The sequence below is a fragment of the Humulus lupulus genome, chromosome 1 (genome assembly GCF_963169125.1).
Source record: "Humulus lupulus chromosome 1, drHumLupu1.1, whole genome shotgun sequence".
In the NCBI taxonomy this organism is placed as follows: domain Eukaryota; kingdom Viridiplantae; phylum Streptophyta; class Magnoliopsida; order Rosales; family Cannabaceae; genus Humulus; species Humulus lupulus.
In genome coordinates this window covers 142,150,031-142,222,119 of record NC_084793.1, presented here as the reverse complement: position 1 = coordinate 142,222,119, position 72,089 = coordinate 142,150,031, and the positions used below count along the sequence as shown (strand labels likewise).

Genomic DNA, 72,089 nt, shown 5'->3' with positions numbered 1-72,089 from the left:
TTGGAGTGTGGTTTGTGTTTGAGTTCAAGTTGTTATTAATTTTCTGGTTTGAGTTGTTAAGTGTGAAATTCAAGAGTGAATTTTAGGATTGAAGGTGTGAGTGAGCTTGGGCATGATGTTTTTGGGTTGTTGTGAGGTTTATTAAGGGTATGAAGTTGGTGTTGGGACTTAGGATAGAGTTTGGGGTGATTTGGAGAGGTTGGAGCTCGGGAAAATGCGAAGGAAAAACCCAGAATTCTGGGCTGCGAAGGCGTGCCGCGGCACGGGTTTTGTGTGCCGTGGCTTGGAGTCTCTGACTGATGGGTGCCGCGGCACAAGGAAGTGGTGCTGCGGCACAAGGCTAATTTCAGAGTGTCACTTTTGGCAATTTTTGGCCTTTGCTCCGGGGGTTCGGGGGGATGTCTCCGGGGTGTTGTTCTAAGGTTTTGGGGGTTCCGAGAGTGTGGGTTAGGTTCCGGGAAGGTAGTCTTGGATTGGTTAATGACAAAGAATATTATATTTGTGTTGTGATTAGGACTTTGGAGAGGCTCGGAGTAGAGGACCGTGCTTGTGGCTACGTGGCATCGGAAACCAGTGAATTGAAAGGTAAGAAACTGCACCCGAATGTATGGTTGTGAATGGGACTAAGTGCTCCCGAGAGTTGTATTGTGTCATCGTTGGTATTATGCCAAGGGACACGTATAAACGGTCTAAGAGTACCGTTCATGATTTTAGCGCACGGGGCGCGAATTGGCCATTGGAAACCAGAAACAATAGGTTAACAGAGGGAGCAGCCTGTGAGCGCTAGCCCTGGTTAACATCTGTGTTTTATGTATTTTGAGCTGAGATGCTTAGTATGTGGTATACTTGAATAATGATATACTTGAATTTATGAGATGCTATATGAGTAATTGACTTGATTGCTAGTTGTTCATGCTCTGTTATTGCTGTGTTTTCTTGCTGGGCCTTGGCTCACGGGTGCTTCGTGGTGCAGGTAAGGGCAAAAGCAAGCTGGACCAGGCCTGAGGTGGAGAGCTCCGAGGTGAAATGTACATAGCCAGCTGTTCGATCACCGCGGTCGAGGAGTGTGTCAGGACAAAGATTACCTAACAGCTCGTTTTTGCCTTAGTATGGCCAGTCAATGTATTTAAACTTTGTAACTTTTGTAAATGGCTTTTAAATTGTCATTGTTGGGATCCCATGTACATAAACAATATTTAGAAATGAAAATGTAACTTTTGAGACCAAAACTCTTTTAACCCTAGTACCTCTACTATTCCAGTAACACGCTTTTACTTTAATGACTTGATTAGCAAGTCTGGCACTTTATAAACACACAGTGTAACGGTCTTGGCTATCCAGGGCATTACAAGTTCACTTTTCTCACTGCCTTTAGAGCCCTATTTATAGATTCTTTTTCGTGCTCACAAAGGCAGAGAAAGAATTCTTCTAATAAAGCAAGAATCATAGTAGATATTCTTGATTGATGAAGAGTTGCCTTTTTTAGAAAATGTTGATCCGACAGATGCGATATCGGTGGGGACAGCTCAGACCTGTGTCGGATAAAAAACAAGCTCAAAAAGGAAACAATAATTAATTACATTAAGAACCAGTTTCCTGATTGCAATCCTTGAGCTGCACGAAAATATATCAGCAAATAATCCAAAAATAACTTTGGGTAAGTACCGAATATTTGCAATATACTTTTTCCCTTTAAAAGCAAAATGAGACAATAAGGAAACCAAAATTCACAAAAAAGGAAACCAAATATTTCTGAAAATTATAATAAGGGAAACCAAACATTTTCGAAAAAGTATAATAAAGGGAAACAAACATTTCCAAATATTATAATAAAGGGAAACAACTAAATCCACCAATTTATCTTTTAAGAAAAAGATATTTCTATAAAAATGCCAATTATAGGATTTACAGCTATCAACTTAAAGATGAGAGATTAAAGAAAGGAATAAATAAGAACAAAATGATTTTACATGGTTTAGACTATAAAAGAGCCCTAGTCCACGAATATTTAGTATGAAGGAGACTGGAAGCTTATTAGGGCAAGCTCCAATAGATTTTTCTCAGGCAGCGTTTATATTGCTCGAAATACAAGGTCTCTCTCTCTCAAAAACTGAACCTTTTACAATGAGACTCCTGGCCCTATTTATAGAGGCGGGGATCATTAATGCTAATTATTTGTAATTAATACACATTTTCCCTGCTATTGGGGTATTAGTACCACTTTAATGCATTGGGCTGCATTACCTAGAGACCACGGCCCAAGCGAGATACGCAGGGCCCCCTCCATAAAGTTACCTACTTTATGGGGAACATCCCCTGGAACTGTCAGGGCATGCGCACATATCATGTCAAACGACGTAGTGGGAGTGCAAATTTTTGAGTCGTATAATTGACAACACTGTGGATGGATCACCAAAAAGGTTGTCAGATGATCCTCTGACGCTGAAAACATGCACTAGCTGACACCTAGCAAGCCTTCTAGGTCCCAAGGACAAGGTCCTTGACCTGGAAGACAACTGCATGTAAAGAATTCAAGGACTACTAACTAGTCCTCGGGGCATGGCCTCAGAAAGAGACATATGTACTCTACCTTTATCCGAGGGACGTGGCCTGTATTCGAGATATCCACCCTCCGAGGACTGACCCTTGGGGCGTGGCCTCACTTGAAGAGACACGCATCTTCGTTGCGTGCCCTACCCACACCGATTTCTGATTGCCACGTGTCCTTTGGTGAAAATACGAACAACATTTTCCCCCTAAGTCTCTATTCGTCCTCTGACAGTGGAGGGGATAAATTGAATACTCCTCGGATGGAAACGTTTGAACTTCTTCTGACGTCACTACGAGATTTCCTACCACGTGTTGAACCCCTATTGTTGGGCCCATCAAATCCGTGCAATTAATGATCCACGACCCAAAATGTCTTTTCCGTACCCTAGGTGTCCTTTCAGCCTGTACTTGAGGTTTTCCTTTTCCAATGCTAATGATCAAGATCCACACCTTTTGGATCCTGACCCTTGGATCGCTCTTGAGTACTTATATCCTAGGTAATCCGTCGGTCGGGGTGAACTTACTTTGCCCCCAAGCGTTGGGCATAAAAAGGTCGAGCACCAACTTTCCAACATTACTTTTGCTCATTTCAAATTTCTTGCATTTTCTACTCTCCAACCTCTCGCGGCTCCCCAAACCATTCTCCTTCCCAGCATTGAATTCCCTGGCTCTGCATCCTCTTTTATTTCTCTATCACTCTAGACAATTGGCGTGAATCTTCTTATTTTTGGGTAAACGGCAAGCAATTCTTCAGAGTTCACACTCAATTTAGCACCATCCAACGCTTCATCTCGAGTAAGTGCCTCTGAACTATGACTTTCTGTTTTTGTGTATGTTTGAGGATTTAGGATGCATGCTTAGGAGTTATTTTTCAAGCTTTTTAGAGGTTGTTTTGACCTAATTTGTCGTCAAAAATGGTATAAATGGCCTATTTAGACGTTCTCAGGTGTCTTGAGGCATTTTTCGTTATTCTGGACCTTCGACCGGAATCTAGAAAATTTCCAGATTCCAGCGATGTTCATCATCTCCAATGGTGTTCATCTTTCTAGTGGTGTCTCCAACGCCAGGTGTCTGGCTCCAAGGACACTCCAATGTCATCAGTTTTTCTTTCCTTCCCTTTTCCCCGAGCAGTAGTCTTAGGGGTTCTCGTTTTGGCCTAGCTTTCTTTGGGTCAAGGCGCTAACTGCTTGGTGTTTGTTTCAGATGTCCGAGGAGCTTTATCAGCTCCATCAACAAGATTTCTACACATTTGACACCGAGATCCTCCAGATGGCCTGAGAAGCGGGCCGGCGCCCCAAGAAGGGGAAACAAGTGGTCGGTAGCAGCCAAGCTCTTGCAATACGGGAGAGCTCGGAACTGGTGGTGATGAGACCTCTCAGAGCTAGCCTCTCGGAGGAAGGGGCCAATGCGGGCCCAACGTCGTCGGACACCCCCTACCCTGCCATAGGGTTCAAGGCAGAAGACATCCCAAGCAAGCTACGACACCAAGGCGCTTTGTAGAAGATCCTCGAAAACTACGTGGTAGATGATCGTGATATATTAGTGTGCCTATCCCGGGAGGACGAGAGGGTGCACTAGAGCGTTCACAAGCTTGGGTCCTAGAGCATCTCCCATCTCCAAGCAAGTGCAGCCCTGCCACTGCACCAATACTATGTTGACTTCCTTAAATCCGTCGGCATAGCTCCCTTCCAGTTGTCTCTGAATGGATATTGGGTACTAGCAGGGCTCTACATTTTGTACAAAAGGAAAAACTGGCCCACCCCGTCCCCCGCCGAAATATTGTACGTCTACAGTTTTCGACAATGCTCAAGGAAAGGGAAAAAAGGGGAATATTATACCCTGATGAAGCACATAATTCCAGGGAGAGGCTACAAAGCCCCAAGCGGCAACGAGAATCACGCTTGGGCCTACAAGGACCAATTCTTTTAGGCGAATGGGTTCCCAACAAGGACCAATCCTACCCTACTCCTGGCCTTCGCTACAGTTGGTAAGTACTTTTTTCCTTGTTTAAGTTAGTATGATAATATTTAGCTCGCAACTTATCCCTGTCTCTGTCATCTTAATCAGGCCTGTATGGCCGCACTCCTTTCATTGACTCCTTTGACGAAAGGCTTCGAGCGATGGACTCCATTCGCAATGAGGAGCTAGAACTCCCCTTCCTAGTCATCGATGCCCATCTCCGACAATATGGGTTGCTGGAGGCGGGACAAAGCGTAAATCTGGTGGTCCTAACCGAATTCCGGGATTCGAAGCAATCTTAGAATGCGGCGAGGCTCCACACGGAGTATACGGCGACCAAGGTGTTGTATCAATACACACATCGCCTTTGTGAGGAGCACGCTGAGAGCGTCCTCGCCATCAAGGCAGTCGCAGAGGCGAAGGAAGATGAAGATCTCGAAGCGGAGCTCGAGGCGGGGATTGTGTCATCTTCCATGCCTCAAGGTAAATCTCCAATCATTCTTCATTATGCTAGGCGTGTAGGGGAGGGAACTAGTCCTGACCATTCATCATTTTCTCCCTTCCTTCTTGAATGTGGCCAAGTCTCGGGGCATCGTTGGTCCGAGGAGGAGTATCAAGACTACCAGGACCTCATCGACGTGTTTCTCTGAAATCCGAGGAGGAAGAGGCACCCTCAAGGCTTCGTTCCTCTTGGCGAGACAACGACCATGCACACCTCTTGGTTTTGTCAATACGAGATCAATCTAACGCAAGAGATGGGTCTACTCATACACGATTTCCCTCATTCAATCTTCCACTCTGAGGAGCCTAATCGCGGTGGGGCTCCTGAGAAGTTTTACACTTGGTCTCACATTTTTATCTGTTTTGGTTTCTCTTTCTTTTCTGGAGACTAACCAGTTTGTTTCCTTTGTGCAGAAACCATGGGCCTCTCTGATCTAGTTCGGTCAAGGCGTCAAAGGGTCTCAGGGCCTTCTGAGAGAAATGCCTCAATAGCTCCAACCGCAGTGCCCACATCCACACCTGCGGTGACATCTAACCCAGTTACGCAAGCATCCTTTGCGATTGCTTCATCGGTCCCTGCCCTGAGCACAACGGCTGTCGGTGAGGCCATTGACCTCGAGGCCTCCTCCCCCCAAGATGAGGGATTCTCCGAGAAGGGTAAGGAAATGTAACAACCTGAATTTACTGTTAAGGCTAAGTGCCTGGAAAGCATAATGGGATATATATATATATGTTGAATCAATTGATTAAATGTGTGACTATGTGGCATACATGATTATATGATGATATGGATTTAAATGCATGTGTTATGTGTATTAAATGTGTATGTGGGCCCATTCTTGATAGTAAGGGCATATTTGTAATATTGGTCCGTTGCAGACATAAATGTGATTATATGTGTGTAAATGATTGAGACCACATTATTATGTGGATATATTTGCAGTATACGACTTGAGGCGATCCTAATGAGCGGATTACCGAAAAAGTCACAACAGGGTTTAATACCCAGCTCGGGGTGAGCCTAGGGGTATTTTGGGAAGTTTAACATATACTTGGGACTTAATGAGTAATGTATAAATTATTGGGTGATTAAATGGGCATGTCGGGATTAATTGGGAATTGGTAGGATGACTCAAGGAATTAGCGGGAATCGGGATTAATGACTATTTTTCCCTTAAAGGGAAACTAGGAGACTGGATTAAGATAAGGGGCAATTTGGTCCTTTTTAATTAAGAGATATACTCAACTGATCCTAGGAAGTAACCATAGTTACCAGAAATTTCTCAAACTTCTAGCGCTCTCTCTCTCTCCCTCTCACTCACGTATTCTCCCTCCCTCTCTTGTGTTTTGAAACTAAGGGGAAAAGCTTGGTTTAAGATGGGAAAAAGGTCTGGGAATTGAAGCTTAGGGGTTGAAGAATCAAGCTAGGGCAACCAAGTAATTGCTAAGGATTAAAGCTTTAAACTGAGGTAAGGATTATGTCTAGTTTCTTTTGGGAATTCAGGATTATGAGGATGGGTTTGACTAGGTTTTTGAGTGATGGTTGATTGTTGATTTGGGGTGGTAATTTCAGTAGGATTTTGAGTGTTTTTATGCCTATGCTATGTGGTTAAGAGTCCTAGACTCGATTATGGATTTTGGTTGAAAGTCTCAAGGGTTATTTGTTGATTTGAGCTGGGAAAATGTTGGATAAACCCAGGAATTTCTGGGTTCACGGGGGCGCATCGCGACCCAGTTCATAGGCGTCGTGGCTCGCGTGACCCAAAAGGTCGTGGGGGCTTGCTGACTTGAGGATGCACCACGACCCTAGGGGGCAAGTCGCAGCCCGCCTCCCCCCTGGAGCATGAGGCAGGCGCCTCTGACTTAAGGTGTGCCACGACCCTCAAGGCCAGGTCATGGCCCGCCTAGGCAGCCATGGCCTAAGTTGGTTTTTAGGCTCGAGGATTTAAACCTAAGCGCTAAAGACAAATTCTACTACCTAGTTTTGTAGAATTCATGGTCCTGAAGGATAGTATATGTTTCCAAAGCTTTTTAATTGGTTTAGTATTTTATTGGCTATCCACTATCGCATTGTGACTAGGTTATATCGCAAGGGCTCAAGATTAGGGATCGTGCTCGAGGCTGTCATATGCTAGCTGCTCGGGACTTGAGGTAAGAAAACTGCACCCGAGTTGTGATTGGGGCTTAAATCCCTCACATGAATATATTATGAATATGAGCATATTTGTAACTGAGAATGTCTGGATAGGTATGCCTATATACGCTGCCATTGATTACTTGGTATGTATTTTTTATTTTATGAATATATATATGTTTGCAGGCCGACCTAAGGGTACCAGGGGCCGATAGTAAGCATACGGAATGCAGCCCGACCTAAGGGTGTCGGGGTCGGCTAAGAGGCCAGGGAACTCGGCCTAAGGGCACTGGCCTGGATATTTTACCATAAACAAAATTGTGGTTCACACTTAATCATTATTATTGATTGATGAGTTTGGTTTACATATTTGACTAAGTTGAATAATATTGTTGGTTGGTTATTTATATCCTATTGTTAATTGAGTTTGATGATTTATATTTACTACTTTTATACTGTTGCCTTGTTGTGCATGCTGGTTTACGTTTTCTTGCTGAGCCTTAGCTCACGGGTGCTACGTGGTGCAGGTAAGGAAAGGGATAGTTGGACCAGCCATGGGTTGGAGAGCTTCAAGGGCGGTGTGTACATATGTGGCCTGCTCGCTCGCCACGGTCAGGATAGCTTGGGAGGAACTAGGGTCAAACCTTGATTTGCCGCTTAGGTCGGCTAAATTATATTCTATTTGTCTTTTACAAGTCTGTAAACTGATTTTGGGGATCCCGTGTATAAAGTTAATATTTTAATGAGAAATAATCATTTTGTTGACCAAATATTTTAATACTTGACCTTGACTTAGTCTTCAATAACACGTTTATGTTAAAAAGACTTGCTTCGCAAGTTAAGCACTATTTTAAACACACAGTGTAACGGTCTTGGTTATCCAGGGCATTATAGGAAATCTCTTCCAACTCACCCCAAGTCATGGTACCTCAGTTGGTTATCTTCCCAGAACACTATGAAGGGGATGACTCAGAGTTGCACAGGGAGGTCGTCGAGCACTACAATGCCTGCATCGAGGAGGGAAATGAGGACTTCCGACTCCTAGCAGAATATCTGAGCGAGGACTGGCCAAAGGACCCCGTCGTCCCTCCTCACCACGAAGAGCTGGAACCTTTCCTCATGAGGAGAATAGGAAGTGGGGCCATACCGCTCGGCGTGAATCTCATGCAAGGACTAGCGGCGTCCCTATGCGAGATGTCTGCCAGCAGCTTCACCCGCTATGGCAGCGACAAGGAAGTTGCACTAGTGGCTACCAGCTGTCACTCTTCCTTGAGGGTAAGTGTCCTAATTTTGCATAAGTTTAGTGTGCATTTCTGTCTTTCCAGCTAATTTGATATTCTAACTTTACAAACTGTGGCCCTCAATCAATGGCTCGGGGACCTTGTGCTGACGCGGTCCCTTGAGCTGAAGAGGACTCGAGAGGGGTTGGCTCAGGCCCAGGTAGAACTAGCTCAGCTCCAGGAGACTGCAGTCCCCCTGGTGGAACATTCGCGGCTCCAGAAAGAAGTGAAAGACACGAGGGCCCGTGTCCTCGAGGTGGAGAAGTTGTCTGCTCTGGAGGAAACATCTCTAAGTTACTTGAAGATGCTGTAGGCCGCACTCGGACTGTGGAGGAAGAGCTGGCCAAAGTCCGTAAAGAGCTCTGGTTGAGCCAGGCGGAGTCCCTAGCCCGTGCCGATGAGCTGGAGAAAACCAGGAGAACTACCGAAGAACTAGCAAAAGACCTCAATGTGATGGCCGAGGATATGCTCTTTGTTGCATGGTAGAGCAATAGAGACAAGGATCACTCATTCACAGAGGATCCTGACATGAAGACAAAGCTCGAGGCACGTATCAAGGTGAAAACTATCTGTGTAGCTCAGGAGAAAGAGACCTCGGCGGCGGGTCGTGTCCCCGAAGTTAACCCGGTGATCGAGCTAGTGGCAGAGGTGCCCCCAGGTGAAACGCCCCAGTAATTTTCTCATGTTTAATTTTTTTTTTCTTTTTAAACTAAGTAGGCCTACGTGCCATAATTTATTGGGGTATAGACAAACAACGCTCGAGACCCCAAGCACAGTTGTAACTATTTTTCGTTTAAAACTATGCAGCTTGCACTACTTGCCATGATTACATCATATTGCCAAATTCACTTTTTATCAACTTATTTGAGTACTTAGGAAATTTCCATGCGTTTAGTGTTGCTCTGTAGGATAATGACGAGGCATGCCTATCAGTGTTCGGACATGCGCATCTAGTGTTGCCTTCCAGACATAATGTCCTTGAAAGAAACTTTAATGTTGTCGAGGGGTCACTCGACGCGGCCCTATGTCCCCGAGTTCCAATGACTTAGGACAAGGCCTACTTGTCAGTGTTCGGATGTGTGCATCTAGTGTTTCATATTAGGCTCGAGGTCGTAAGAGTAACTTTGACACGGTGTCAAGTGAGGGCACTCGACTATCCTACACCTTTGAGTTCCAACGACTCGGGCTTTAGGAAGTCTAGTATTATAGGGTTCTGCGTTAGTGCTTGACGCTTAAGACATTTAGTGTTTCCTTCTAGGCTCAATGTCCTTGAAAGTAACTGTAATGTCATCCTGTGTCCCCGAGTCTTGATGACTCGAGGATTTAGGGGGGTCATCCACACCAAGCTTTCTGCCCCCGGGAACGTAGTCTCCGGTTTATCAGCTTGGGACCTAATCATGTGGGGATCGTGAGCTCAACATCCCAAGCCTAGGGGGTTGAATTCACATCCATGAACTAGGTATATCGCGACACCTCGAGTTTGAACGCTTAAGGTCTGGCTCTGGGTTCCAACGACTCGGGCTTCCGTTCGCGTCTCGAGATCATAGGACTTGAGTCCACACTCCTCGGGCACAGTGTCCTCGGGTGGTAACTTCAGTCCATACTCACACTACTTGGGCTCTATCTTGCTCTTAGGGTCAAGGCGACTTAATGCTAGTGTCTGAGTACTGGCAACTCGGAATTCCGTTCACATCTCGAGGACTGGAATTTGTTCACTGCCCCCCAGGCGCGTGCTGTCCTTGGGAGAGTATTAAATCCAATCTCGTGTTACTTGGATCTTTTTGGCACTATGTTTCTATCAGGCCTTTTAGCTATGGGATCCCGCGACACTATGGGTTCTTCACTCGTCGACTAGCCAAGCTCCCCATGTCATGGATTTCTTGACACTATAATATTCGAGGCATTCAAAGTACTTGGGCATAACTCCTCGGGCGCACTATCCACGGGAGGTGTCCCAAGTCTTCCATGGGACCAAGTACGGAGTACTCGATCTTCTATTTGCATCTCTAGATCAAAGACTTAATCAAAGCTCCTCGGGCGCAATGTCAATGGGAGGTGATGTAGGTTCGTTCTCGTGCTACTAAGATTATGTCTAGTTTCTAGGTGCTAAGCCCTAGGCCAGACTCAACTAGTTTCCTAGGTTTTTCTCTTCTCGGGGTGGTGACACTAGGCTTACTCCGCTTGACAAGCTTAGTTTCCTAGGTCGTTCCTTGCAAGGCGTGACGATACCCTAACTCCATGCCCCCCAAGTGATCGGAGACTGGTCTGCGTTTACTTGTTCAGGCCAGCAAGTTGGTGCTTTTAAACATAGCATTAATATAATAAAGGAAACCAAAAAATATAAGCAGACAATAAATTTCTTTCTTACCGTGTTTTATATACACGGTTTCCATTAAATGTGTCCAAACGCTACAAGGGATACTACATAAATTAACAAGGTTCACTACTGATACTATTGGTAATACCGGCGAAGATGCTCAGCATTCCAGGAGTGGGGAATCAATTCCCCACTTAGTCGAGCCAATTTGTATGTCCCCAGACATACAATGCTCTCGACTTGGTATGGGCCTTCCTAGTTAGGTATCAGCACTCCTGCACCGGGGTCTCGGGTGGTTAAGAACACTCTTCGCAACACCAGATCTCCGACCCCAAACTTTCTATCCTTCACTTTAGAGTTGAAGTACCTGGCTACCTTCTACTGGTAGGACCCTACTCGAAGCTCAGAAGCTTCATGGAGCTCCTCCACGAGGTCCAGGGTTTCTTGCAGTAAAGCATGGTTCGTGGTCGGGTCATACGTATCCCTTCGGTGCTTGGAGATTGTTGCCTCAACTAGGAGCATAGCTTCATATCCATAGGCCATGGAGAACGGCGAGTGGCCAGTGGACGTCCTAGCAGTGGTGCGATAGCTCCACAATGCCCTAGGCAACTCCTCAGGCCAAGCTCATTTTTCATGTTCCAGTCTTTCTTCAAAGTGGACTTGAGTGTCTTGTTAACTGCTTCCACTTGGTCATTGGCCTGCGGATGGGCCACAGAGGAGAAACTTTTGATAACTCCATGCCATTGATAGAAGTCTGTGAATACTTCACTATCAAATTGCAACCCATTGTCGGAGACTATCTTCATCGAGAGCCCGTATCTGCAAACGATGTTTTTAATGACGAAGTCCAAGGCCTTTTTAGAGGTGATCGTTGCGAGTGTCTCGGCCTCGACCCACTTCGTGAAGTAGTCAACGATGACTGTGGCATATTTAACCCTCTCTTTCTTGTAGGCAGGGAGCCGATAAGGTCGATACCCCAGACAACGAAAGGCCATGGACTGGTCATCTGTGTAAGCTCATTTGGAGGTGCTCGGGGGATGTTAGCGAAGCGTTGGCACTTGTCGCATTTCTTGACATAATCTATCGCATCTCCATTCATGGTGGGCCAAAAGTACCCTTGCCTCAAGAACTTTTTGGAAAGACTTTTCCCCCAGCATGGTCCCCGCAAAAGCCCTCGTGTACCTCTCGAAGTATCAGACTGGCTTCTTGCTGGGACACATCAGAGCAAAGGCATAGAATAACCTCGTCAATATAGCTTAATGTCCATGATTACATACCGAGGTGCTTGATAGAGTAGCTTCCGAGCTACCTTCTTATCTGGGGGCAGCTCCCCGGAGATGAGGTATTTTACTATTGGCTCCATCCACCCATCTTGGGGTTGTATAGCTTCCACCTTGTCAAGAGCTGAGATGCTCGGAGCATCCAAGTAGTCAATGGGGACCACATTGATCAACTCAGCATCTTTGGTGGTGGCCAACTTAGCCAGGGCATCAACATTGGAATTATGCTCTCGCAGCACCTGTTGAATAGTGAATCTTCTGAAGTTATGCAACATTTCTTGAGCCTTTGCCAAATACGCTGCCATTTTTGTTCCTCGGGCCTGGTACTCTACGAGTACTTGGTTTACCACGAGTTAAGAATCGCTAAAAATCTCGAGGCCCTCGGCCTTTAGCTCAAGTTCCACTCAGAGCCCAGCGATTAAGGCTTTGTATTCTGCTTCATTGTTAAAGGCGTTAAAACCAAAACGAAGTGCACTGTGCACCCTGTGCCCCTCGGGGGAAACCAAAATGAGTCTAGCTCCAACACCATTCTCATTTGAAGACCCATCTACATACAACTTCCAGGCTGGTCCGACCACTGGGACACTTTCAGGCTTCTCATGATTCCCCGTGCACTCGGCGATGAAATCGGTCAGTGCCTGACCTTTTATAGCAGTCCTTGGATGGTAAGTGATGTCGAAGTGACTTAACTCCACCGACCATTTCAAGAGTCTTCCTGATGACTATGGCTTTTGAAGGACTTGCTTGAGGGGATAGTTTGTGAGGACCTTAATTGATTGCGCCTGGAAGTAGGGTCTTAGTCTTCGAGAAGCCACCATTAGACAAAAAGTTTACTTCTCCATTAGTGGGTACCTATACTCTGCTTCGAGGAGTCTTTTGCTAACGTAATAGACAGGGTGCTGAACACTGCCTTCCTCCCGTACTAAGTCAACACTAATAGCATTCTCTGAGACAACCATATAGAGCAGGAGGGGTTCTCCGTCTACGGACTTGGACAGAATCGGAGGATTTTCCATGTACGCCTTGAGATGTTGGAAGGTTTGTTCGCACTTTTCCGACCATTCGAATCTCTGACTTCCTCGGAGCAAATTAAAGAAAGGGATGCACGTGTCTGTTGCCTTGGAGACAAAACAACTCAAAGCTGCAATCCTTCCTGTCAGGCTCTGAACGTCTTTATTCTTCCGAGGAGACGACATTTCGATTAGGGTCTTGATCTTCTCGAGGTTTGCCTCAATTCCTCGAGCACTGACGATGAAACCTAAGAACTTTCCGGAGGCAACCCCAAATCTACACTTTTGGGGATTTAGTTTCATTTTGAACCAGCGGAGCACCGAGAAAACCTCTGCCAAGTCGTCCACATGGTCGGGAGCTTTCCTAGATATGACCAGCATGTCATCCATGTAAACTTCCATGTTTTGCCTCAGCTGGTTCTTGAACATCCAGTTTACCAGTCTCTAGTAGGTGGCACCATCATTCTTCAGTCTGAAATGCATCACGATGTAACAGTAGACACTCTTATTGGTTCGAAAACTAGAATGCTCCTGGTCCGTGACATGCATGGATATCTGGTTATAGCCCTAGTATGCATCCATGAACGACAACAAATCGTAGCCAGAGGTGGCATCGACCATCTGATCTATCTTGGGGAGCGGGAAGCAGTCTTTCGGACAAGCCTTGTTAAGGTCCGAGAAATTGATGCATGTCCTCCAAGTGTCATTGGGCTTCTCGGACAAATCCATTGGTGAGGAGCTTGTCTACCTCAACCTTGAAAGCCTCTTTCCAAGTTTGATCAAACGTCCTTTGCTTTTGCTAGACAGGAGCAACAACGCCGCCGCTCATCAAGCATGATAACAAAATCCAAAACCACCTCCAAATTCACATCAGCCAACAATAACAACAATCCACATAATACACAGATATCATATAACACTCAACGGGCCATGCCCTGGCATCATGCATATGTCAACTCATTCATCATGCTCTATGTGAAATAAGTAAGCAAACGGGCATATAAACACATATTCAAGATTATAAATCAATTATTACCAACCAACCCTGAGTCGAGCTTGTCACTGACAGCGAGCGTACATGTTCGGTCAATCTCCAGGAACCATAAACCTTGGCTCGCGCTGATACCAAGTTGTAACACCCTACTACCTTAGAGTCGTTGCTAAGTGAGTTTAAAATGTACATTTAACTTGCTAACCAAGCATTTAGCTCAAAAGTGTAACTAAACTGTACTAAAATCACATAATTTGAAAATGTAATCATTCATTGAAAATTATAAGTGTTTTACATTAGGGATCCCAAAAAAATACTGTTTATAAATATTTACAACTCAAAATTTGTTTAAAGTCGACTAAACGACAAAATAAGATTCAGTACAAAGCAGCTCCCGAAAATACCCCTGGCTATGGCGGCCAGGCAGACCAGACATGTACGCGTCGCCTCACGCTCTTCGTACTCATGGTTGGCCAATCTTCCCTTTGCCCTTACCTGCACCACAGAGCACCCGTGAGCCGAAGCCCAACAAGAAAACTCCACGCAAATAGATAACATACGCATATCAATCACACAGCGTAAAGCAAATCTGCCAACAGGCTAAACACACATAAGGATGCGCCATCCCAGGCGCTTTACCAGGCCCTGGGTTCGCGGTCCACACCGTAAGGATATCCCAGGTATCTTTTAGGGTCTTACCCTGGCAACTCGCACTCCGCGTGCTAAACGCTGCTCTCGGCCCCCTTGCCGTTCTCGGCCCCCTTGCCGTTCTCGGCCTTCGCCGTTCCGAGCCCTTGCCATTCTCGGCCTTCACTGTTCCCGGCTCTCGCCAATCATTCACATAATTACATACATAGCATAATAAATCAAACACTTAAACATGTATTAACATAATCAATGGGCTATGCTCTGCATATAATCATATAGGACCATACCCTGCAACACAACTATGGGGCCTCGCCCTGCTCTATGGGTACAGCGGTTTTCTTACCTGTGTCCCGAGCTTCTTGAGCACTGAAATCTTGAGCACGGTCCTCTAACCCGAGCCTCGCTAAAAACCTAGTCACAATACATACATAGAACTCTCATTGCTAACCAATTTATAATCATCTCCCGGAACCAATCCCGAGCTCTTGGGACCTCCCGTTTCCCCCCACAAGGTAGCGGAAGCATCCCCCGAGCCCCCTGAGCCAAAACCCCAAAAACATATTTTTGCCCTGCCCAGAAATTGGCCTAGCGCTGCGGCACCACCCTATAGGGGCCGCAGCGTCCAGAATGGTGCCCTTCCCCTGATGTATCCTAGCACCGCGGCACGGAAGAACAGGGTCACGGCGCCCATACACAAACCCAAAAAACTGGGTTTTTTCCCCAACATTTTTCAGAGCGAAAACTCTTCCAAATCAACCCCAAGGTACTCCCAAGTCAAAAATCAATCTAAAACCCCAAATAAACATCATGGCTACTCAGATTCAACAACAACAAGAAACTCAAATACCCTATCAAACCCATAATTCAACTTGTGGTTTAAAACTTTATAAAACTCAAACCACAAACCAGAAACCTAAAACACAGTAGCGCATACACACCAGAGATGCATGAAACCCTTACCTCAAGTAGAAATTCATCCCTGACCTTCCTCCAAATCCAACTCCAAGCTAATCCCCTTTGGTTCCCAAACTGAATCTAGCCAAGCTTCATCCCAAGAATCCACCAAGCAAAAACACATATCAGCTCTTAACCTTAACATTTCTCAGCAGAATTCAATCAAGAAACTGATTAAAACTTACCTTTGAGCCTAGGTCAATCTCCCAATTCCTAGCCTTGAATCCCTTGAACTCTGGCCTAAAATCCTTCAAAATCAGTCACCTTAGAGAGGGAGAGGGAGAGCATCGAATGGAAGAGAAAGAGAAAATTGGTTTCTTTTTTCCTCTTCTATTTTTCTTTGGTTAAGTGTTTCTAGAGTCCCCGCCCCCAAGTTGAGCATATCCATTTGCCTAAAATGACCTAATTACCCCTTAAGTTAGCCTAAGTCCTCATATCTCTCCAAGGGCGATTTAGTCTTTTATCACATTCCGCTAAGTCCTCGAGTATGCCTAAAAATCCCCATTAAATCCTGACGTGTCTAAACCATTACTAAATTACTAACCGCCACTCAATAATTCCCAAAACACTTTATAATATACCCAAAATACCCCTAAGCTCCTCCCGAGCCGAGTATTTGACCCCGTTGTGACTTTCTAGCTAAACAGCTCTCAAGGATCGTCTCGGATCGTGCACCGCGATTATATCACCACCCACACGTGGTATCAATCACAATACACATAAATATAACATTTATGCCCCCAATGGGCTAAAATTACAAATATGTCCCTAACAGCCAAATGGGGCCCACATGCATATTTAATCACCTAAACATGCACTTCTAATCACATATTCATTAAATTCACATATTAATACAATATAACAATTATTGCCCTCCAGGCACGCTAATCAAGGCCCCAAGCCTTATTAGCAAATTTTGGTCGCTACATTGAGGGTCTCGAAAGGCCCTTGTTTTATGTTGGCCAAAGCATTGGCCTCGAAGCTCACCTTCCGAGCACATTTGAATTATCTTCGGAAGGCAGACGATAGTTGATGCCATGATTGAATGGATCCTAGCTGGTTCTTCTTGAACCACTCATCTGTCAGTCTCATTAAAGTGATCGTGAACACATGACATTTAGCGTCATAGGAGACGCGGTGGACTGACATCAATCTGTTGAACTTAGAAAGGTGGTCGGTGGGGTCCCAGTCGCCATCATAGGGCGGAATGGTCGGCATCTTGAATCCCTACGACAGAGGAGCCTCCACAATGTGAGGAGCGCAAGGCTCCCCTTTTTCGTTCTCCAAGTCTGAGTCATGGCCTCGCCATCTGGGCATTCTTAGCATGATCCTCTTCAAACTTTCTAACTCCGGGTGGAGGGGGTCACGGTCTCAGTTGACGCTCTGCGTCGGGTTCTCTTCTTCGAGCATTGAGATTGTCCCGTAGGTCTAACAGACCTTTCTTGGCGGGCTCGCGCCCATTAGTCTTATTACACCTACAAGCGTTAAGGTTGTCCCGTAGGTCAGCTTGACCTCGGAACGCGCTGTTGCCCTAGGGATGAGCAAGCTCGATTTCGCCATCGGACTCAACATTCTCATTATTTACCGAGTTACTAATGCCACGTTCTCGGTTAATATAGACGTTTCTCGGGTGGACCCCTGGACCGTTGTTCCTACGGGGTTGGTGGAGTGCCGAGGGGACACCACGTCCAGGCCTTGCGCGGTCTGTATTGGCGCGTCGAGGCAGAACGCCCCGACCTCCACGGGCGCTGACAGCCTAGCGTTGTCCTGGGACTCCTGGGTCATTACCCTTTCTAGCTTGCTTGGGAATCTGGTTGTCCTTGGGTTCCCGATGAGCCTTTTTCTGCTTTGGAGCAAGATTATCGTCAACTTTTCCTTCGCCGCGATCCTATGGCGGCATTGGGGTTCCGACTCCAGCTGGATGCTTAGTGAGCACTCCAACTGGCAGATCTCACACCTCTTCAGTCGGGTGCTCCGGGAGCACTCCGACTGCATTGATAGGTGGCACTCCAACAGGGTGCGCAGGTGGCACTCCAACAGGGTGCGCAGGTGGCACTCCAACAGGGTGCACAGGTGGCACGCTAGTTGGGTGCCTAGCTAGTACATTACCATTGGGTTCCACTCACCCTTTTGAGCATCAATCTTTTACTGCTAGGTGGCCACCTGTTCACAGAGCACCACCACTTCTGGTGTCTCCTCCACATCCATGGGCTGAGTATACTCTTCCTCATAATACTCCTACTCGCCACTGTTATCTTCGCCGTCGTATTCAGCATTTTCGTCATAATCCTCCACCATCCCAGGCAGGACCTGGGGTGGTTGTCGACGTAGGAGGGACTATGCCGTTTGTGACATTTCTCCGAGTGGTTACCATGGCTGTAAATGTTCTGAATGCTTTCTTCAAGCTCTCAATGAAAGCACCAAAATGTTGACTGTCTTTTTCGCTATCAACTTAAAGATGAGAGATTAAATAAATGAATAAATAAGAACACAACGGTTTTACGTGGTTCATGCTGGTTCAGGCTATAAAAGAGTCATAGTCCACGAGTCTCTGGTATGAAGGAGATTGGAAGCTTGTTAAGGCAAGCTCCAATGGAGTTTTCTCAGGCAGCATTTATATTGCTCTAAATACAAGGTTTCTCTCTCAAAAACGAAACCCTTTACAATGAGACTCTCAGCCCTATTTATAGAGGTTGGGATCATTAATGCTAATTATTTGTAATTAATACACATTCTCTCCGTTATTGGGGTATTAATACCACTTTAATGCATTGGGCTGCATTAACTAGAGACCACGACCCAGGCGAGACACGCGGGGCCCAATTCATAAAGTTACCTACTTTATGGGGAACATCCCCCTGGCACTGTCAGGGCGTGCGCACATATCTCCATGTCAGACGATGTAGTGGGAGTGCGAATTTTCGAGTCGTATAATTGACAACACTGTGAATGGATCACCAAAAATGTTGTCAGATGATCCTCTAACGCTGAAAACATGCACTAGCTGACACCTAGCAAGCCTTCTAGGTCCCAAGGACAAGGTCCTTGACCTGGAAGACAACTGCTTGTAAAGAATTCGAGGACTACTAACTAGTCCTCGGGGCATGGCCTCAGAAAGAGACGTATGTACCCTACCTTCATCCGAGGGACGTGGCCTTTATTCGAGATATCCACCCTCCGAGGACTGACCCTTGGGGCGTGGCCTCACTTGAAGAGACACGCGTCTTCGCTGCGTGCCCTACCCGCACTGGTTTCTGATTGCCACGTGTCCTTTGGTGAAAACACGAACAACGGTAATCAAATATAAATTTTTAATGTCATGTTTGACAAGACAGTTTGTAATTATATATTATGTAATAATTATTATTTAAAACTAATAGTATTTAGTAACTACAATAAGAGAGTGTAAATGAGACACTTCAATTCCCTCAAATTACATAATTACTGTGTAATTACCAAATTAAACAAACATTACAATCAATTCCAATTACAAGATGACTTTCCAAATGTAGCTTAGATTTTACATGTTTATTGTAATTGCACAGTTTTCATGTAATTAGAAGTAATAAAGTGCTCTAATTACACTCTTCCCTATGAGAATTAGGTATAATTACCACGTGTAATTATTAAATACTATAAGTTTTAAATAATAATTGTGACAATATTATATTTACTGTGTAATTACTATCTTGCCAAACATAACATTGAGAATTCACATGTAATTAACACTTAATATTCAAATACACTTTGTATTTTAAAATAGAGTGTAATTACTAGGTTTTGTAATTACTTTGTGTAATTACTATCCTACTATTTAAACGGTCTTGTAAATACACAGTAACTTCCAAACACACCCCAAGTTCACATTATTTTTTTTTTTCTAAATCTCACAAATGGTTGTGTTCATAGTTATTTGCTCTCTTTTTTTCCCAGAGAATAAAAAAACAAAATTAAGCAAAAATCAACAACCAAATCAAGCAGACGAACAATAAGCGTTGTCTAAATTTAGCAGTAGCTCAATCATTATCTCGTCTATAGCCTTAAACAACTTATAACAAGACTAAAAACAAAGTAATGAAAAAAAAATAAGAAAAGTTAAATAACAAAACAAATTCTTGTGATAAGTTCAATTCAAAGTAAGGAAACAAATGAAAATATATAAGTACTAGATAAAATACATAATTTAAATCTACCTAAATATTGTTCATAATTTAATAATTTCCTCTAAGCCACAATTACAAGAATTATAAACTTCGACAAAACCTCAACTTTTAATCAAGTTTAAATAAAACTCTTATTATTTAGTATTTACTGTCTTTTTCCCAAAAAAAACAAAACAAAAAAAATCAATATTATATGAACGTACTTAAAATAATTGGCATCAAATTGAAATTCAAATTATTAAACTCAAAACATGCGATATCTTAGCCAAGATGATGTAATTATCAAGGAAGAAAATAAGTAAAAGGTATTGAGACCTAATATTTAAAGGGAAATTTGACTTTTAATGCATTAAGTGATACTGTATAATAAAATTATACTAACAAAAAAAAACCTCACATTTTTATTTTAGTATTCTTTGGATTCCCAAAAATGTCCCTATCATAAATTTCTCTCTCATTTTCTCCCATTGTCCTCTCCCTCTCTATCTCTCACGTTTTCCCTCTCTATCTCTCAAGCTCTTGTACACAAAAAAAATAAGGCAGCTTAATTTATACAAATTTTCGAGCTTATTTCAGGGCAAGTTGTGAATCCTTTCAAGGCAAGGACTTCGTTTTGGATTTCATATCAAAAATCGTATGGGTAAGTATATATTTGTTATATGTAATGAGGAAACTTGTTTATCAACATTGCTTTTGCTATTTTGAACAGATCTATGTATGTCTTCATGTTTTATTGTAATTTTCCACTGTCGAAATGAATTTTCGTTCCTTTCTTGGTTTTTTTCTGGGATTTTTGTCTGCCTCGATAGGACTCGATGGTCCTCGATGGACCTCGATAAACCTTCATATATCTACCTCGGTATGCCTCGATGGACCTCGATAAACCCTCATATATCTATATTATGTGTCTACCTCGGTATGCCTCGATGGACCTCGATAAACCCTCATATATCTATATTATTTGTCTACCTCGATATGCCTCGATGAGCCTCAATGGACATCGATAAAACCCTCACATAAGGGGGGAAATGGCTACCTCGATGAGACTCGATGGTCCTTGATGGACCTCGATAAAAATCTCAGACTTTAGGAACAATGAGTACCTCGATGAGACTCGATGGACCTCGATAGAGGCATAAAACTTAATTTATGTAGTGTGTGCCTCAATGAGACTCGATTGGACTCGATGGACCTCGATGGGTTGACCTCGATCGTTTGATAGTTTGACCTCGATTTGAATCGATTTTATGCTGATTGATGTTATAGTTTTAATTTTTGACCTATTTTTTTGTTTTTTTGATACAAATTCGTCTGTTTCCATATTTGTTGCATTCAATGGTGTTTGAGAATTGGAAAATAAGGATTGGATTTTCAGGGATGCTGAAAATCAAGTTCTTCCCGTGGAGAAGGGTGTGACATATGAGCAACTACTTGACATTCTGTATGATGAGCTTGAAGTGGATAAGTGTGCGCATGACTTGAAAATTGAGGTCCCGTACACATGCCTATCACAATCCGTCAAACCTACCGTTATAAAAAATAATAGGCATATGCGTGCATTCATTGGGTTAGCATCGAAATCTGTAGAGAAGTTGACTCCTTTATGTGTGACATTGATTAAGAATGGAGGTATAAGAACTGCATCGGCTTCTGCCAGCGTTAATAAAGAAGTTCGATTTGAAGAGAATATTTCTCCTTCATGCCATGGTTTCAAAGGAACTCAAGGCGAGGTTGGAACATTTGTTCCCAAGACAAATCCAGACGTCATAGTCCATGATGATATCCCGGTTAGAGATCCGCCATATTTGCATGACACGGTGGAGTACGATCCCTATGGCTACGATCCTTATGTCAACGACAATCCTGTTGCTGATGCAACAGATCTTGGTGGGCCAGATATTAGGGCAGATTTTCCAACACAGAGTTCAGATGTTATGGTAGCTGAGGAGTGCAGAATAGAAGATCAGCAAACACTTGGGACCAGCAGTAGTCGTCCAGGTCCAAGTAGAACCGATGATAGTTTTAGATGGAGTTCTCCATTGGAGTTAGGTGAAGATCGTAGAACATGGAGTGCTCCCATGTTCACCAAAGAGGATATAGAGGTCTCACATCAACATCAATCCTCAACCAGCAAAGCTTCAGGAGAATTGCACATTGGCAAGTTCTTTCATAACAAGCTTGAATTGAAAACCAAAACATCTATATTTGCAATGAAGAATAATTTTGAGTTTATGGTGAAGAAATCTAGGACTGATGTGTGGTACATTACCTGCAAGGATCTTGATTGTGGTTGGAGATTGAGGGGTAAGAAAAAAATGCGTTCTGAAATGTTCGAGATTACTGTATACAACGAAGTACACACTTGCTCACAAGAAATTCGAGATAAGGACCACCATCAAGCATCAACGTGGGTTGTTGGGCACCTAATCAAGAGGAAATTTGCTACCGATGGTACTCGGTATATGGCAAACAACATAAGGGAGGACATGAAGCACCATTTTGGGGTCGAAATGAGCTATGAGAAGGCGTGGAGATGCAGAGAAAAGACTCTTATGTATGTCAGAGGGACACCTGAGGAATCGTACTCCAAGTTACCTGAATACCTGTGTCAGTTGGAGCATAAGAACCCAGGTACAATTACTGATTTTGTAGCAGAAGATGGTCATTTCTTGTATTGCTTCTTTTCCCTCGGTGTTTCTAGGTGTGGTTTCTAGTACTGTCGTCCTGTAATTTGTGTGGATGGCACATTCTTGAAGAATAAGTATGGTGGCCACATGCTCTGTGCTGTTGCGTTGGATGCAAACAACCAGTTGTTTCCAATTGCGTTTGCATTGGTGGACAGTGAGAATCATAACTCTTGGACTTATTTCATGAGAAAATTGAAGGAAGCCATAGGGGACGTTGAGAACCTTGCTTTTGTATCGGGCAGGCATAAAAGCATTAATCATGCTTTGGAGCTTGTGTTCCCAGATGCCTATCACGGTGCATGTTACCATCACATTTGTATGAATGTGGTTTGGCAAAATTCAAAACTGACCACGTGCGAGACATCATGGAGTGTGTAGCGTACGCATTTCGAATAACGGAATTTTACAAGTTCTTTGACAAGATGAAGGTAATTGATCCGCCCATTGCTCAATATCTAGAGGGAATTGGCTTTGAAAGGTGGAGTAGCGCTTATTTTCCTGGTAACCGATACAATATCATGACGAGTAACTACGCAGAAAGCTTTAACAATAAAACCATGGAGGCAAGGAGCTTTCCAGTCGTCACTTTTCTTGAATTCATAAGATTCACTCTTCAGTCTTGGTTTGCAAATAAACGTGAAAGAGCTGCAAAAGCAACAACTGTGTTATCATCTGAGATGGAAAAGGGTTTGAAGCAAATAGGTGATAAAGCAATTTTCCTGGATATCCAAGTCCTTAGTCATCACGAATTTCTTGTGGTCGATGGTAATGGTGATGGTGACGTGAACTTGGCCACAAAATCATGCTCTTGTTGCATGTTCCAAACCATTGGGATACCTTGTGTACATGCTTTTGTTGCAGCCAAAAAAAGAAGCATAAACATTTACCCATTGTGTTCCCCTTACTATAGAATCGAGGCATTAATGGACACTTATAAAGATACTATTTACCATGTTGGGAACGAGGATGAATGGGTAATCCCTGATCACATCAGAGATATGGTTGTCAGTGTCCCCGTTGAGAAAACCCCTGTAGGAAGGCCCAGGAAGCAGAAAGTGGGTAGGCGAAAGACAAACCGTTATGCTTCACGCGGGGAAAAGATCATCAAGCCACGTAAGTGTAACAGATGTGGTGGTAATGGGCACAATAGGATGTCATGTAAGGCTAGGATTTAAAAATTTGTGTAATTTAATTATTCAATTGATTTTGCTGCATTTATTATACGGAGTACTTCTTCTAATACTTTGTTGGGCAACTTGACTAGACGAAGGTGCACAGGTCTGTGAAGTGCCATCCTCAACCCTCGGGACATCCTCGTAAAAAATGGAGGCTTCCTTTGCAACTTTTGTCAGCTTTTCTGCCTCCTTCTCAGGTACTACTACTTCCTCCGTTGCAGTCCCAGCCTCCCCCACAGTTGAATCCAACTCAGGGAATAACTTGGAATCAACTTCTGGGAGGCTATTGTAGTAGACTACCTCACCGGGACGTGGCTTCAGCATGGAAAATACCACTAACTGCATGGTTGAATAACATTGTCAGAAAAACTTTAATAAAATAAATCATTAATCAATTAATTTGTGACATTTAACAAGATAAAATGGAACTTACTCGACTGTTGGCGAATATAGGAACCAGCTGAGCTGTCGAAATAGTGATATCAGTCTTCGTAGACCAGCTAAGCATCCTCGGAATCGGGTTCCCACTGTTCTCACCGAACTTACTCCCGAGAGCTGGCATGGCCTCAAAAGCCCAGTAAAGAAGTGCGGGTGCATAGCCATAGAAACTATACTTCGCCTCCTTCTGTTTTTTGCTTGAACCCTCTTTCTTCTTCTCCTCGTAGTGTTTCAATTGCTTCTTCATGTCCTTCTAAACTCCTCTAATAACCTTCTTAAATGAAAACTTCCCCCATGGATACTTGAAAAAGTAATCATGATCCTCGACCATCCTCAAGGAATCACCCCCATATTGTCATTGTCTTCTCTGAGGCATTCAGTACCCCCTCTATCAAATAGCACAAATCCAGCTTAAATGCATCTTCTGGGTTTGTCGAGGCCTTCAAAGCATCTTCCAATTGGCCGAAACTAACCTTCAAATCACCATTAAAGTATTCATCGATGATTCGATCACTTAAAAGATGCTCTCTCAACTCGTCTGGGGACGGGGTATTCCCAAAATTCAGCCCGGTGACTAGGGCAAACTCTGCAATCCCAAATTTGCAAAGAATGTTGCCTAACTAGAAATGGCCCTCTTCAGCCTTCTTGCTTTCCACCTTCCGCAACATAAGTTGATGCAGCAGAACCCCAAAAAAATTAAAAGACTTGGCCTTGAAGAATTGTCCCAACGAACATGCTTGTGCCCATTCAATTAGCTCATGCCTCTTAAATTGCTCTATAAGGGTTTCCAAGTAAGCACTACCCCTATAAGTGACACGACCAGGAAAGTGCTTCTCCAATGACACAATCAATTCAGACATCGGAAAAAAAAAAACAAAAAACAAAATGTTAAAAATGTAAAACAATCTGGTAACTATCGAGTCCTATCGAGGCAGTTACTATCGAGTCCTATCGAGGTAGGTACTAAAAATCCCAAAGCATGATATCACCTGGTTATCATCGAGTCCTATCGAGACCTATCGAGGCAGGTGCTAAATCAGTCATGTACCCCATATCATCGAGTCCTATCGATTCCTATCGAGGCAAAGGCTACATCAGCCATATGGCCAATAGCATCGAGTCCTATCAAGGTAGGTGCTAAAATCAACCATGTATCCATATCATCAAGTCCTATCGAGGCCTATCGATTCCTATCGAGGCCTATCGATTCCTATCGAGGCAAATGTTAAATTAGCCGCATGGCCAATAGCATCGAGTCCTATCGAGGTATATGGTAAAAATTCTCTATATGCCTAAAATATCATCGAGTCTTATCGAGTCCCATCGAGGCCTATTGAGGCACAGTCAAATCCAAACCCTAACATACACTATCGAGTCTTATCAATTTCTATCGAGGTGCATAAAAAATCTCCAAAAAAAACTCAATATTTTTCATTCCCCAACCCCAATCTATCCTATAAACAAAAATCAACAAAAAAACCAGGCACAATACACATATTGCAGATTAAAAAAGAAATCCCTCACCTTCTCTTTCTTTGGGGTTGTTTCCTCAAAGTTTGGTCTGTTTGCTCGACGTTTTCTCCTTCGCCTTCTCCGATCGTCAACTCCGACAATATCCGAGCCCTTGTTCGTGGTCGTGGAAGACAATACTTCTTCAATTTTCTTGGGTTCTGACGGATTCAATTGGGTTTGAGTGTTTTTTTCCTTCGGGACTAAGGTATTTTGGGAGAGATCGAAAAAATACGAAGAGTCTGTGGGAAACAAATGCCAGGGGTATTTTGGGTAGTAAGAATATTAGTAGGACCAAAAAGAGTCAAACAGTGATATGGTATTTTTTAAATACAATATCACTTAATGCAATAAAAATCAAATTTCCCTATTTAAATCAAACATATTTTCTCAATCAAATATTAATAGTAACCAATTCATATTTAAAATACTTGTAATCACTTTTTCTTTTTGCTAAAGGATAAATCTTTCATTGGTGAAAGAAGCAAAGCATACAAATAACAAAGAACGAATATACTCCTACCTCATATAACAAGCTAGAAAACGAAGCAAAGGACCATTATTAACACACATCACTTGAAATTGATATGCTTGCCAAACATATGTTCAAAATGCAGATGAATAGTTAACAGGCTGACTTGAATCGATTAGCTCAGGAAGAGAACTCGTTGACTATGGAATCTTCATTAGCTATTGCCTTTTGGCTATTCAGTGAGGTGAATCAGCTTTCAGCTCAGTTCTGAACGCTAACCTGCCATTATAAACTCATGTGTAGAACTCGAAAAACTAAGAGACACCCTACCTGTGAAGTGGGAACCAACTAGAAAAGACAGACTAGCAATTCAAACAGGCATCTAGTTGATTGGAAAACAAAGCCAACTTGAATAAGTTTTATAACTCTGAATTTCAGGCGCACTTTAAAGATCAAATATACAACCAAATGACATACATTATGCAAACGTTATGATATGTATATCTAACAGGTGTCTATTGTTTACTGAAGAACGTATGATCCAATAATTCTTACTCGTTGACTCAAGTCAATAATGCAATTTGCAGAGATATGCTACTGGAAATTCAATATGGTCATGCAGGGTACATTCATTGACAACTGCATTGTTCTTTACTTCCATGGGCGTCGCATATCATTGATTAAAAGAAAAGGGATTATCATGGCAAAATTTTATGTACACATAACATGTTAGCTTAGAGATCACATTCATATGACTTTGTTGATATGTCCCAGTGAAGGGACAGGAATGGATTAGACTTTCCCTCCATACTGAAAATTGAGTTTGTAATCATGCTGTAGAGTTGCCAATGTGTTTCTACAGGGACCCTCTACAAAAACACAAAGAAAGTGTAAGACAGCTGAAATTTCTCATCAAAGTCTAACGTTAGGTTTAACCGCATCATGATTGCTTACCTCCAAATACAGTATGAAGATGTTGAAGATCCTCAGCCGAGCAAGCATCTATCAAAGCATACACACCCGGCCTTAGAGCTTCATCTATTTCCCTGCATATTAATTAGCTGGTAGTTTAGTCTCTTGTTGGGACCAAAAATTACTCTTATCCCCTATAATTATAGACTGAAAATATATTTGAGGAATGTAATCGCTTGTCTTCAACATAATTAACTCACCTCATCTTGATATCTCATTGCTTAATTATGACATAAGTTAGCTAAATATGGATACAATACTAAAAACTCAAGAGAAAAAAGGGTTAAAAAAACTACTGTACTCCCCCCACACACAAAAAAAAACCATAAAAAAGAGAGGCAACTTTCAAGTGTTGAGAAGGACGAGCATTTTTTTGGACTAGATCAATAAATATATGTATTTAAATTATCAATATGAATAAATATAATTGGAATCGTAAGGTTATTGGAAAAGAAATCATGAGACACTTCTAGAATAGAAAGCTTTTACACTATATGAACTGAAATATGTATTATATATAATTGCTAGATAAGGTGAAAGAGTACCTCTTGATGCCAGTTTTAAGGGGGCCGTAGCCTGAATAAACCCATATATAAGTAGACAAAAACTGAGAACAATGCTGTCCCAAGATATCTTTCTGATGTCGTATCTGCAAAGTGAAAAGGAGAAGAAGTATATAAGCAAAAAAGAAAAAAAGCTCTCCAAATACCTACACCTCTTACAATAATCTAAAACTGAAGTGCCTATATAAAACAATACTGCCTTCATAAAATCTAAGTGAAAGTTCTCGATGAATTCCTCTCCATGAACTTTAAATTTAAGTTGGAACCAAGAGTTCACCAATGAAACAAGTAGCATGCTTCAGTTAACAACCACAAAACAACTCCTTTCATTATGCATACTTCAGAAAGTTCATTTGTCTTAGTCTTAGAGGCAGTCACTTGGATGATCCAGTATTATCACTGGATATCTCTAAGTAAAGATTAACAAATAGCTTAGTAACGCATGAACAAGTGAGGACTGTTGTAAGCAAATATCAGGTTGAAAACTTGAATTTTTAGGGTGATACTTATATTTAAAAAACCTATGGTCCTCTTTGCCATCTCAAAATACGTAGATTAAATGACCAAAACCAACTGAGAACACTAAAAGTGGGCATACTGACCATTATGAGAAAGAACCAAAGCATAGATCTATATCACAGAGCATTATGTGAAGAAATAATAACAAAGATGCTTCACAAAATTAAGCATTCTTGACAATAGTGACAACACCCACCTCTTCATAAATCCTTCGCAGACAGTATGCACATTTTACTCCCTCTTCCACTTCCCATGAGAAATAACCATTTCTGATCAACGACTTAGAATCCACCGTCTCCAAACACTCAATAAGAACACAAATAGAAGCTTCCAAAACAGCAATGGATCGCTTGCATTCACTGAAATTTAACAACCATTCACATGTAATTATACAGCGGCCATTTTGTTGGGAATTGAAAACCCACAGAACATAATGTAACCAGAAATTAAAACCATATGCAAATTAATAAACCCAATATCAATAGTGGTATTTGGAGGACTATCTCAACAATAAGTTAATTAACCTACTAGAAGAACTTTAGGACATAAACTATTTGCTTAGGAATATAATAAAATAACATAAATTAAAAAAAAAAAAAAAACAGAAAATACCTTTTGTGATGCTTTAGGACATTATATAGTAACCGGCAACATGCAGCAAATAGGTCAATTGAAAATCGCCTATCTACACTGCAAAGTTGCATACTCCCTACTGGATCAGAGATATGGCTATCTGAAATATTGGAAAATTTATTCCGAACAGAAGACTTAGAAAGTTTAAGCTGATGAAATTCCTGAAAAAGTGCCCCAGGTATCCGCAAAGATTGTGCTAAATGCCAAGCCTCCATTTGAAACAGAGCATGTTTGCCTGAAATTCTTATCAGTACCTCAACACACATAAGAATAACTGCTCCTGGATCTGGATCAGTATAACCTGTCAATCTCTCAGAGAACATTAAAGGACTCTGCAAATGTAGAATTATGTTGAACACACTAGCAAGTAAGCTCTGAATATGTCTTTTAACAACATTTAGACGCTTGCGTCCTGAACAGAAAAACTATTTGTCAGAAAGAAAAAAACCATCAAACTACAATAATTTACAGATAAATCCAAAATTCATGTATAAAAACTGAAAATGATGTTGCAATAACATGTTAGACTGCAGGTACAGCCCTTCTTTTTCACATCCTCCCTGACTAATAGTCTCTATTTCTTTCAGTTATTTTTATTTTATTTTTAACTTTTCAATGGTAGTATCGGGGAAGGGACATTAGAGTTGTCTAGCTACTATGGGAGTAAGGAAAGAATACATCTAGTATAAGATAATATGAAAGTGATGCTGAATAAATAGATACTGGGGGAAATTAGACATAACCATCAATTGTTATGTTTTTCTCTTATTTTGAATTATTTTTCTTAAACTCCTAGAACTAGTTACCTCGAAATATGCACTGTTATATTCATAATAGTCAAAATGTTTCAAAAATTGTAAATTATTCAAATCGCCTCTCTCTAAACTTATTTTGTTTCTCAATCTCGTTATTCACCTTCTATGTCTGTTATTTTATTTCTCTCTAAATTCCTCTCCTTTTATATGTTCTTCTATATCTTCCTACTATCTTATCTTTTCTCCCTTGATTCTACTTCAGAAAGAACTTAGTGAGAAGGCTCCTAACAGCAAACAGTTCTGATGGAAGCATTTCTAAACCCTGGAGAATGACAGGAAAGTTGAAACAAATAGTACTGATGGCAATGACAAACATAAATGGTTTTAGACAACCCAGTCCTAAATCCTGGAGAATGACAGAAAAATTGAAACAAATAGCTACTATCCAATTTCACCATTAATATGTTAAAATGTTGGTACCTGAAACAAATTCAAGAACTAAATCCAAGCAATCAATACCAGCAGCAACAATTGAGGAAACTTTTCCCCCATTTGCACTTCCAGTCTGTATGTCATAAATCATTGTGGATCTTTCCTGCACACCAACTAAGGCTCTCTCAATAGCTTGTATTGCAGATAGCAGATGCAACTCTGATGGTTTCTGTATGAACACTGTGAATGACAATCGCAACCTAGATTTAAATTCATCGAAACCACATGGCTTGCCAGGAAGAGATGTTTCGGAAAGTCTTGAATAATCATAAAGCAATTTGGTGCTCGACTCTGTTTCATGAGACGCAAGGGTAGCTCTTTTTCCTTGGTAAGTTATGCATTTTCCTATAGCCCTTAACTGCAGCTCTACCATCTTGACATAAAGACTTCTGGACAAGGTGGGATCAGTCATAGGAAAATGATTTCCTATTTCCTCTAGATACTTCACAGTACCATCTAACCAAACAAAAGATAAGGGTCGTTGCACATGAATTGTGTCTGCTAATTCTGATAGCAAGAACTGTGAAATTCCAGTAAGAATTTGCATCAAGGTTGCAGACAAGGGAGCACAATCGATGTGCAAATTGAGCCTCAAAATAGCTGAAGAGGCAATCAACAACTGCCTGAGTAGATATGCTGCTTCAGTAGAATCACCTGTTAGCAAGCTCCTCAGAAAATACTTGTTTAGAGGTAGATGATCAAGTGAATCAACCTCAGTCAGGAAACTGGCAGTAAAGTTTAAAGCTTTCAACCGCAATTTATTCTTGCGTACACTGCCAGTTCCCGAATTAGCATCGATGTTTGATGATGCCAAGCAGGTCATTACATCACCGGAACTGTTGCATTGCTTACCACAAGAAATATCAGCCTTCCCAACATTAGTTTTAGCTAAAAGCTCCTTTGCACCCAATAGATTGAAATTGTTGCTTGCTTTTTCAAAATATTGAGCATCATTTAAAACCAACATGCCTACCAGTAGACTAGAAAATTCTACAAAAACAGCTATACAAAGGTTAATTTCAGATTCACGATTGTCTCTCCCTGATAATATCTCTTTAAGATAGGCACTTCTCACGTCAGTTTGATTCATAACAGATGCTAAGCCCCATAAAAACCCACTAAAACAAGTCATGATCGTAGAGTACCCACCAAGATCCATAACATTGGCATTAAAACCCACCTTTTCATCAGAAATGGCAGACTTCAAGAAGGTAAGTAAATCCTGCATCTGCTCCCTGAAGCTTTTAGCGACACAGAACACACTTTTCCAGGCTTGAGTATAATAAGAAGTTAAGTGTTGATCAGGTTCTAGATCACTCTGCTCACTGTCAACTCCAGCATTTTGTTGCTCTTCACAAGACTTCTGAACATTTTTAATTGCTTGGTTGAAATGATATTTGTTCAATGTCAAAAATACATATAATGTGTGATCCAATAACGAAAAGATCATATCATCAACTTGAAGAGAATCACTCTCTTTGGAAAGTAACTCTTGAATACCAACAACCACATACAATGACTTGAACAGCCATAAAACAGGAAGTGATTTCCCAGAGTACATGAGACAAAGTGAGGTTTGGTTAGATTCTGTCCTCCCCTCACAAGAAGCCATAACAATACCTTTCAACACCTTCCGGCAACACAAGAACAATCGGAAAAGCTCGTAACCATTATGTGAGTTTGAAGAATCCTCACAATCTAATAAGATGCCAATAATAAGCCTGGAACATGCAGTACAGATCAAAATGGTAAAAAATAGAGATTACTCTACCAAATTATGCTCCAGAAAAATAAATAAAAGAAAAAAAAAACATGTTGATTGAAAACTTCCAAAATAAACAACTACGATCATTTTTTACCAAATAAATATATAAAACTTGCTTTGTAAGATTAATTTTTTTAAAACAGAGTACACTTGTGTGCAGAAAAACCTCTTTGAACAGGAAGCCATCTAAATTGAAGGATGATGGCAACATATCATATCATACCAATGAAATCATCTAGATAGGAAGGGAGAATACCTTTCAAGATTGAGAATAGATGTCATCAAAATTGAAAATGATTTTGAATTGAAGTATTCTTTTGGAATCCAGCCTATGAGATTGAGCAAACTCTGAGAAATTGCAAGTTCCGTACTGATCAATGGAAAGGTATTCAGGCCATTGCTATTTCCTGAGCAAAGCTTGGCAGAAGAACAAGCAACCGGTTTTTTTGCTGAAAGCTGATGGTATACAGCATGCTTGTTTCCCAAAACATTCATTGATGACTTCTCTAGGTCACTTAAAACATCAGACCAATTAGGTGATGACATAAAATCAACATTCCCGGATGAAATATTATTAGATGGCAATGCAAATCTCTCCAATGCACGGCAAAACCTTGATGCCAAATGTCTGCGGACAAACTAATACAAGACAGAATGAACATTCAGGAACTGGGATGAAATGAAAATATTTTCAAGTATGTGTTCTGAACAAACTTTGATAAAAAAGGACTCAAGCAATATAGAACAGAATACAATGACCATATAAGCAATAAAAACAAACATGCAAACACAGGGAAATGTGGAGAGTGCAAATATGTGTTGTGTGCATTTAAGAAAAGATGATAGGGAACTAACTCTTTGTTCATATAGAATGGAGTTATTGAAGAGTTCTAGTGAGATTTGCCACATGGTCACCCTATTCGGTTGGTTGCTTTTATTGCTGTGGTGCTCTCTGACCTGCCCAAAGCTGCTTCTCCCACAGGAAATAGAAGTTTGAATCAAAAGATTAAGGTACATCTTCAATTTCTTTTTAGTAGCATAAGTACACCAAATATCAATATTTTGGCAAAGAATCCACCAAACTGCAGTAGGCAATGAATTCTTGTTCACAGAAGAAACACTAAAATCCCATTCACCAATTTCATGGGCAGATTTTTCCTTACAAGTTGTATCATTTGTAGCAAAAATTGGTTGTTGAGAATTAGACACTAACGATAGATGCTCCATCATGAAACCAGTAAGGCCTTCTGCCTCTTGCCTCAGAATAGAGATGCACCTTTCCAGCTTTTTGTTTCTTTTTTTATAACGTGACAAGTCACCTTCATCAAGCAACCCAATCTGAACCAAACTATTATTATTTTGCAACAAATACTCAAAAGCTTTTATCTGCCTGTTCAAATCAACAAGCCTCTGAAGAGCCATAGCATGCATTACATAAATCAGAGGACAATAATCTTCAACACCAGGCACAAAGATGTTTGAAATAGATTGAATGACAGAAAGAAGAGGAGCCGAAGGTTGTCGAAAGCAAGAAAAATACACATCAGTCATCCAGTCAGTCCTATTCATCCAATCTCCACCAGAGAGTGCCATAAGTGAATCCCCCATTGCTGCTGACATCTTTCTTGATGAATCTGGAGGCACAAGGCTAGCAGCTTGCCTATATAATATTCTACAGGACATGAACAACTGGAAGAAGACTACAAAGATCCAGTGAGTTGAAAATTTAATTCGCTGCAAATCAGTGTTGTTTCCAGCCAGGTCAATATCAACAGATATTCCCGTAACAGAAAAGAGAAACTTGTTGGCAGCATCTGGCTGTAGTCCAACTAGAGTACTCATGTAAGGACACAATACAGTTATCAAGTCCTTTACAGACACTCCGACTAGTTTACTATTACCCATTGTGATAGGCAGTGAGTTCAACACTAACGCATACACTTCAGACAATCCTCTACCCAAAAGTTCAGCTTGCAAATCTAAGCTACTTCCAGAATCTGGTTTGACAAATTTCTTTTCACAAACAACAAAATCATGAGTCTTCATCCATTTCAGAGATTCTGATATATCTATAATCAAATGCTGAAGACACGCACTGGCCTGTCCTTCTGGCATGGTTTTAAGAGCTCTATGAATGGCATGTTTAAACTCACGTGAGCATAATAACATCCCAACTGACTTTGCATGAACTTCATTATGTAGAGGGATCAAGAATCTAGTATAATTCACCTTGTTGTCGCCATCATGTAAAGCTAAAAGCCTTAATGCTTTAGACATTGTGAAAATAGCATTATTCACCTGCAATAATTTTATTATGTCAGACCTAGGATTCCAGTCTAATGAAAAATAAATTATAAAGAATCAGCTGGCAGGAAAAATTAACAAGGTTTCTAACAATTCCTAATGCACAAAAGAGACTAAATACTCTTATTTTGATGAGTAATGCAAGGGATGCACACATGTTGCCAATTCCTTCTTCCTAGCCATAATCTCTTTATGGTGAGTATTTGGGGATGGTTCACTTTAAAGTGGGGCGTGGAGATTTGGTGAGGTTTTGGGAGGATGTTTGGATTGAAGGGCAAGCATTGAAGGACAGGTTTCCGGATTTGGCCATCATTTCTCAAGCTAGGAACACTCCAATTATTGAGATGGGTGTTTCAAGGGATGGGGAAGAAGGGGTGGATTGGGACTTTCGTTTCAGAAGGCCTCTTTTCGATAGGGAAGTTCCATCTTTGATTGAGCTATTAACGGTTTTGGAGTTTGTTAATTTACCATCAATTTTGGACGATAGGAGGGTATGGGAGCCCGATCCCAACGAGTTGTTTTCTTGCAAGTCTGCTTTTCAGAAGCTCAATTTTAATTATGGTCGGTTTGATGTGTTGTGGGCAAGGATCTTATGGAAAAGTCAAGTTCCTTCTAAAGTAAAGGTGTTTAGCTGGTTATTGTGCATGGAGAAACTTAGTGTTAATGATGTTCTTCAGCGTCGTCGTCCGTATCTGTGCCTTTCTCCTAGTTGGTGTATTTGTTGTAAAAAGGCGGCTGAATCTGTATCTCATCTATTTTTGTTTTGTGAGTTGGTCCAGTCAATATGATCAAAGGTGTCGGGTGAGTTTGGGGTGAGCTGGTGCCATCCTTCTTCTTGCTCTCAGTTGTCATGTTGTGGCTTAATGGGGGATAAACGTTTGAATAAGTTGTGGAGGGCTACAATATTGGCTTCTTTTTGGGCAATTTGGTTAGAACGGAATAGCAGAATCTTTGATGAAAAGACTAGTCTTTGTGTATTCATTTGGGAGAGAATTAAGTTTTGGGTTGCCACTTGGGTGTATCGCACAAAGGGTTTTTTTGAGGGCTTATCCTTTTTGGATCTCTCTAGAGAGTGGAAGAGTTTTTTGGTAGTGTAGTCTGGTTTGTACGGGGTGTCCCTTTGTCCTTGAATTAGATTTTTTATTGTACCAAGGCTTTCCTCCGCCATAAGCGAGGGTTATTTATTTATTTGAGTGGGGGCCTGACCTAGTGTTTGGTCTCTATCTCCTTTTTCAAAAAAAAAAAATGATGCAAGTAATTTTAAGGGTAAATACTCATTTGGTACCCAGTGTTTTATCAAAATAGAGACTTACCTTTAATTTGAAATCGTGTATATTTGGTACCTGAACTCAAATTTGATCAATAAAATTTTATTAATATCACCAAAATGTCATCAATTATATGAGTTTTAAATGCAAATTTAATTACTTAATTACAAATAACTGAAGACAATTTGGTCATATTGATCAAATTTGGGTCCAGGATACCAAATATGTACAATTTTAAATTACAGGGTACCAGGTGAGCATTATTGAAAACATAGGATATCAAGTCTGTATTTCGATAAAACACAAGATACCAAATGGTAAATTACCCTAATTTTAACCACAAATTTTAAATTGATGTGGTCTCACTTGAAAATAGTAATGCCTGAAATTAATTAAACATCAATATATGCAACTTTTGTGTGTGCCTAGCATTACTTTATTTTGATATAAGTTGTAAGAGTTAGTTTTGATAACATAACAAAAGCCAAAATTCCATATACGTAAGTAGATAAATATGCTTGCGTATGTGTAATGTGTATGTTTGTGTCATGCATCTATACTTTAATAGAAGCTTATAAGCATCCAAGGGGAAAAAAAATATCAAGGATCTTTTACCAACCTGACGAAGTTGACTATAGAGATTAAACAATTGACACCCAAGGTGTGATGTCTTATAAAATAATGGAAACTGATCTGCCACATTGGTCAAAGAAAACCCAAGTACCAAGTACGAAAACATCATAAGCCATAAGTCTACCAGGCCTTCCCCCATAACATTATATTCAACTTCCAGAAGATAACCAACAGCAACAAGTACCTCCTCGGCTAATAAGGCCAGCATCTCCCCCTCCTTTTTGTTATTAACATCAAAGTTATAAAACTTCATTAAATTAGAGGTCAGTAATGTTACCGTATCATAAACATTCTTCAAGAAACTAAGGCAAGCTCCCTCTGAAGTGTCCTCTGTTCTCAAGTACACCTTTTCGTGCATAAAGCTAGCAAGTAAACTATTTATAGATTTCAGTGTGCAAAGGGCATCCGACAACACAAATTCCACTCCATGTTTTGATTGATAGTAGCGATTAATCTCAAGCAAAAGAGGCTCCATAATGCATACAAAAAAATTAAAAAGGGACTTCCGTTTTTCTGCAGTTAAATAAGTTGAGCAGTAACTCTGTTCTAACACTGTGCTACTTTCAGAAAATGTTGTAGACATATCACCCAACAGATTACCTTCTAGTTGTGTTGAACGCTCAGTTTTCTCTGTCATCTTGGTATTTTCAGACATCACTAAAGCTCCTTTAGGATTTTTAACTCGATCAACAAGCAAGCAAAAGAACCTTCCTATGCTACTTGTTGCCAATTCCTTCTTCATAGCCATAATCTCTTCCAGTTTGGTAAACATGTGTCTATGGTAACTCTTAATGACTGTTTTGGTGTCTCTTTTAGTCTCATTATGGTCAGCAATATACTTTTCTGAACCACGTAAGCTCAAAAACCCATCAATATGCACAGGATGAAACAATCCATGAGACAAAATGTCTTCAACTAGCTTCAACAAATTTCTTTTCCAATCAAGAAAACATCCCTCCATTTGATTATGCAAGATTCCTAGAAGATGCAACAGAGGTTCAAGAAGTTTATCAATAAAATCATTAAAGGAATTTTTCTTAGTAGGGTGTGCCCTCAAAAACTTGGCAAACGGCTCAAATATCAAGCATGAGAGCTGCAATACATAAACTCCTGCATCTCCACTAGCCAGATCCTCAGCAAAAATCTTGTGAACAAGCTCAAGCACTGAAACAACCGCTGAAAGCCACAAGTCTAAATTTTCATTCGACAAACCTCCATGGCTTGAGAACAATAACAAGACACAATCAAGCACAGTTCCATGCAACTCAAACCGTTCACCAATAAAATATGATTCTATCAAAGATGAAGAGACATTGTTCATTAGGGACAATGTATCATTTGCAAAGAAAGAAATTGACCGCAAAAGGTTTCTTGAAAAATTTAAAGGAATATGCAATTTGGAAGATTGCTCCAAGCAGAATTTAAAAATTTTCCAGCATCTGAAGTCTAAACATGTCTCAACAACAACCTGGGCATCAGGTTTCTCTCCATCATTCTTAACTCTCTTCCCTGAAGGAATCAACAAAGACTGGACCCAATCATTAAGAAAAATTACAACACGTGAAATGTTCACCGTCTCACAATCCTGACCAGCATCATTGCCTTCTTTCACTTTCGACACCACAAAATCAAAAGCAAGTTCCACCTTCCTACATTAAAAGTGCCTCAACTGTCAGACAAAATACAAAATTGAATGGCACTTTGACAGCTTATCTAGTAAGTTTTCTCATAATTTATTGCTTACAAATGATCAAATTCATTCAATTATTTTCTTCTCCTATATTTTTTAATCCAGCCACCAGAGGAGGCCAATATGTATAGTCAGTCCCCTACCCAAAATACAAAAAACAAACATACAACAAAAATGAGTCTAATACAACAGTTTTTCTCCTTCCACAGAGCATTGCTTCTCACTGGTAAAACTTAATTGGGTTAAATTGAATCAGCTCCTAAACTAATAAGACATTGTTTGCTGAGAATTTGTAATAAAATACAGTGAACTGAATTCATCTTTAAACATTAAAAATAAAATTTTTTAAAAATGAAGGCTAACTTTTGAAGGTCGAGAGATTTGTTCTGGATTGATAGAATCAACTGCAGATTATTCCATGGATTCACCGGCTCTATTGATTCCATTTTTTCGGCTTCTTCCTCTTCATCTTCAACTTCAAGTACTTCTGCTTCTAAGAAGTTAATTTGATGCTTTTTGAGATATTGGTTATCTTTATCTTTGCCGATGACAGCCTTTCTCTTTCTGCTCGAAGCTTGTGAATCGACCATGGTTACTTTGGTAGCTTGTTCAGGTCAGGGCCAGGGGTTTTGCCTTTGTCTAAATAGGGTTTAAGCCTCTAGTCTAAAGAAAAGAGGTAATTCTTTCTCGCGGTGTGATGCTAATCAAACAATAATGCTGGTAAGGTGCACTTTTATTACCGAAGCCCTTCACACATTAACAAATTCAACCCGAAATAATAATAAGGGGCTTTTTGGTACGACAAGTTCGTGCTTTTATATTGCTCTGAGTTGAAGAGGTAATATGATATTCTTAAATTTATAAAGTGTAATTTGATAGACCGTAAACTTATACTGTTGTGTTGTGCATAGTCAAATTATGGTATTTTTATAAAATTAATATAATAATATATTTTATTAAAATAATAAATTATATAATCTTAAATAAGAAATGACATTTTAAAAAATTACTAAATTTTTTCATAAATTATAATTTATAAACAATTTTATTTATCAAATATTTTTAACTAAAATAATGATATAAAGGCTTACATATCAATTTCTTTAAATAAATGGTTTATACATTTTTGGATCTTGTGTTTTGTCCAATTACTTGTTTGGACTATGTGTTTTGACAAATGAATTTTTAGACATTGTGTTTTATAAAATAGTTCAAATAGAACTCTAAACTTGATTTTGGTCAAAGTTTTATGAGCTAAAATTACAAATAATTCATTAAACTAACAATTTAAAACAAAAATAAAATAATTTTGTCTAACAATTGTGTTGTTATATTCAATTTTTTCTTCATCAAAATTGGGTTTAGGGATCTATTTGAACCATTTTACAAACACACAGAGTCCAAAAAGGAATTTGTCAAAACATAATGTCCAACAGGTAATAAGACAAAATACAGGGTCCAAAAAAGTATAAAACCTTAAATAAACAAACATTATTCATCATTTTATAGATTGATATATGTATATTTGTTTTTATATTATAAGCTTCAAAAATAAATAAGTTATTAACAAATTATTGATTTAAGATTTTTTTTTAAATAATAATAATTTTGAAGTGTTTCACATTCCTGGGTATCTGAAAACCATCTGTCAGGTGAGTTTCGCTTAAACCCAAAATCAGGAAAGGTTAAAACTCTTAGAGTATTGTTTCCTAGGTTAGAGAAATTCAAACTCAGTACCAAACATGAGAAAGTGTTCAGTTTTTCATTCATGTCTCAAGATTCCTGCATACCAAACGACCCCTAAGGGTTTATGCATTTTTTACCATGAGTTTTGTCTCATTAACTTTTTGGACTCTTTGGTTTGAAAAATTACTTTTTGAACCTTATATTTTGCCTTTAAACCTAATTTTGATCAAGAAAAAATTGAATATGACAACACCATTATTAGGTAAAATGATTGTGCTTTTGATCTGAATTATTAGCTTGGTGAATTATTTGTGATTTTAGTTCAAAAAACATTGACCAAAATCGGGTTTAGGGGTCTATTTGAACCATTTTGCAAAACTCAAGTAGGGATGGAAAATGGGCGAGTAATTGGCGAGGGGTGCTCCCCCTGCCCCCATCCCCATTAATCATTTTAATCCCCATCCCCGCCGCCATTCCCGAATATTCCCCTTCGGGGGTGGGTGGGGAATGTCTGCGAGTACCCATTTATTTAAAAATAAAATAAACAGAAATAAATTACCTAAAATAATATATATTGCACTATGTTAATCACTCAAAGTATTAAATATGTACAAAATAAAATTAAAAATCTTTAAAAAGTTACTAATATTCTACAAAATCACATAAAGAAATATGTAAAATAAATTAAAAAAATATTGTAAAATTATTAAAAAATAAAATGGGGCCTCGTTGAGGCAAGGATTGCTATCCTCGTCCCTATCCCCGCCCCGTTCCCCGTTAGGCGAGGAATCCCCACCCCTCAGGGTCCAAAAAGTAATTTGTCAAAATATAGAGTCAAAAAAATTAAATAATAAAGGTTATTTGTGGTATAAATAACAAAAATTTTGAGTTTATATACTTATATACAAAAAAAATGACGATAAAACCACCCAACATTACATTTTCCTTGCACTCATCGCCACTAGCTCCGTTAAGTGGTAAAAAAAGACACGTGTAAGGGCAAGATTCAATTGCTCATTTTTATGTTTTATTTACTTTGTAAAACAAATAATTATTTTTAAAACCCTTTTTAGTTAAAAACCCCTTTTATTTTATTAAAACCAAATACACGATTAACCCATTTAAATTTAATACACAGTAAACCCTAAATTTCAAAGAATCAAACAACCCTATAATACCCAGACATTATTCAAACTAGGACCTTGAACGAATCTTGAAGGGAGACAATGGAAGATCAATATTCGCAATTATCTCACATAAACCATTTTAGCAATTCGCACAACTATAGTTATGGAAATTCTCGCAGTAAGTCAGTGACGAAGAGGAGATTTGCGACATCCAATGCTCAATCTATCAGTAGTTGCTTTTGTGGGTTATTGTGGGTTGAGAGGAGTTTTTGGACCAATGATAATCGGGGCAAAAGGTTCATTGCTTGCTACAAGATGAGAATAAGATCATAAGTGATATGATTATTGGATATGTGATTTTAACTCCCACAATGTGTATGGAAGTTACAAAATCAAGTGGGAATGAGTTTGGAACGTTTTGGAAAAGTTTGGAATAAATGGGTGGCTGAAATGCTCAGTGGGCACGGCTAGTGATTGTCCCAGGCCGCGGCCTAGGGAACAGAAGCCAGCAGCCAAGCATATCCCAGGCCGCGGCCAGAGAGGCTGACAACCTTTTTTCCAACTTCGGTTTTATCCAATTTTGAACGTTTCAAATAATCAAGTAGCTCCCAAATCTCTATTTTAATTTCATAAAACATCCAATTAAACATTGGTAATAGCCATGGGGTTGGTGGAATTTGAAATTCAAAGGGTGTCTCAAAACTCTATAAATGCGAGCCTATTTCTCACTTGTTTGACACACTATTTTTCTATCCACTAGAACACTTGGCTAGAAAATCACCTAGAGACTTATTTATTCGAGAGAGTCCCTTAGTGCTTGAGATAGGGGAAATAAGTTTTTGGACAAAGGTTGTAAACATTGTTCAAGTTGGTGATCCTCAATGCTCTCTACTTTGGTTGTATGAGTGAGAGTGTTTGTTTTTGTTTTTGTTTTTGTTCTTCTTTTCTTCTATTGCTTTTTATTTTCATATCCTTATTTGTCTATTTACATATTTAGTTGTATCTTTATGCTATAGAGTTGTACTTCCCTCTATATCTCTTGTTCTTTATCTTTTAGTTTTTTTGTATCATTTTGTTATAGACTTGAATTTTTTATTACTCTCTTCTTATGCATCTTTCTATATTTACATGTATTTTATGCAATAGAGTTGTAACTTATTTAATCGATCACTTTGTCTTTTGTATTCATTTGCTTAGAGTTGTAATAGTTCTTATTTTCCATTGAGGCAATATATATATATATATATCTAACAACCCTCGAATTAAACTCTGCCAATCATGGACCAAACAAAAATATGGTTATCCCAAATGGCAAAAGAGGCCTTCCTAACACACTCAAAAGGTTCATCCCATGTAGTGATGCACACGGGAAGGGGAATTGGCGGGGAGTGCTCCTCCCGTCCCCGTCCCCATTTATAATTTTAATCCCCGTCCTCGCTCCATCCCCGTCGAGGACGAGGTGGAGAATCCCTTATTGGGGCGGGGAATCCCTACGGGGAACTCATTTATTTAAAAAAATCAATTTTAGATTAAAATTTTAAAATAAAAATAGTAAATTATATGTAAATTAAAATATTACAAAATATTTATCATTTAAAATACTAAACATGATCCCAAAATTAAAATTAAAATATTAAAAAAGTTACTAATATACTACAATAACACATAAAGAAATATATATAATACATATAAAATATTACAAAAATATATAATAATTTAATCGGGGCAGGGAGTGTTATCCCCGCCTCCGCCCCATTTAACATTCGGGAATTGAAAATTATTCTCGTCCCCGCCTCGTTCCCCATTTAGACGGGGATTCCCCGCCCCATTGGGGCGAGTCCCTGCAAGGCCCCATCCCCATGGGAAAAATGTGCATTCCTAATCCCATGCCTTCTCCCAAAAAGACAAAAATATTGGATATCTAGGTAATGGTTTTCAAATCAAATGATATTGTTCAACAATATATATGTAAAATTAGTATTTCATTTTGGAGATAACAAAACCTTCCTTCGTAACTAATTACACTTTTTTCTTTGTGAATTCGATCAAGAAGTAGCATCCACTTATAGTCAGAAAGATAAGGATAATCTTTTGATAAGTCCGATGGATAATATGCATAAGGAAGTATATCAGGGATCTCATAAGGATACTATAATTCAATATAATAACCCCCACAAAGGATTCCATGTGTTAATTTTCTTAGCAAAGACAACAAATTTAGGCAAGATGATTCCTCACCCATAAATGAAAAGCTTGTTCATCCTAAACCATGAAGAAAGAATCTAGGAACGGAAAATAACTAGTGTCCTAAGTAATAAAGTTAGTCGAGATGTTTTTTTTAAAGTGTGGTTGTTGTGTGTTTTAATTCAAAGTGTCATTGTTGTGTGTTTTCAGAAGGTTTTTAATATGTGGTTTGTCTTAAAAATAAGGTGGATGATAAATTTAGTAAACTTTTAAAATAGTTTTGGTGTTTGTAATATCCTTAATTTTATGGTGTGATTTTATAAAGTTGTATTTCAATCCTATTTTTTATTATCAATTGTTTCACTCTTTTGAATAATTTTTATAATTAGGAAATCATCATCTTTGTGATATGACCTTACAAAAACATTTATTAAGAGTTTATTTTAAAATATGTCAAATAAATTAAATATATATATACAAAAGACCCACTTATATACATATATAGGGATGGTTTAAACACTTCCAATAGAGAGCTTTTGCAATATTAAAATAGAAAAATAATGTATTACAAAAAAAGACTAAGATTATGGTCCAACTAGTTGAGCTAATTTGGCTCTGATTATTGTCTCAATTTCACAAAAAATATCAAACTAAACTATTGTGCCAACGCTAAATTTATTTGTGTAAAATCCATATTTGGCAATTTAAGACTTGACAAGTATTTTTGATTTGGTGTGTTTATTTTCAGTTTTATAAAAAAATATCATTGATTTTATTGCTTTTAATTTATGATATTTCTTATTTATTAGGTTTGTATTTTTGGTAAAAATAAAGTCTCTTTATTCTCAATATCATTTAAAACTTTATTTTCTTTCCAAATTTAACTAATTTATTCTCTGTTTATAGCTAACCGAATAAATCTCTAGACAGCTCTCAATCAGCCAAGAATGGGTAACTACTCAAAGTTAGTCAAAGGATGAACTTGACCATGAACAAGTCCAGATTCGTACAGTTTTGCAACTACAAAATCTCTGTCTGTTCCTATGATTTCGGCTGCATTGATTGTGATTGAGAGTTTATTTTGGAAACTTTCCTATTGTGTGTTGTAGGTCTAGAATTGTGCAAAGCTGACTTTGGGTAAGTATTTTGTGTATAAATACGAATCAAAGCATCAGCCCTAAGCATCTCTTTCCACTCCTTAATTTCTTATACTTTTGGAAGAGTGTGTTTCTTTTGTAAAGGATAGTTGTTATGTTATTCCTTGGTTATTCTGTGTCTTTGTAATTGCTTATGTGTTAAGCAAAATCTCAAAGAGAAGAGAAGAACATGAAGAACAACCTTCGGAAGAAGGTTCATCAAGTCTTGCATCGGGAGGAAGCAAGCATTCATCAAATAATTTGAAGGGAGTTCAAACCTTGGTGTCTTAAGTAGATTCATTCAGCAAAGAGAGAGTACATCAAGCTTGTGTCAAAACCATTAGAGGGAGTCTAAGTTTTGTTTAAGTCAATTATTTTGTACTTGTAAAATTTGACTAATAAATCTTATCTCTGGGCGTGGCCCCGTGGACTAGTAATATCTGAAAGGATATTGACACCACGTAAAAAACTCTGTGTGTCATTTCATTATTCGGTCATTTCTATTTTATCACACTGGATTGATATTCTATAGTGACAGGAACTTGATTTGTAGCTATAAAATACCAGTTTGTTGTACCAACTTGTTTTAGGGCTGTACAAAAAATTTTACAACCCGCCCAACTCGAATAATCCGCCCAAACCAACCCGAAAAAATTGCCAAAAAATGCAACCCTAATAAACCGACAAAAATTTAAACCGCCCAATTGTTACATTGGGCGGGTTGAAAATAATTATCAACCCATCCAATTAAGAGTTCACTATTTTTTTAATACATTTAAATATATTAATATATTATCTACATAATTAAATTAATTAAGTTTTGTTTTATTTTTTTTGCTATAAATTCAAAATATTGTTTTAAGCTTAAAAAGATAAACTTCACACTGTTAGTACTAGTATTTAAAGGAAAAAAACTACAAAAATGTAATTTGGAAAAAAAAAAATCTTCTCACTTCGGTTTGGGTGGGTTGACCTGACCAACCGGCCCAAACTATTGGACAGGTTAAAATAATTTTTTTCTTATTTGGGCAAGTTATGAGTTCACTTTTCCTAACCCGATTATGATATTGGACGGGTAAAAATGCCATGTAACCTGACCAGCCCACCCAATGATCAGCCCTAACTTGTTTGTTCTGCTTTTAATTAATTTGGTTAATTAAATAAAAAGTTGGTAATCATAACTTACGAAATTTCAATTGGTATCAGAGCGGGTCACTAAACTCTTAGTGAGATCTTGTGATTATTTTTCTATTTAATTTGTTTTGTGTGATATGTCATTTTTCGCAGAAGAAAGCTCCATAACCCGACCATCCCTACTCAATGACTCTAACTATCCTTATTGGAAAGTGAGGATGAGGGCCTTCATCAAGTCTCAAGATGAAGGGGCATGGAGATCTATTTTATCTAGTTGGTCTCCACCGGTTGAAAAAGATAAGGAAGGTAATACCAAGGTAAAATCTGAAAATGGTCCACTGAGGACGAGAAGTTGTCTGGATATAATAATAAGGCCTTACATGCTATTTTTAATGGTGTTGGTGAAGGTTTTATCAAACTAATTTCTTCATGCGATTCAGCAAAAGAAGCTTGGCTGATTCTTCAAACTCAGTTTGAAGGAACTGTTGATGTCAAGTGAACTCAGTTTACAATGCTTCAAACTAAATTTGATGAACTTAGGATGTTAGAATCAGAAACTCTCTCTGAATTTTATGAAAAATGGTTATTTGCGGCAATAATGCCTATGTAGTTAAGTTTGTTGCACTTAAATGCTTATGTAAAAAATTTGGCGGCAATAATGCCTACCGTTACGAATTTGGTGCAGTCGTTGGTCCTTGAGCCGTTAAATGTATAAAGGGGTATACGTGGCAGTACCTGATTCGGTCAAATTAATTTTAATTTATTAAATATTTTTAAAATCCTTAAAAATTATTTTTTTTAAAAATCTAATTTAAACATTTTTTTATTTTCTTTTTCTCCCCTTCTTCCTCTAATCCTAATCCTCATTTTCTTTTTCTTCTTTTCATTCTCTTCTCCCAATTGTCCCACACAAACCAGAAGCTTGAACCCGAAAACTCAAGATCTTTTTCTTCTTCATGCTTGTTGTTTGGGTTCATTTTTCTTTGTCTAGATCTGAAGGTCTTATGCTTGGGTGAGCAGGGCTACAAGGGAAGGGACCGGAGAAGAAGGCCTGGGCGAGATCTTCAAAGCTTTGAACTCATTTTCCGCCGGTCTTCAAAGCTTCGCCCAGGTAGTCGAAGTTACAGTCGTCATCAAGATCTGCCCAAAGCTTCGAACTTGTCTGTCGCTGGCCATCAAAGTTCTGCCTAGATAGTCAAGGTTGCAGTCGAGATCTACTGCTGGAAAAGATGAAGAAGAAGACGGAAAGAATAAGAAGAAGAAGAAGGGCGGGAGGAAGAGAAAATTGACCATCACACCACGAACCAAACCAGTTGACCATCGCAAGGCAGGGGTCGGGGGGAGTTGAAATTTCTTCTCTCTGCCAACCACGATCTCATCTTCAGATTTAGCCCAACCTCATTGTGTATGAACTGACTGGGAAAAAAAACAAGAAGAATATATATGAACCTCACCGTTTATGAACCTCCTGCTCGCCCAAGCTTGAAAGAACTCAATTCAACCCAGAAAAATAAAAATAGAAGGAAAGCTACAGAGATTTTAGATAGTATTACATATGGAATATATATGAAGAAGACCCATGGGGTCGGGGGACCGGAGCTTGTCGAGGGGATCGAGGAGGGTGGAGCCCATGGGGTCAAGGGGAGAAGAGGTTGAAGAAAACCCATGGGGTCGGGGGAGGTGAGGTTAAAGAAAACCCATGGGGTCAGGGGGAGAAGAGGTTGAAGATGGGGTCGGGGGGAGATGAGGTTGAAGAAGACATTATTTTTTAATAATCAGTTTATAAATTAAAATTTTAATTAACTAAATTTAATATATATATATTTATAATATTTTATTAAAATAAAAATGATTGGGCCAATCAGGTGCCGCCACATGGCTACACGTTGGTCCTTAATGAGAGTTAACGGTCAGGGACCAACGACTGCACCAAATTCGTAACGGTAGGCATTATTGCCGCCAAAATTTTTACATAAGCATTTAAGTGCAACAAACTTAACTACATAGGCATTATTGCCGCAAATAACCCTATGAAAAATTATCTGACATTGCTAATTATTTTTTTTGCATTGGGAGAGAAACTTGATGAATCTGTGTTGGTTAGAAAAATTGTGCGTGTTCTTCCTGATAGGTTTGATACAAAGCTTTTGGCAAAGGAAGAAGCAAAAGACTTTGGTAAGATGAAGGTTGAAGAATTGATGGGTTCTTTGAGAACATTTGAATTAAATCAACAAATCAAATAAAAGGACAAGCCAAAACCAGCAACTGATAAAAATAAAGGTATTGCTTTCAAGATTTATGAAAAAGAATGTTACGATAGTGAAGAATAAGATGAAATGGCTTTGTTAACTAGAAATTTTCAAAAAATCATGAAAAAAGTGAGCAATAAAAATAAAAAGAATTTTTCAAAATTTCCTAGAGGTAATGCTTCTTCAAAACCATTTGTTTCTAACAATAAAAAGGGTATTCAATATAGGGAATGTGAGGGTTTTGGACATATCCAATCTGAATGTGCTAATACTCTTAAAAAGAATAAAAAGGGTTTAAATGTGACTTGGAGTGATGATGATTTAGATAGTAGTGATAATGAATTGTCAAATGTTGCTTTAACTTCTATTGTTTCTAGTATGCCAATCTTTTTGCAGGGAAGCAAGGAAGTAAGCAATAGTGATCTGAAAAAGGAGCCTTCTGTTGAAGCAGAGTCTGTTTCTGATGAATCAGAATTTGATAAAGATTCCTTGGCTGAAACATACAAGGAAATGTATGGTAAGTGGTTGGATGTATGTTCTGAAAATTGATCAATGACCAAGACTATCAAAAATTTAACTGAAAAAATAATGAGCTGGAAATTAGTAACAAAAATTTTGAGTCTAGTCTTGTGATCGAAAAAAAGGAAAATAACAAATTGAAAAAGGAACTTGAAAGCATAAAAGAGAATGTGAAAATGCTAAATCTAGGCTCTTCAGTTTTTGAGGATATGCAGAACATTGGTCAGAGGAGTCATGCTGGTTTGGGATACACTGGATCTCAAACGAATGAAAAAACTCAGTTTGTTAAAGCTGAAAAATTGTCTACTGGTTGTTCTGATGGTGTTTTGCAGGTGTCTGCTGCTACAAAAAGGTCTCTTGGACAAACAGAATTGAGACCTTCAGGTAAAAATTTCCAAGCCCATGAAAGGTAAAAAAATTCATACCTATCTGTCATTTTTATGGTATTAAAGGTCATATACGTCCCAAATGCTTTACCTTGCAAAACATGTTTAATTTCAAATAGTTTGAGAAATTTAAAAGACCTGAAAATAGATAATCTATTATTAAACAAGTTTGGGTAAAAAAGAATGTGTGCTTTGCTGGTTTTGAAGAAAGATCTATTGTGTCTAATCTGTGGTACTTTGATAGTGGTTGTTCTAGGCACATGGCAGGTGATAAAACAATACTCACAAACATCAGATCGATGTAATGTGGGTCTCTGACATTTGGAAATGGTGTGTCTGGTAATATGATTGGTATGGGAACCTTTAATTATCCAGGGTTACCACACCTTAAGAGCATTATGCTTGTAGAAGGACTTAAAGCAAACTTGCTTAGCATAAGTCAGATTTGTGATCAAGGTTACATTGTTAACTTTGATAAAGAGAACTGTTATGTTTTGAATTCTGATTGTGATTGTATTCTTGAATGTTTTTGATCTAATGATAATTGCTATACGCTTATGGCATCTGTTATGTGTTATACAACTATAGGTAACAATACTGACATGTGGCGTGAGAGGTTGGGCCATATAAATTTTAAAACCTTGAAAAAATTGTCTTATGTAGGTATTGTTCGTGGTTTACCTAGATTGGGTAAAGAATCAGCGGGTAAGTGTGAGTCTTGCCAACTTAGTAAGCAATTGAAAACAAAACATAAAAGTATGTCTGATATTAATACTACTAGAGTGCTTGAATTGCTACACATGGATCTTATGGGTCCTATCCAAGTAAAGAGTATTAATGGAAAAATGTACATTTTTGTTTGTGTTGATGATTTTTCTCGTTATACTTGGGTTGATTTTTTGAGAGAAAAATTTGATACATTTGATGCTTTTAAGACTCTTTGTTTGAAATTAAGAGTTGAAAAAGATTGCAACATAGGTAAGATTGTTCGAATTCGCAGTGATCATGGTAAAGAATTCAAAAATTCTGTGTATGATGATTTTTGTAAATCTTATGGTATCACTCATGAGTTTTCTGCTCCTAAAATCCCAAAAAAAAAATGGGGTGGTCGAAAGGAAGAATCGTACTCTGCAGGAGATGGCTAGAGTCATGTTGAATAACAAGAAGTTGACAAAATGCTTGTGGGCAGAAGCTATCAATACTGCTTGTTATACCATTAATCGTGTTTTTCCTAGACCAAGTACATTCAATACTTCCTATGAGATTTGGAAAGGTAAGAAACCAAATGTAAGTTATTTTCACATTTTTGGTTGCATGTGCTACATATTAAGGGATCGTGAAAATATTGGCAAATTTAATGCCAAGAGTGATGTTGGAGTGTTTCTTGGTTACGTAACTAATAGTAGAGCCTATCGTGTATACAACATGAGAACTCAAACTGTTTTAGAGTCAGCTAATGTTGTAATTGATGATACAAAAGATTTTTCATAATTTTTAACAGAAGAAGAAATGAGGAGCCTTCTGGAGGAACATTCTGTTACTACAAACGCTGATGTTGTGACACCAGGAGTTGAAACTGCAGAAACAGTAGCAGAGAATGAAGACACATAATCAGATTCTCTTCAGGTTGAAGATGAGCAGTCAAAGGAAAAACATGCAGAGATCATTACTGATTCCATCCAAATGGAACCCTCCACCAGGGTCCATAAAAATCACCCAACAGATCTGATTATTGGAGATCTCGAGGGAAGCATGGTTACAAGGAAAAGGTATGTCAATCTTGTGTAATTTAATTGTGTTTACCTCTTCTATTGAGCCAAAAAATGTGAATGAGGCCTTGACCGATGAATCATGGATAAATGCTATGCAAGAGGAATTAGAACAATTTTCTAGGAATGATGTTTGGACACTTATGGAAAGACCAAATCATACTAATGTAATTGGCAATAAATGGATTTTCAGAAATAAAAGTGATGAGTTTGGAACAATAATCAGAAATAAAGCACACCTAGTTGCACAAGGTTACACGCAAATTGAAGGTGTTGATTTTGATGAAATTTTTGCACCTGTAGCTAGGCTTGAATCTATAAGATTATGGTTATCTGTTGCTTGCACTATTGGTTTCAAATTACATCGGATGGATGTAAAATCTTCTTTTTTGAATGGGATCTTAAATGGAGAAGCATATGTTGAACAACCTAACAGGTTGAAGATTCTCATTTTCCTAGTCATGTTTTTAGGCTCAAAAAGGCATTGTATGAGTTAAAATAAGCTCCACGAGCTTAGTATGAAAGGCTAACCCAAATTTTGGTTACTAATGGTTATCATAGGGGAAGTGTTGATAAGACCTTGTTCATCAAAAACATCAAAACAAATATAATTATTGCTAAAATATATGTTGATGACATTGTTTTGTATCTACTTCTAACTCCGAAGTGCAGGTGTTTGTCCAACAAATGAATGATGAATTTGAAATGAGTATGGTTGGTGAATTGACATTTTTTCTAGGGTTGCAGGTGAAGCAAACTGAAGATGGTACGTTTGTATCCCAAAGTAAGTACGCAAAAAATCTGGTTAAAAAAATTTTGGTCTTGAAATAGCAAAGCATGCTAAAACTCCAATGGGGACCACAACCAAATTAACCAGGGATGAAAATGGTGTCAAAGTTGAGCCTACACTATATAGAAGTATGATTGGTAGTCTTCTATATCTTACATCTAGTTGTCCTGACATATGCTATAGTGTTGGAGTATGTGCTAGGTATCAAGGGAATCCTATGGAATCTCATGTAGTGGCTATGAAAAGAACTATTTGTTATGTACATGGGATTGTTGATTATGGTCTTTGGTATTCTAATGAAACTAATTCTAACCTTGTGTGCTTTAGTGATGCTGATTGGGCAGGTAATGCAAATGATAGAAAAAGCACAAGTGGATGATGCTTCTACCTAGGCAACAATCTTGTTTCATGGCATAGCAAAAAGCAGAATTCAATCTCTTTGTCTACTGCTGAAGCTGAATACATTGCTGTTGGAAGTTGTTGCACCCAACTATTATGGATGAAACAGATGATGGTAGACTATGAGTTTGATTTGAAAACATTAACCATTTTTTGTGACAACACTAGTGCTATAAATATTTCGAAAAATCCTGTTCAACACTCACACACTAAGCACATAGATATCCGTCATAACTTTATTAGAGAGCTTGTGGAAAATAAAATTCTAGTCTTGGAATATATTGAAACAAGCAAACAAATTGCAGATATTTTTACCAAAGCTCTTGATTCGGTTCTTTTTTATTCCCTAAGGATCCTTAGGAGTTTGTTCTATTTAAATTGTGTATATTGTGCATCTTGTTATTCGTGCCAAGTCTGTATTGTTTAAAATCAATTGTATCTTGTTGTTATCCTAGAAGAAACTGTCAAACTCAAAAGAAAAGCATATTAATATAGTTTCTTGTTACTCTCTCTAATGTATCTTTATTATAAATGTTTAGTCTCAGGAAAATTAATTAATTTCTCGTAGAAATATTTGAGTTCATCAATCAATGTGTTATGTTAAGGAACCATTTAAAAAAATGAAAAATAAATGTTTCAAGCTCCTTTGAAAGAATAGAGCTACCTACTTCAATGAATGAAAGTCATCTCTGAGTAAGTTGGAACTATGCAATTAGCACTTATGTAGAAGATACACTACCATTGAACATGACTACCATTGAGGTAGTGTGACAACGTCTTCATTGGGTACAATTCTCAGAAAAAGTCTTTTTGACAAATTGGGCAATGTTCCCTGCTTTCACTTTCACACACAAATGCTTGAAATATTTTTAAAAAAATGTAAGAAAAAAATGGGTTTAAAACCCTTTGCATACTGATTGATCTTCTTAAAATATTTGACTGAGAGTTAATTGTTTTCCTGCATAATATTTATGATAGAAATACAATAGGTGATTAACTTGTTACTATAATTTATGTTTTTATTACGAGTTTGATTTTTTCATCAGGGACAAAAGCAAGAAGATTGGTTGATACACTTGATAAGATGCTTGGTAAAATAACAAGTTTTTTTTTTTTTTTTTATATATTTATATAAATAATAAAAAAATTGGATCGAATTTTTAAGAGGCTAGGTAATATATTTGCATTTTGTTCTTGTTTCAATTTTAATTCTTGAACTCCAATTTTTCTCTAAGTGTTGACAATGTTGTGTGATTGGATGATTACCACTCGGTTGGGCAAATTAGAAGAGGGCCAAGCTTCTATTCTTCAGCAACTCAGTTCTATTCAGAAGTTTCTTGCTGCATGATTAGTCTGTTATTTTTTCTGTCATGTTGACCTTTGTGTTTGGTTTTTCTTTTGGTCATTTCTTTTGTTTTTTGTTTCATTTTGCAATTTGATAGACAAAAAGGGAGAGAAAATGTTGGTGTTTTTGTTTTCATGGTTACAACTTTGGACTGAACCCTATTTTTAGGGGGAGTTGTGTGTCAAACTTTTTGAAAAGTTAACATGGCTGTTTAATTTTGTTTTATGTGTTAGTGATCTTGCTTGCAGAGGGAGTATTTAAATACTCTAATCTTTTTGCTGACACTTAATCTTTTTGCAGGGTTGTTTGTGTTTTAAAATAGGAAAATAAAAAATATTGTTTTTCTCCCTCAAAATGCCAAAGGGGGAGATTGTAAAATCCATATTTGGTAATTTAAGATTTGACAAATATGGTTGATTTAGTGTGTTTATTTTCGGTTTTATAGAAAAATATCATTGATTTTATTGCTTTTAATTTCTGATATTTCTTATTTATTAGGTTTGTATTTTTTGCAAGAATAAAGTCTCTCTATTCTCAATATCATTTTAGAATTTATTTTCTTTCCAAATTTAACTAATTGATTATCTGTTTTATAGCTAACCAAATATATCTCTAGACAACTCTCAATCAGCCAAGAATGGGTAACTACTCAAAGTTAGTCAAATGATGAACTTTACCATGAACAAGTCCAGATTCGTACAGTTTTGCAACTACATAATCTCTATCTGTTCCTATGATTTCAGCTGCATTGATTGTGATTGAGAGTTTATTTTGGAAACTTTTCTATTGTGTGTTGTGCATCTAGAATTGTGTAAAGCTGATTTTGGGTAAGTATTTTGTGTATAAATACAAACCAAAGTATCAGCCCTAAGCATCTCTTTCCACTTCTTAATTTCTTATACTTTTGGCAGAGTGTGTTTCTTTTATAAATGATAATTGTTATGCTATTCATTGGTTATTTTGTGTCTTTGTAATTGCTTATGTGTTAAGCAAAATCTCAAAGAGAAGAACGTGAAGAACAACCTTCGGGAGAAGGTTCATCAAGTCTTGCATCGGGAGGAAGCAAGCATTCATCAAATAATTTGAAGGGAGTTCAAACCTTGGTGTCTTAAGGAGATTCATTTAGCAAAGAGAGAGTACATCAAGCTTGATTCAAAACCGTTAGAGGGAGTCTAAGTTTTGTTTAAGTCAATTACTTTGTACTTGTGAAATTTGACTAATGAATCTTATCTCTAGGCGTGGCCCCGTGGACTAGTAATATCTAAAAGGATATTGACACCACATAAAAAACTTTGTGTGCCATTTCATTATTCAGTCATTTCTATTTTATCACACTCGTTTGATATTATGTAGTGATTGGAACTTGATCTGTAGCTACAGAATACTAGTTTGCTGTACCAACTTGTTTGTTCTGCATTTAATTAATCTGGTTAATTAAATAAAAAGTTGGTAATCATAAATTACAGAATTTCAATTTGGATATACTTTAATTGTTTGATGCATATATAAGTTGTAATTATAATATAAAGAGTTGATTAATGAAAGAGTCATGAATATTGTTGGAGTTCTATTTTTATTCTAAAGGAGGCGTAATAATAAACAAAAACGAATATATACAATTTTCATAGTAAAAAAAAATCAAAATAAAATGTATTTATTACATTATTAGGTAATCACATACTAAATAATTTATAAATGATATTAAAAGGGTATTTATTATATTCTACAAAACTATTTGAATGAAAAAAAAATCAAATTTGAATCATATAGGGAATTAAGGATGAAGATAATAGTATTAAACATAATTTTTTTTTGCATTAAATTGGAAATATGAGTATATAAAAAAGAAATAATATTCTAACATATAACAATAAAAAGAGTCTTATAATATGTAAGTATATAATATTATAAATCTATCAGTACTTGAATTTGTCTATTACACACTCTTTTACTTTTTTTCATCTCTATCGTCCTCCAAATGTCTATTATTAGTTGGAATGTGAGAGACTCAATGGAGATAAAGCAATGAGACCGTTAAGAATTCTCATCAAGAACCACAAACCATATGTAATTTTTCTAATGGAGACGAAACTTATGAATTGTAAGTCAAAAACTTTATGTATGCAACTTTCTTATGCTAATGGTTTCGAGGTTCCTAGGAATGGATTGAGTGGAAGGCTAATGCTGCTATGGAAGGAGAGTATAGCAGTCTCCATTCTATCATCATCTACAAATTATATCAGTTATTATATACAATTAGACAACCAACCTATGTCATGGCATTTTAGTGGTTTTTATGGTGAACCTAGAGATCCAACAAACATGTTACATGGGAGCTACTACAACATTTGGAAATTATGGCACATGGACCTTGGTTAGTAATAGGGGATATTCAATGCCAAACTGATAAAAATGGTTGAAGAATACGAAATGAATCACAAATTAAGGCCTTTCGTTATGCTCTAGAGGTATGTGCTTTGCAATCTTTAAGTTACAAAGGTAACCAATTCACTTGAACTAAAAACACAAAGTAAGGTCTCATACAAGACTGATTGGATTAGGCTATGGTTAGTGAAGAATGACAAGGGAGTTTTCCATTTTCTTCCCTAACACACCTAGACTTCTATTAATCTGACCATAGAGCTCTACTAATAACATTCAAGACGATATGGGGCTTGACTCTTCAAGAAGTAGAAAACGATCTCTTTTTAAGCTTGAAAACCATTGGTCAAATGATTTCGAATGTAAATATATCATAAAAAAATGAATATTTACATAAAGACACAAAAAAGCCACTTTTTAAACAATTTTACAAACACAAAAAAGCCATACTATTCATCATTTTTTATTCTTTTATTTTCATGGACTCTCCTCTCTGGCTCCGGTGGAGCTCTCACATGTGGGAAGTCGGCAAGGCTATGTGGGTGCTGGTGGAGGGGCTCCTGCGAAGGGACTCTCGGGTGGTGGTTGTGATGAAGTGTGGGAGAGGCTCGGCGTCGACATCAATGTTTCGAGTGCTGGGTCTGTGGCTTCGCGAGTGGAAACTCGAGGCTGGTTTTGCACGCAGTAAGGCTGGGTGCTTGAGGATCTAGCGACTTGGAGCTGAGATGGGGAGAGGCGAGGTGTAACGCCCTGGATAACCAAGACCGTTACACTTTGTGTTTATAAAGGTGCAAGACTTGCTAATCAAGTCATTTAAATAAAAATGTGAATCCAAAGTTATAAACAGTTTAAGTTTAAAAGATTTTGGTCATAGACAGATCATTTTTATTAAAATAAATGTTTAGTACATAGGATCCCAAAACATAGTTTAGAGGACATATTTACAAAATTACCAAATGTTATAAATAATCAAAGGCACTCTAATAGAAAAATACACATTTTATGTTTTCGTCCCTGTACAATCTCTCGATCGTGGCGGCCAAGCAGCTGGCAATGTACACTTCGCTCCCAGAGCTCTCCAACCCATGGTTGAACCATCTTACCCTTGCCTTTACCTGCACCACGTAACACCCGTGAGCCGAGGCCCAGCAAGAAAACCATAACATCATAGCATGATCAATATCAATAACCAAATAATTCATAAAGCATAACTAGATATTCAGTAGTCCATAGCATTCACATAACTAGTGATAACAATTGACAAATCAACAATCTATTATTTAGGTATTCAGCATATCATATTCATCAAATTAACAACAATAGACATATCATACAATAGCTAGGGTTGACGCCCGTAGGCCGCACCCTCTGTTTAACCCACTGTCACTTAGGCCGAGCCCAGTGTTCAACCCACTGACTCTGGCTCGCTTAGGCCAAGCTCAGTGATTATTTAATTAACCTCAGCTACCAGTGGCCGAGTCGTGTCCTTGTGCGCCAATATTAATTCCGGCACTCTTAGGCCATTTATCTCATGTCCACATGGCATAATACTATCATATGACATTGCATACAATCTTAGAGAATATATTTTGTAATTGCTCAATGGAAAAGTGGAAAAACCAATATACAACTCTATGCAAAAATTACAATAGACAAGGTAATTGATTAAATAAATATTACAACTCAATTGCTCAAAATACAAGTAACTAGAAAGATGTAGAAGAAGAAGATTACAAACTCAATACTATAATAATACAAGTAAATAAGAAGAACAAGAAGAACAAAAGAATGAAAACACAAATAAACTCTCACACAACCAAAGTGTAGAGTAGTGGGGATCACCAACTTGAACAAGGTTTAAGACCTTTGTCCAAAAGCTTATTTCCCCCTATTCTCTAAGCACTAAGGGATCTCTCTAGGAAATAACTATCTAGAATTATCAAGCCTTTTGGTGAATTTTTCAGCCAAGTGCTTTGTGGATGAAAAATGGTGTGTCATACAAGTGAGCATTAGGCTCCTATTTATAGAGTTTGAGATACCCTTTGGATTTCAAATTCCACCAACCCCATGGCTGTTACCAATGTTTAATTGGATCAATATGGAATTAAAATTGAGATTTGAGAGTTATTTGGGTTTTTAGAACCGTTCAACACATTTGGAAAAAACTGAAAATTTGGCCTGAAATGCACCTGTGGCCGCGGCCAGGGACATTAGTGGTCGCGGCCACTGCTCTCTGTCCCCCAGGCCGCGGCCAGGGAAAGACAGTGGCCGCGGCCACAGCCTTTTTCAGCCAAAAATGTGATTTTTCCAAAACGTTCCAAAACGTCCCAAATCCTTTCCCACATGGTTTTGTAACCTCCAAACACCTATTGGGAGTTAAAAACATGTCTCCAACAATCATATATCATCATGACTTTGTGAAATCAAATCTCAAATGTGTAAAATATAATATACACATTATTGGGTAATATTTGGGAGTTACAAATTTGTAACTGATTTTATAACTCCAAAATATGTCACATTTGTGCACACTTATGTGTCTAATTTTTGTGACTCTCAATAATATGTTACAAGGTGTGTCAAATCACATTTGTGTGAAAAATCACATTTTGTCACATTATTTAATCTAACATTATATTATATGAAATAATATAACATACAAGTATAGGGAACTCTACCAGCTCCGCCTTTCTTTCGGCGTCAAGATTTTTCCCGAGCTTAACGACCCTCGAAGCATCTTTGGGATCGAGTTTACTTCTTCGAGTTCTTCAATAGCCTGGAGCTCGGACCTATCTTCACCTATTTGGGGATCAATATCCTCACTCGGGGAGGTTTCCCTACAACTAACTTGCTGGTGTTCTTCCATCCCAGGATCAGCTCTGATTTCCTGGGATTCCTCACCTCGATCCTACACGGCCATTGTTTGCTGCCCGGGTTGTGAGTTTCCCTTCATGGAAATGCTATAGCATTCCCTGGCAGCAAGTTGATCGCCTCGGATAGTACATATTCCCGTGAATAAAGGGAATTTGATTACGAGGTGGCGGACAGAAGTTATGGCTTCGAATGCCATCAGTGTGGGCCTACCCAAGATTGCATTGTACGCGGTCAGACAATCTACGGCCACAAACTCGAGCAGCTTGGTAATAGTTTATGGTCCCTCACCCAAGGTTATCACCAACTTGATCATTATGATAGATGTCGAACCTTCACTGGAAAACCCATACAACATCATGGAGGTTACCTTCAGCTCGGTCACAAACAATCCCATTTTCTCTAGTGTGGACCTGAATAGCAGGTTCACAGAACTCCTGTTATCAACCAGTGTCCACCTAACTCTTCGATTAGTGAGCTGGAAAATTATGACTAGAGGGTCATTATGCGGGAACTAGACATGACTAGCGTCTTCTTCAGTAAAATTGATTGGTTGTTTCTCCAATCGTTTTTGTTTAGACAAACGCTGCTCTGGGATGAACTCAACTCCATTGTGAGACTTCAACTCATTGACATACCTCTTCTGGGCATTTTTGCTCATGCCTGCCAGATGAGGGCCTCCAGAGATGGTGGTTATCTCTCCTCCTATTATCGGAGGAGGGGTGTCCTGATTTACCTGGGCTCCGGTCTGATTTGCGGGGGCTTCCGGAGCTGATTGAATGTTTTGCCCGGTGAGCTGATTAGGAGTGATTTGATTCCAGGCATACTAAGCCAAGGGCCCAGCCCTGATGAGTGTCTCGATCTCATCCTTCAAATGCCTACAGTCATCGGTGTTATGACCAATGCCATTGTGGAATCGAATTTTTTTTGAAGGGTCTCTCTTTGCCTTTTGAGTTTTTAGAGGCTCCGGCTTCTTCCACGGAAGGTAGGCATAATTTGCCAAGAAGATGCGCTCTCTGGTATCCGTGAGGTCGGCGTAAGTTGCGTAGATTGGTTTGAACTTCTCCACGGGCTTATTTTTTTTTTTAACCATTCTGGCCGCCTTCGCCACTTCCCTTCCTCTTGCTTCCTCCCTCTTGGTTATTCTGGGTAACGGTTTGAGCCGTAGCTGCAACGTCTGTTACCGGTCCAACGGGATGGGCAGGGACTTGGCTGGTTCCTGCCACCGAAGCTCGCGCCTCTTTCAGGTTGATCCACCTCTGGGCCCTGTTCAGGAACTCGTCCATTGTTTTGATGCCCTTTCTCTGGATCTCTTTCCACAGGTCGCCTCCGACAAGGATTCCTGTTCTCATCGCCATAAGCCTGGAGCTTTCATCCGCATCTCTAGCTCGTGCAACGATGTTAGTGAACCTACTCAAGTAAGCTTTCAGAGGCTCTCCGGGCTGTTGCTTTACGTTTGCAAGGGAGTCTTCCTTTATCTGAGCTACTTGGGAAGCTTGGAACGCCCTCTTGAAGTCAGCGAAGAAGCTCTTCCATGAGCTAATAGAATGCTTTTTGTATTGCTTGAACCATTGCCTAGCTGGTCCAACCAGAGTCAAAGGGAATACTAGGCACCTTAACTCGGGTCCGATGTTATGGGCCATCATTAGGGTATTGAACATCCCCAAGTGGTCGGAAGAATCTCCATCTCCGTCGAATTTTGATAAATGGGGCATCCTAAAACCCGACGAGTATGGTGTTGCTGCGATGTTGGGGGCGAAAAGCTCGAGCTCGTCCCCTGAGTCACACTCGTCTTTTTCCTTCTCTGATAAGAGTCTTTTCATCAGTTCCTCCATCTGGGCCAACCTCTTGAGGGTTGGGTCCATGGTTCCCTGGGGCTGTTCAACAGCTCCCATTCGATCGTACGCGTTTGACGGCTTATTGTCCCTCCAAGTTCGAGCTTGGTTTGGTGGGGCATTCCTGTTATCGCGCACTTCAGAAGGACTTCCCTCATGGTGAGTGCCGCTAACTCCATCACGAGCTGAATTGGTTCTTTGTGAGTTTAGGCAATCTCGCAGATCGGTATGTGGATCAACTCGAGGTTTCTGAGCCGAACTCAACTGATTCCTCAAATCCGCGCTGGTCCTCTCACTTCGACGACCCTCCATCCAATAGCTTCCGTTAGAAAAGCTCAAAGCCTGCGCCCGAGGATGAGGATCTGGGATATTCTTGCGTGCTCGCGGGACATGAGCAGGGGCAGCGGGATGAGAATTCCTCCTGCTGTTCCCGTAGGTAGGAACATCTCGAGCTGAACGAGGTGGGGATGGATGCCTTGTCGGCGATGGAGGATGTCTGATTGGTGAGGCGATTCTCATCCCATCAGGCCGGACCAAGTTAGCTCGCGGTCGCCTGCTCCACCATTTTTGGTTCTCTGTGCTTGGCAATCTGATCGTGGTACAAGGAAGTTGGTTGGGACATGTCATCTTTGCGAGCTCGTCCTTGATCGTCTGTGTGGGTTGCCATGGGCATTTGATGGTGGCGCCAAACTCAAAGTCGAGGTTCTGACCGACCGGCTGACTCGTTGATGATCTATGGGAAAGCCACCAAATGGGGTTTCTTGGTGATTGTGCGAAACAAGCGTAGAACTTGGAGTTGAGGTTCTAACTGACCGACTGGGTCTGGGTCGACTATCCCGGCAAGACATACGAGTCCCGCCTTGCCTCTTTCCAACGTTAACGTCGGTTGTAAGAGGGGGTAGTCGAGCCAAGACTTCCTCGATTTGCTTGTTTGCTTTGGCTAGATGGCTCCTCAACTGCATGTTCTCCAACTCCACCGCAGTCGAGTAATCCGGGTTCGGATTTGGCGGTAGAGGTGCTAAACTTCCGGTGTCGCCGTGGCCCATCGGTTGCTTTCCCGACCGCTGCTGAATCTTCGGGTTTTGTTCGTCGGAAACAGCGGTATGGTGAGCCTCCTGCCCACCATGTTGATCCGTTTCGTTACCGTGCCTTGAACGAGTGACCACCATGATGAACTTTATTATGAATCTTTTTCAATGGCACTAATTTGCAGCTCTTAGTGAAAGCACCAAACTGTTGACGCAGTTTTTTGCCAACAGTATATTACGTAATTAGCTGGAATAAACTAGTGCTTAAGGACAAACCGTAATAAGAATAATGACTCTTAAGGATGCTTAGAATGATATAGTAAGAGCACTCGTTCCTTTTTTACGTGGTTCAGAGGCTAAAATCCTCCTAGTCCACGAGTTGTTATTATTACTGTATATTTCTCTATATTTTGACAGAGTATTTGCATTACCCAGAGAAAAAACCCACCTGTTGACCCCTGATTTGGCCAACGACACGGAGTCAAATATATGACAAAGGATAAAACGGCAAGTAAGAAAGATGATCTAATGGAAGAGAAGAAAACACAAAGGGTTTATAGTGGTTCGCCCCCAAAAGATGGTAATGACCTACGTCCACTTAGTGCTATTATTAAGATTGAATCTCAAAGCAGTGATCAAAGAACTAGGGTTCTTGAGTTTCACCAACCTTGGAAGAAATACAATAAAACGATGGATAATTGCACTATAGCTCTCTCTTTTTCTCTATCTTAGCAAAAAGATTCTGGAATCAAAAAGTCCCTTCCTTGAGCTATTTCATGTATATTTATAGGCTCAAGGAGGGTTACATATGCCAACGTGCCCTATCTTTCCTTAATAATCGCGTATCAAGATAATAATGAAGAAATATTCCACGCAATTATTATAAGAATACAGTTTAAGAAGGAAATAAGTCAGGTTATACGACCAGCCTGGTCGTATCTAAAATTTAAACCTTGGCAAAATGATGTGCCTCTGGTCGATAGTTGAGTAGCACTTTGGCAACGTGTCAACCACGTGTGAGAAATCCTTGCCACGTCATCTGCAGCCGTTTTTAGGGTAAACATTTGCCCCCCAAGTTTATTTATTGCGACCAGCAATAAGTAAACTTAGGAAACTGACTCTTCGAATATCCCACGAAATCTGTCAGAGTCGCCCATGCTTTCTCGAAAAAAAGTGATCAATCATGTCTAATCAAGTCTTTTCAGCTTCCCAATAACTTGTCTGACGGCTATCACACTTCCCCATGCCTTGGAAAGTTACCCTTTATGATTACCTTGGTAACCGCTCCCCGGCTAATATAAATAACCCTTCAGAATCAATTTTTACTTTTTACACTTTAACTTTATCTTCAAGAAAATGAAGAACCCGGAGCTATACTTCCAGAAACCCAGAAACTCAGACGGATCACGAAGCTCTTGCCCAGTCGAACCTCAGAACTTCACTCCATCTTTCATACAAGTACGTTCCTTCGAACCTTCCATTTGTTAATATGCCATGCAATACTTGTTTGTCTCTGTTCCTGATTTCTGAGTTCTTGACTGAAACTGTTTTGGGGAGATTGGGAATGCTAACCGACGCTTGAAAGGGTGATGAAACAACGTCTTGTAGGAGTTAAGAGCTAGTTTGGTAGTCGAGATTGTAGACTTAGGGCGTAAAATTGAAGTAAAAATTCGACCTTTAGGCTAGTTGAAAAACTGGGTTTTTCCCGCCCCTTAGGAGTTGAAAAAGTTTTTTCTCGAAAAACTTTTTATTTCCGCTTTTCAATCTATTTTTCAAACTACTCGTATAGAACTTAGTGTTTTTTCTAGAATGCTGCTGGTCGTATAAAAGCTTAACTTTTATACGCGAGCAATGTTATTCTAACTTTCAACACAGATTTTTAGGCTTTACATTCTCACCTCCCCCTTTCTCTGTTCGCAGCCCTTCATGCAAGATCCTTGGGGAGGTGAGAAGCCTATCAACGACGACTTGCTTGCCCAATTACTTGAAGACAAGGAACATCCATCGCAGCTGGTGCCAGAGATTCCTTTTTCTCGAACCCCACCCAATAGACCTCAGATAAACCTTCCAGCCATGGGAAGAGTAAAATCCACAGCCCAGAAAAATAAATCTTCCAAACCTTCAGACCAGCCTGTTCCTCAGGCTGGTATTCCCTCGACCAGTGGTCGGGAAAGAAATATCCCCAACCCAAACATTCAGACTCGTGCTCAGCCCCGAAACACTGTTCAACCAGATGTTGAATGGTACATCGCACTTATCAGCCGGGTAACGATCAGGATGATCGCTAATTACATCAAAAAATATGGGCTCCCTAAGGTGACATTAGTTCAACCCACTCAAGACCAACGGGCGAACTTGCCTGGAGGCGCCTTCAGTGCCTGGTCGAGGTATCACATTGAGGCAGGAGCGACCCTGCCTCTTCATCCTTTTTTCTAGGGTGTGGCCAATTACTTTGGGGTCGCCCCTTTTCAAATAACTCCCAACGGATATAGAATGCTCGCTGCACTCTATATCCTTTATAGTCACAAAAAATGGCATGTCCCCACTCCACATGAGGTCAACTATCTGTTCGACCTAAAATCTAATCACAACCAAGAAAACACGGGGTCTTTCCACTTTTGTCACCAGGAAACAGGTCGCACTTTCCTGACTGACACCACCTACATCTCAAACGTGGGGAGGTACCATCTGGAGTATTTCTTAACAACTAACATGGTCGCGAACAACTTGGTCTTCACTCAAGGAGGTAAAGTCTTTGTACCGCTGGTCGTCAATCTTTTTTCAATTTTTTGCTACATTTTCCTTAGAAAATTAGTACGTTTCAGGCCCATGGTTGCGACCAAACCCTACTCCAGACATGGAGATGCGATCAGCCCTCTTGGCCAGCATGACCAACATAGAGAAAAGTGTCAAACAGCTGGTCACGGAGGCCAATCTGAGACTAGTCGGCCTTTTGGCCCCTCATCAGGATGTGAGGGAGTCAACGGCGGGGAGTGCCACTGGCGGAGAGGTTCCCGAGCAGCACCCAGACGTGTCACAACCCCCTCCTAGGAGGGCCACTGGAGTAACAATCAGGGAACCCTCCAGCACCCCGCGGGTTGCTGCTCCCCCCGCCCCAATAGGAAAGGGAAAAAAGAAAGCCACCAAACCTCTCGAGCCCCTCAACGAATCTTCGAATGAGAACGGTACTGATTTCTCACTCTTAGATAGTTTGCCAATTCCCTGTCACTTATTTGACGGGAATGGCAATTTTAAGTATGCTCCAAATTTAGATTCAGACTTCTTCATGGTAGAGAGTGAGTGTAAGACTAGTAGAGTGTATAATGTAGCGATCAATAATGATAGCTCGGGTATTTCACTTACAATTTTCTTTGTTTCTTTTCCTGACATAACATACTCAATCATTTATACTATCTCACTGTTCGTGTATTTGCTTCTCTTGAAGACATGGACTCTGAGAACATGTTCGACATATACAGTGCCCCCGAGGCTCCCAAAGCTCCCTCGAGCAAGAAGAAAACAAGCAAGAGGCATCCCAGGGAAAGCATTAAAATGCCTCAGGCCAAGAAAGCCCGTACTGCAAGCCCTCCGGCAGACGGACCCTCAGCAAATGTAACACCACCTCCTTCTCCCACGAGCAGCAAACTCCCCATGCTCCTGCTGGGTCGACACCGTCCCCAACCGACCAAACTCAGCAGGCTGGCCCTGCTTCCACAGGGGGCGACATATCGAGTAGCGCCTTAAGATCGGTCAAAGACAGGGCCGCCAAAATTTCGAAACATGAATGCTGCCGAGAGGCGATGGCTTCGACGGAGACAATGGACGTCGACCAGATCCTAACCCGCACATTGAATGAGTTTGCCAGTGTAAGTCATCTTTTTCTGTGGAGACAACCCTTTTACATTCTACAGTTAGTCTAACCTTTGCTCTAATCGCAGGCAATGCTGACCCTTACTGTCGGCCGGCTCCACTCGGGTGCTGCTACTGATCAGTCCAAGTCTTTGGAGCAACGGCACACTGACGAACTCAAAGCTGCCGAAGCAAAATACGATGAACAGCTTGAGGCGGTGCTCGAGGAAAAGAATAAACTGGCTGAGGAGCTAAGGGAGAAGCAGACTGCTCTGGATAAGGCCATCGAGCAAAAAGAAAACTTCAAGGAGTCTAACCGTATCAACTATCGTGAGGCTAAAAAGCTTGAGTAGGAATTAGCTGCGAGTAGAAAAGAGACTACAACCTTGGAGGATCAGATCGAGAAGCTTGAACAAGCCAACGCCAGCAATTTGGAAAGGTACAAGAACACCACGGTTAAGTGTTTCTATGACTTCTGGAAACACAACCAAGGGGCTGACTTTAGCTACCTTCCCGAGCGCGCTAGGCATGCTGAGATAGCCCGCTGCGTTGCTCGATTAGTGGAAGAAGAGAGAGCAAGGGTACCTGCCTCACCCGAAATCTCCTTGGCAACTGGCTTGGACGAGGCGGAAAATGAAGCTACAGATGTCGTCGACCAGGGCGCCCCTCCAGATCCTCCAGTCTCGTAGTCTGCAATTTTTTTCTTTTAATTTTTCAAGTACATGGCCTACAGGCCGTGATGTAAAGACACTTATTTTCCAATTGATTATTTATTGCTGCATGGGCAGCTTTTACTTTTATTTGAACAATTACATCCGAGCAGCGACTGCTCGTGGTGTAAAAGGATAGATTTTGATATTATAATATATTTGCATTTTATTATAACATATGTTCGCATGACCAAACTTAGCATAGTACTTTGGTTTGATTTAACAAAATACAAAATTTTGAAAAATACTCTAAGTACCCTAGCATGCTTTCACTTATTTTGCTCATGTGTTTACATACCTTTCGATATGCTTTGCTTACTAGATAACTTATATCCCCCCCAAGTGATCGAGGAGCTTTAGGTCCTTGGTCACTTGCCTTGACCAAAACCTGTTCGAACAATACTGCTTGGAGCAAAATAATTAGAATTGTAATAGAGCAAAAAAACACACGTAATGAGCAAATACTTGTATAAAATACAATAATTGGCAAGAATAACTGGCTGCGCACAATCCCTTATATTTCTCGTAATAAATGGACAAAACATGTCTGTACGAGTGATAAAAAAGATCTTACACTTATAAGCGATTAGTCACATAAAATGACCAACCCTTTCTCATAACTTGTAAAAAGTAAAATTAATACAAGCCAATACTTTAAGAAGGATTGTTCATTGATAGTACTTGCGCAGGTGTTCTCCATTCCAATAGCGAGGAACCAGATCTCCGTTTAAGCGAGCAAGTTTGTAGGTGCCTGGGTGAAGGACTTCTTCAGTATGGTATGGCCCTTCCCAATTAGGTCTGAGTACTCCAGCAGCTTGGTCGCGGGTGTTTAAAAAAACTCTTCGAAGTACCAGATCTCTGACATTAAATTTCCTTTCTCGCACTTTAGAATTGAAATACCGGGCGACTTTTTGCTAGTGCGCATCTACTCGGAGTTGGGCTTGCTCACGCTTCTCATCGACTAAGTCTAGGGATTCCATCAGTAGTTGGCTATTCGAGCCTTGATCGTACGTTATTCTGTGATGCGAAGACATATCTAACTCAACAGGCAACATAGCCTCATATCCATAAGCTAAAGAGAATGGAGTATGGCCATTTGCTTGGGGATGAGCGACCGAAGAAAAACTCTTGATAATGCCATGTCATATGCAAAAATCTGTGAATAAATCACTATCGAACTGGGTGTCGTTATCCGAGATGATTTTCCTTGGCAATCCATAGCGACAAACGATGTTTTTTATCACAAAATCCAGCACCTTCTTGGTCATTATGGTTGCGAGTGGCTCGGCTTTGGCCTATTTAGTGAAGTAGTCGACGGCAACCACAACATACTTGACGCCACCCTTCCCTGTAGGCAAAGATCCAATTAGATCTATGCCCCAAACTGCAAATGGCCACGGACTTTGCATCTGTTTAAGTTCATTAGGGGCTGCTCATGGGATTCTAGAGAACCTCTGGCACTTGTCGCACCTCCGCACAAACTCCATCGAGTCTTCATTCATCGTGGGCCAGAAGTATCCTTGCCTTAGGATCTTTTTTGACAAGCTTTGCCCCCCAGCGTGGTCTCCACAAAAGGCTTCGTGTACCTCTTTCATCAATTCTTTGGCCTTCTCTTTCAAAATACATCTGAGGAGTGGCATTGAGTATCCCCTTCGATACAAGATTCCATCGACCAGGATATACCTAGCAGCTTGTCACTGAAGGGTCCTAGCTTTGTTTCTGTCCGTTGGTAACACGTCTTGCGTCAGATACTCTATATATGGTGCCATCCACGTATCCGCCATCTAGATCTCCATAGTGGTCTCCTCTGTTTGGATGCTTGGCCTAGACAGCCGCTCAACCGGTACTATATTCAGAGTATCTGCATCCTTTACACTTGCTAATTTGGCCAAAGCATCAGCATTGGAATTCTAGTCGCGAGGTACCTGCTGGAGGGTGTATTTGTCGAACTGAGCCAATAGATCTCTTGTTTTGTTTAGATAGGCAACCATCTTTAAACCTTGCACCTGGTATTCTCCCATGACTTGATTCACCACTAGCTGAGAATCACTGTAGATGTTAATCACTTTATATTCATGTCCCTAGCTAACCGCAACCCAGCGAGTAGTGCTTCATACTCGGCCTCGTTGTTAGAAACAGTGAAGTCAAACCTGATTGCGCAGTGAAATTGATGCCCTTCCGGCGTTATCAATATCACTCCTGCCCCAGCGTGGCACTCGTTAGAAGAACCATCTGTAAATAATTTCCACGAAGGAGCTTGGTTTTGACACTCAAGCTCACTAGGCTCTTCAATCTGCTCGCCATCTGTAAGTTCAGTGAACTTTGCAATGAAGTCAGCCAGGGCTTGCCCTTTTATCGCTGCTCATGGAAAGTAAGATATATCGAATTGCCCAAGTTCGACTGCCCATTTTAGTAATCTACCCGCAGCCTTTGGTTTTTGCAGGACTTGCTGTAGAGGCTGGTCGGTCAAAATCGTGATTGGGTGAGATTGAAAGTAAGGCCGCAGCTTCCTGGAGGCCAAAATTAGGCAATAGGCTAGCTTCTAGATGGGTAGGTACCGCTGTTCTGCTCCAATTAGCCTTTTGCTTACATAGTAAACGACCTTCTGCACACCTTCTTCCTCCCTTACTAAAACGACACTAGCAGCATATTCCGTGATCGCCAGGTAGATGAACAGAGTTTCTTTATCGACTAGTTTTGACAGGATGGGTGGTTGCGCCATATGAGTTTTTAATGCTTGAAAGGCCTGCTCGCACTCCTCCGTCCACTCAAACTTTTTGTTGCCTCTAAGTAGATTAAAAATGGAACGCACTTAGCTGTTGACTTCGAAATGAATCTACTGAGAGCGATAATTCTTCCGGTTAAACTTTGAACATCCTTAATCTTTGCTGGCAATTTCATAACGATCAAGGCTTTAATTTTCTTGGGATTGGCTTCAATTCCTCTCGAGTTAACTATAAATCCCAAGAACTTCCTTGATCCTACTCCAAAAGAGCATTTAAGGGGATTCAACTTCATCTGATATTTGTTCAAGATGTTGAAGCATTCCTACAAATTCTTTACATGCCCTTCTGCCTTTTTTGACTTGACCAGCATGTCGTCGACGTAGACCTCCATGTTTGTGCCGATCAGTTCCTTAAACATGTGATTGACTAGTCGCTGGTAAGTCGCACCAGCGTTTTTCAAACCGAAAGGCATTACTTTGTAACAGTAAAGCCCTGTATCAGTCTGAAAGCTAGTGTGATCCTTATCAGGGGGATGCATACTAATTTGATTATACCCGGAGTATGCATCCATGAATGAGAGAATCTCATGCCCTGCAATCTCATGCCCTGCAGTGGCATCGACCAACTGGTCGATTCTAGGGAGTGGGAAACAATCTTTGGGGCAGGCTTTATTAAGGTATGTGAAATCCACGCACGTGCGCCATTTGCCATTCGGCTTGGGAACTAGCATGGGATTTGAGACCCACGATGGATAAAACGCCACCCTGATGAACCCATTCTCCTTCAGCTTTTCGACTTCTTCTTTTAAGGCCCTTGAGCCTTCTTTTTTGTTGCATTGCTGGAAAACTCTTGTCGATGTTTAGGACATGGATGATGAATGCAGGGTCTATCCCGACCATGTCTTTGTGCGACCAAGTAAAGACCTCCTGGTTTCTCCTTAAAAAATCCACCAGTGCTTGTTTTGTCGTTGTCTCTAAGTTTTTACCAACTTTCACAACTCTGGTCAGATTTTCTTCATCGAGTTGGACCTCTTCAAGGTCCTTAATGGGTCCAATTTCCTCCTCAAAATCCCCAAAGCGAGGATCCAAATCCTTATCCTCCCTTTGGGCAACACCCTATTTGGTGACATTATCACCCGAGTGGGCCTGAGCATCAGTTGCCACTTGCAACTCTTTCCCGGAGCATCTCTCGATACACCCTTCTTTGCCTTGGTGATCGAGGCGTTGTAGCACTCCCTTGCTTCCCGTTGATTTCCCAATACGCATCCTACCCCTGCGTCTATCAGGAATTTCATGGCGAGGTGCCATATCGAAGTGACAGCCCGTAGGTCGACCAGAATTGGTCTCCCAATCACAGCATTGTATGCTGAAGGACAATCAACTACTATGAAAGTAGTGAGTAATGTCCTATTAGCAGGTGTAGTACCTACTGTAACTGGAAGCCTAATCAACCCTGTTGGGGCGAGCCCTTCACCGGAAAAATCATAAATGGTTTGGTTACATGGCTCTAGGTCTTTGACGGACAGCTTCATTCTTTCCAGCGAAGACTTGTATAGGATGTTGACCGAACTCCCTGTGTCGAACAACACCCTTTTCACCATCATGTTGGCAATTTGTACGTCTACGACCAGCGGATTGGAGTGTGGGAATCGCACGTGCTGGGCATGGTCATTAGAGAAGGTTATCAATTCCTCCTCTGTTCGAGCCTTTTTTGGTGCTCGATCTTCCACACTCATCCTCTCGATGTCTTGGTCGTGGCATAGGGTTCGAGCGTATCATTCCCTTGCCTTCCCACTGTCTCCTGCAAGATGTGGGCCTTTGCAGATGGTGAGTAAAGTGCCTGCCACAGGAGCCGGCTGTAGAGGTGGCGAGCGTTGGCGTGCAGGCGCCTGCACGTTGCCACCTTGAGCCTTTCGCTGAGACCCTCCTGCGGCTTGCACATATCTTCTTAAATGTCCCTGCCTGATTAGGAACTCAATCTCGTTTTTCAACTGGTTACATTAATTGGTATCTTGCTCGTAGTCGTTGTGAAAATGACAGAACTTTGTCGTATCTCTCTTGGAGATATCTTTCCTTATAGTTGCGGGTCGATTGAAAGGCACGCTTGAGCTGGTCGCCTGGTAGACTTCAGCTCGGCTTTCGACAAGGGTCGTGTAGTTGGTGAATCTTGGCTCATATCGATTGCCTTTGGGGCGTTTACTCTCAGAAGCTGAGGGTTCATTGTTCGCCTGTTTTCCACCGTTCCTACCATTGCCATTCCCGTTGCCATTGGGCTTTTTCGACCCGTTGGCAGCTTTGGCGGGTTCTTCCTTGGGCCCTTTGTCTTTTGTGGGTGATTTCCCTTCATTGGCAATCGCGTCTTCGAGCTTGATATAACGATCAACCCGATCCAAAAACTCTTGGGTACTTCTTACCCCATTCTTTCTGAGGCTACTCCAGAGGGGTGAATGGTGCCTAACTCTAGTAGTTAGAGCCATCATCTTACCCTCATCGCCCACTGTCTTGGCTCCAGTTGCTGCTCGCCTGAAGCGTTGGACATATTCTTTCAAGGGCTCCCCCTCTTTCTGGCGTATCTCGACCAACTGGTTGGCCTCTGTGGGGTGTCGCGACCCGCGTAGAACTGTCTGTAAAATTCCTTCACGAACATTTCCCAAGATACTATACTAGCAGGAGGGAACTTGAAGAACCACTCCTAAGCGGTGACAGACAATGTCGTAGGGAAGATCCGGCAGCGGGCGTCTTTCGACACTTTTTGTATGTCCATTTGTATCTCAAACTTATTAACGTGAGATACTGGGTCTCCGTACTCGTCGAAGTTCGGCAACGTAGGCATCTTGAACTTACTGGGGGTTTCGGCCGCAGCAATCCTCTGTACAAAGGGGGTGCCCCTCCTCCTATCGTACTCAATATGGGACGTTCGTCCCCCGACCAGTTGTTGTACCGCCTGGTTCAGGACATCAATCTGAGCCTGAACAACTTCTGGGACTGCTGGGGCCACCGGTGCCGGGGGAGCGTACTCATCGTGCCTCTCACGGCGGTCGTTAAGTATGTCCCTAAGATCATCGTCTCTACATCTCTGCTCGCTAGCTCCTAGCCGACTAAAGACGTTCGGCTGCCTAGGTTGCCCCCCAACGTTGTGGCTGGCTGGCCTATTTTCTCTAGGTGGGGGGCTTCTGCCTCCACCTCTTTCTTCATTTCTCCGGCCAACATTTCCTCTGCCAGAATCAGCTTCGTTATAGTCATGACCATCTTTGAATTGTGGCTGAATACGGCGTGACTGGCTATTCACGCTATTTCCTCCTCGGGCTGGTATTTCTCGGGCGTCAGGGGGAGGCTTGCGCTAATCTTTGGGTCCCCGTGCATTATTATGCCGTGGGGGGCCCCTGACCGCAGAGCCTGACTTGATGTTCCTCCTGTTGGCAGAAGGACGCTGCCCCCTGCTCGGTAGATTCAGCTCTTCATCCCCTGGGTGTCTAAGGCTGCGGGGCGGCTGCCTTGCCCTATTTTGCCTCGGGCACTGGGGATTGCCTCGACCAGCCTGGGATGGAGGCTGCTGCTCAGGATCCCTAAGAGGACATCATCCTGAGCCATAGGCGGCTGCTCCAGCCTTTGAGGGCTTGTTGGCTGGAGCGGAGGGCTTGGATTGGGACCTCTTTGAGGTGGTGCGTTTGGTGGCTGATCTGGCTCGGAGGCCGGTACAGCTTGACTCCTAGCCAGTTGAATGGCTGCTTCAAGGGCGGCCATGGCATCCCTCTGCCGATGATCCATTTCCGCCTATCGCTCACTCAGCTCTTGGCGCTGGCCTTTGCTGCAGCGCCATCATCTCTGCAGCATTCTCTTGATTAGCCCTCAGATTAGCCAACTCATCTTGCAACACTCCTAGCGTTGCCCTCAGTGTTTCAGAATCTAATTCCTCCTCATCGAACTCCAAATGTGGTTCATTCTCAGCCACATTTGGGGGAGGAGGTTGGGATGGTGCAGCGCCAGTAGCCTGTCCAGTCTTCTTGGATGTTTTCGCCATTAGATTTTTTCACAGTTTTTTATCAAGCTCTCAATGAAAGCACCAGAATGTTGACCCCCGATTTGGCCAACGACACGGAGTCAAATATACGACAAAGGATAAAACGGCAAGTAAGAAAGATGATCTAATGGAAGAGAAGAAAACACAAAGGGTTTATAGTGGTTCAGCCCCAAAAGATGGTAATGACCTACGTCCACTTAGTGCTATTATTAAGATTGAATCTCAAAGCAGTGATCAAAGAACTAGGGTTCTTGAGTTTCACCAACCTTGGAAGAAATACAA

General features: G+C 40.3%; 1 protein-coding gene across 1 annotated transcript; it reads right to left on the bottom strand.

The window, feature by feature from the left end:
• Window positions 1-26,458: 26,458 nt before the first annotated feature.
• Window positions 26,459-38,422, bottom strand: LOC133798553 (uncharacterized). The gene is made up of 10 exons (XM_062236891.1): window positions 38,026-38,422; window positions 35,959-37,621; window positions 32,623-34,065; window positions 32,024-32,406; window positions 29,991-31,723; window positions 28,735-29,167; window positions 28,319-28,481; window positions 27,586-27,689; window positions 27,023-27,114; window positions 26,459-26,937 (listed from the first exon to the last, which is right to left on the bottom strand). The coding sequence occupies exons 1-10, from the start codon at window positions 38,250-38,252 to the stop codon at window positions 26,861-26,863; spliced, it is 6,318 nt and encodes a 2,105-aa protein (XP_062092875.1). The 5' UTR covers window positions 38,253-38,422; the 3' UTR covers window positions 26,459-26,860.
• Between the last annotated feature and the right edge of the window lie 33,667 nt (window positions 38,423-72,089).

Coding starts and splice junctions, on each gene's coding strand:
- LOC133798553 (XM_062236891.1), bottom strand. CDS start 38,252: ATGGTCGATTCACAAGCTTCGAGCAGAAAGAGAAAGGCTGTCATCGGC. Junction 34,066..35,958: donor TCTATAGTCAACTTCGTCAG/GTTGGTAAAAGA, acceptor AAATTATTGCAG/GTGAATAATGCTATTTTCAC. Junction 31,724..32,023: donor TCTATTCTCAATCTTGAAAG/GTATTCTCCCTT, acceptor TGCATGTTCCAG/GCTTATTATTGGCATCTTAT.